The 61,530-nt window shown below is 33.2% G+C and overlaps 3 protein-coding genes and 4 pseudogenes across 3 annotated transcripts in view; all 7 read left to right on the forward strand.

Annotated features, from left to right (window-relative positions):
• LOC146993036 (uncharacterized) overlaps positions 1-6,191 on the forward strand; it is a 133,241-nt gene extending 127,050 nt beyond the window's left edge. Inside the window, exon 19 of the mRNA XM_085807664.1 lies at positions 6,039-6,191. Coding sequence (XP_085663790.1) covers positions 6,039-6,191 — 153 coding nt within the window. The remainder of the gene's footprint in view (positions 1-6,038) is intronic.
• Positions 6,192-8,189: 1,998 nt separating this feature from the next.
• On the forward strand, positions 8,190-35,891 carry LOC146993043 (uncharacterized). The gene is made up of 6 exons (XM_085807665.1): positions 8,190-8,369; positions 19,981-20,148; positions 27,554-27,607; positions 28,785-28,889; positions 29,789-29,842; positions 35,785-35,891. Exons 1-6 carry the CDS (start codon positions 8,190-8,192, stop codon positions 35,872-35,874), a joined length of 651 nt encoding a protein of 216 aa, XP_085663791.1. The 3' UTR covers positions 35,875-35,891.
• A 2,682-nt stretch (positions 35,892-38,573) lies between these two features.
• On the forward strand, positions 38,574-42,571 carry LOC146993044 (ATP-dependent RNA helicase DDX19A-like). Its single transcript, XM_085807009.1, has 2 exons — positions 38,574-38,822; positions 41,336-42,571. The coding sequence occupies exons 1-2, from the start codon at positions 38,648-38,650 to the stop codon at positions 42,331-42,333; spliced, it is 1,173 nt and encodes a 390-aa protein (XP_085663135.1). The 5' UTR covers positions 38,574-38,647; the 3' UTR covers positions 42,334-42,571.
• A 3,332-nt stretch (positions 42,572-45,903) lies between these two features.
• On the forward strand, positions 45,904-47,133 carry LOC146993045 (ATP-dependent RNA helicase DDX19A pseudogene; annotated as a pseudogene).
• Positions 47,134-49,958: 2,825 nt separating this feature from the next.
• LOC146993046 (ATP-dependent RNA helicase DDX19A pseudogene) lies at positions 49,959-51,666 on the forward strand (annotated as a pseudogene).
• A 3,022-nt stretch (positions 51,667-54,688) lies between these two features.
• Positions 54,689-56,230, forward strand: LOC146993047 (DEAD-box helicase Dbp80 pseudogene; annotated as a pseudogene).
• A 3,093-nt stretch (positions 56,231-59,323) lies between these two features.
• LOC146993048 (ATP-dependent RNA helicase DDX19A pseudogene) lies at positions 59,324-60,598 on the forward strand (annotated as a pseudogene).
• Positions 60,599-61,530: the final 932 nt, after the last annotated feature.

Below are 61,530 nucleotides of genomic sequence, written 5' to 3' on the forward strand. Positions count from 1 at the left end.
ATTAAGTTTCTTAAGTGGAAAACTAAACAAAATTATCAAAGTATACCAAGAATAATTAAGAATAAATGTCCTCTGGAATTTATTGAATAATTAAGTGAATTTGCTACACAATACAAGTAATACCATAATTAATTTACCTCTTAGCACAGCCAACGTACATTATGCGGATAGATTGGAATTTTCTTGAAACACACCTGGAAAACCTGGAAAAGTCAGGGAATTTCATTCTCCTGTTTGAGTGGCAACCCTGAGTAGTGGTCGTCCACGAGGAACCACACCCGCAGATGACCAGTATATTGCCTTACAGGCCAGAAGAAACAGGCGGCAGACAGCGGGAGAAATCGCTAGACACACGACACAGACGACTAGATGACCGATATCGTGTTTTATTTTGGCCAGAAGACTGCACGGTGGTGATCTGTTTGCACGACGCCCTGTACGGTGTGTACCTCTAACACCTGCCCATCGGAGAAAGCGTTCTCTGTGGTGCCGGGAACACCGGAAATGAGAGACAATGAATGGGAAAGAGTACTCTTTACAGATGAGAGCAGATTCAGTCTGAGTAGCGATTCTTATCGCATACTCATCTGGAGAGAGCGGGGAAGCCGCAATCATTCCTCGAACATCATTGAAAGGGACAGGTATGAAGGTGGCGGTGTTCTCGTTTGGGGAGGCATCATTGCTTGGTAGTCATACAGACCTTCACATCTTTGACGCAGGTTCAGTCAACGGGACCCGTTATTGTAACGAGATTCTTCTTCCATACGTGCATCTTTTTAGAGGTGCTATGGGTCCGCAGTTCCTTTTCATGGACGACAATGCACCATGTCATCGCACAGTAGCTGCCGAACAGCTCTTAGAGAGTGAGGATATTGAACATATGTATTGGCCAGCACGATCTCCGGATCTCAATCCCATCGAGCATGTTTGGGATTTTCTAGGCAGATGCTTGGCAGCTCATAACTTACCACCAGTAACGATTCCGGAGCTTCGATTGGCGCTGCAAGACGAATGGGCAGCAATGCCTCAACAACTCATTGACACCCTCATTCTCGGTATGGGCAGACGCTGTGAAACCTGCCTAGCAGTCAGGGGAGATCATATCCCGTATTGAAGACCGGATTTTTCTTGGTGGACACCCATCACAGTGTTTCAGCCTTCAGTCGCATTGCGCTCTGTGCTACTTTTTGAATAAAGCTTCTTTTTATCCCTCTGATTTCTCTTTTTGTAAGTGTTGCTTACATTACTCGTGTCCTTATGTATTGGGGATCTTACGGTATTAAATGTGTTGATTTGGAAAGCTTTTGTACAAAGTTATATTGAAAAAACTGTCTCGTCCTTAATTTTTGCACACCAGTGTATACAATTTATTGAATCTGAAAAATAAGCAAAGAATAATGCTATAAAGCACAGTTTACAAAACAGTTTTTAGCAAAAGCAAAATAGCTACGTAATTAATTAAAAATGTCTTTAAATTTTTTCATGGTAAGAATTTTCCCCATTTCTCAGAATGATCAGAATTCTTAGAAAATGCATCAATTTTCTTTATAAAATTAATTTCACACATTTTTCCTCTGATTTTTTTTGTAAAACATTTCAGCCTTTTTGCTGTTACAGAATTGGTAGGGGTAATATTTCTTTAGGATTTTAGACATTGAATCTTGGAAAGTTTAGAAAGATTTTAAGACAAATTTATAGACCCACGATTCTAAAGGATTCTAGAAAAATGTGATAAAATGAAAAATATCTCCATGGTAGTAACATACAGTTTCTTACATTTTGGAGAACATCTGGAAGAACAATGAAAACATAATAGTTGAATGTTTTACTGCTGATTCTAGAATCGCTGTCTTAACATTTTTATCTTCCCTTTATTTTCTCTACTTTTCACTAGATACAAGTACGGAAAATATCAAAAGTACTTCTAATTTTATCATATGGACAGGCATTATAGAAAGGAATTTTTCTATTAATAAAGAATTTGAAAACTGACAATTCAAAAGATTCATCTAATATGTCTTAATGCATCATACACAGAGCTGGCGCTAGGCATTTTGCCACCTGACGCAGTCTCTGTGGATCCTAAATTATGCTGCTTGGTGCCTTTCTAAAGTCTGCTTCCAAAGCCTGCTCTAAATTTTAAAAGTTTTGCCATTTCTAGATTTTGTTGCTCAGTGTCTCCTTAAATTCTAAGAATTATGCCACACCAGCTCTGTGACCAGACTTTACCATGTGTATTTCATATTTCTTCTGAATGTTTGTATTACTAAAGAAATAAAATTAGCAGTCTTTTAGAATAACAGAAATCTTTAATTAAATCCCAAAAGTTTAAAGTGAAAAGGAAATGTGTTGAAAAAAGAAACGAAATATGTAAAGAGAAGGAAAATTATTCTTTAAAGATATGTACAGTTATTATTATGTAAATTACCCAGTTATTTACAGTTTCAGCCTTTACTATAATTTCCCTTTCTATTTCCTCACTTAAACAGTTTTGGAGTGTAAGATGAGTGTGTTTCTGATCTCTACTTGCTTCCTGCATTAGTTCTGTCAGTTCTGATAATTTGTAATTATTAGTCTTTCCATTACTGCTGTGGACATCTGAGTTTATTATGACAATAGAGTTACTGAACCAGATTAAATTGAAATTAAATTGTACAGTCTTTGACCCCTTAGTCCATATTTTTAGTTTGAATTTGACTCTTCTTGTTTAATTATATCACCACAAACTGTAATTGATTTTGTTAGCATAAGAACAGACCTATATGTTCCAAGTTCTTTTTGAATCAGAAGCTTATTTAAACCTTTATTTAAATTTATTATCTGATTTATAGTTACTTTCAGACATAGTGATAATTTGTTTCACGTCTGTCGGGGAGGGGGGGGGGGTCAGACTATTTCACTTTTACCAGATCAAATAAACCCTCATAGGTAAGTACATTGTGGAGAGGTTGGCAGTTAGGAGATAAAACACACAGAAACTAATGAGAACATTGGTTTGCATATTGAGACAAATTTCTAATTGTCAGAAGACATGCTTAAGGACACGGAAGTCAATATAAATTAGCCAGAATGTCTAGGCAGGCCTTCAAATTAAAAAGATGCATAATTATTTTGTTGAATTTTATGTTTTGTAGCTTTTAATGTGTAATTATCCTAATATTGTTTAAAAATCAATGTCATAAATTGCATGTATTTTAAACTATGAAATTTTTGAGATTGTGATATTAATAGGGTTTTTTAACAAATATTATTAAAAAATAAATCTAATTTAATAGTGGCCATGTAAATCCATAATGACTAATTTAATTATAACTAAATGCATTCTCTTAAAAATTATCTCTCTATATTAAAGCAAGTTATTGCCTTTCGTTAACACGCTGAGCCTGGCATCGGTCCCTGAAAACCGGCAGTGGAATTTTCGTTTGGCTGGCGTCTTTTCGCGGGACCGACAGTATTAAAGTTAAAAAATAAGTATAGTCTCAATGAAATGTGATCAAATGTAGTTTTAATGAAATTTATTGAAACATTCTAAACAAAAATACGGCTCAGTTTTATACATATTACAATATGAAACATTTATTTTGGTAACATTTTTGGCTATCTTGCATCCAAATAGTTTTGAATTGTCATCATAACATTTCGAACAATACTTTCGGACTTTATGTGCATCTCCTTCCTTTTTGTATAATTTATTAATAATTTAAGTCAGCAATATTGCACCGCTTGATCGCAATATTGCTGCCGGCTCAACAGAAAGGACAGCAAATTCGGCGTCAGGCTCATCATGTTAAACCTTTACCGTAGTCACATGATATAAAAATCACTAAGATATAAAAATTCTCGTGAAAGTTATTCTTTGCATCCAATGAGACTAAATTCAAAAGAACTTATCACTGCTAATGCTTTAGTGGCTTAATAGAACCTTAAAGTATATTAACTGAGTTACAACCCCTGGAGCTCTACACGAAGCTACGACACTAACAGCATCAGACAGAGGTCAGCTAACTTTCAAAACTTGTAACTGTGCCTACATCAGGCATTTCAGGTTTGTTCTAATCAGGAGATCTCTCTCTAGACAAAGCAGCAGCGGTAATAACATTCAGTCTTTTGTTACGAATCATGCTGATTATGATTTTAATGCTCATTTTAACCTATGCTACTTGACATAAAATCTACTTACTGAACCTCTAGACTGAGCAAATATGTGACAAAATGAGACATTAAAAAAGAAAAAGGATAATTGTTAGTAAAAGGTAACTAAAATGTCTTTTATTTCCTTTCAAATATGTCCAGTTATTATGAGTGTAAAATATTTAATGCTACTTTTTAAGTTTTATAAAATTAATTTTATTTTCAAACATATTAATAAATATGTTAATTAAGTTATGTTTAATAATAATGCATCCTACTCAGGTTCAAGCATAGAGATAATATTTTTAATTGAATTTATCCAGTTCCCATTTGCTCTTAGGTCCTTAATTTTTTTTCATTAATGGTCTATAAAAGTCCTTAAAAGTACTTAGTTTCCTTGTGCAGAAATGTGTACGAACCCTGGACACAGCCTTCAAGTTATCAGGCTATCACGGTGGAGACAGCTTCCTGCAAAGCAGCCGACTCTGCTTTTCGGAGTACAGCTCCCGACTCTGCTTGGTCGTTCTCGGAACTCCACGCACTCTCGAGACTCTCCACGCTACAACTCGCGATGCACTCGACGACACACGAGCACAGCCTGAATCTTCGGTTCAGTCTTTCCCGGAGCTCAACACGCTCTCTCGACGATGAACTAACCGCGATACACTAACAGGCTCCTTCAGTGAACTCGACCCACTCGGCACTCGCTGCCCGGCTGTCAACTCGATCGACTCCGCAGGGATTGACTCGCTAGACGAGGCACACACACTCTCGATGTAGCACACTTTCAGACTGCAGACCAGCATGGTTTATATAGCTTTCAGCTTGTGTTCGGGAACATTCTGGACTAAACCAGTAAGAATTCATTCCAGAAGTTTCTCCAACTGTCTATGGTATATTGCAAATTTTGTTGCCAAATGTCGCCAAAAGGCTGATTTATCGCCAAATGTGGCAACCCTGCCTTCCATTGCCATTTTATGGTAACCTTAAAACTGCTTTGCGGGGAAGCTATCTTACTGGACCTTTACATTTCGTAACAATATAAAAGAAATTAAGCAAATAAAACAAAAAGAGTTTTTCACATTCAATTCTCATTCAATTAATTCAGTTCTCACTTCCTGACAAGGCAAGAATATATAACAACTAAAAATATCTATATTAAAAATTACGAAATAAATCTGTAACACGTATTTCCTCGAATAAATTCCAGAATGGATTAAACATGATTTAATTCGCAATAAGAAAAGGTATTATCTTTGTTGTTTTAAAGCTTAGTTTCTGTAGATTGGCAACAAATCCGCTATTTTGCCAAGTTTGAAGTGTAAACAAATTGTCTGCAATCACAAAATTCATTAGGCTTAGGTGCACTTAAGCAACTTTTAAATTGTTGATAACTCCACAAATATTGCATGCAGATGTACTAAAAGGCAGAAAATCTTATCCAAAAGATAAGAATAACATAATTCAATCCTTTTTAAAGTAAAAAATGCACAACTTAACAAACGTATAGGAGTAAAGAAACTGAGATCACTGAGCCGGTGAACGGAGTGGATATATACATCTCTTTATATGCGTTATACACATTTGGTGCGGTTAATCGCAACTAAAATAAGAGGTGCACATCTGCATGTTGTAGCAGTCCTATATAAAAAATTTCAATATTCTGAAGCTACTTCTTTTTGAGTTATGTGAGATACGTACGTACAGATGCCATGAAAAATTCTCTTTAGAATTAATTTAAAAAATCAGTTTTTATAATTTTTGGTGTGGAAAAGAGTCTTTTATTCTTTCCTTACATAGAGTTATTTCAAGATGTTTTATACCTGATTGTAAATATGAGAAATATTTCGTATATGTGCACTAACTATTGTAATAGTTGTTTCTAATTATATTTGTTACTTTTATAGGCACCAGGACACAAGACGAGGAGGATTTCATCCTCCACAACCTCCTCGTCTGCCTCGCCACCTTGCCCAAGACAGGTAAGTTTTATGCTTCTTCATACACATTTTTTTGGAACAGAACTAGACATAAATAATGATTCTAATCCGGTAGTATGATAGTTCATTTCACATATTTTATACTTTTTGTGATTTAGAGATGTTTTTCATTTTTTTGGGGGGGGTGGAACTCAATTTTGGAAAATGACAATGTAGACGTACGTTTTGATGATCTGAAGGAGTTGCCATTTTGACATCAAAATTTTGTTATGTATTTCTTCCTTGCCATGAAGTGAGAACTGAATGAATGAGAAATATATCCCAAATTCCAGGAAATAAGTATAAATTGAAATGCAGCAAAAATTATTTATTATTTAAATACGCCATAGAAGAAAGTCATTTTATTCACATCAGATTTTTTTAAAATAAAGAATGCATAATTTAAATAAATAAGAAATCCAGAGAATTGTATAAAATGTTACATTTTAAAATTTAGAATCTTTCACATTTATGACAAATCATGAATATTTGGGTCATTTAAAATACTTTTTTATGTAGAAGAATGTATATCTGTAACATAAGTAAACAGACAAACAGTTATGCAAGTAAAAGCCAGGAAAGGAACTTTGCTAGATTTGATGCCATTTGCACATATGTGTCTTCGATTTTGACTGAATTTTTGCAACAAAGTCTTGGATTGTATGCAGGTTGTCTTATATTTTGAAATGTGTGCTACTCTGTTAAATGGTTGCTGCTGTTCAAGTATTGTTTTCTTGTTCAAGTATTGTTTCTTTCTCATTTCAGTGTTGCAATAGCAATTATATTTTCTCATTTATTTTCATTTAGTAAATGTTTCCTATATATATATATATATATATATATATATATATATATATATATATATATTTACTAAAGAGATATTGATTAGTTATCTCCTAAGATTAATTTTATATATATCATATAATCTATATTTCCTACAGTATTTCATAATTTCATTTCTTGTAGTATTGGCATGGAATTGTATTTTTGAAATGTGTCTGTAATGAAAGTTTTCTGTCAAAATACGTTCTTAAGTTCGAGTCCAAAAACATATCAACTTCAGTTTGGATTTCCTGTGTGGAATGAAAGATAGATGTAGCTGCAGTTATAAAACATCTGATGTGTATACCACATGACTTCCTTGCCGGGAATATTAAATTATACACATTTTTTCTAGCATTTCATTTAAACTTACTGGATTGAATTAAATCTAGTTCGTGCACAGCGCATAAACCACAATAGAATAAATGCACTCTTTAAAATTCACTATATTTGTTTACGTAACAACACTCTAATGCTAGGTTCACTTAACAGAGTTACATTTCGTCCATATACTATGTACATTCTATATATATATATATATATATGTATACTATGTCCATATACGTTCATCCATTACTCTGAATGCATATAAATTTATATCATTTGAAGAATTATCTAATCATTGCCACATGTTCTATTCAAATACTGTAATAAATCTAAAACCATGTATAAAAACAATTAAGCAAACAAAACGAAAAAGAAACAGTTTTTCACGGATGATTCAGTTTTTCTCATTGGATTAATTCAGTTCTCACTTCCGGACAAGACAAAGGTACATAAAATCTCAAAATATCTATATAGTCGTTCGGGGACATCTCGACACTTTTAAGGAAGTCCCTTAGTAGAGTGGTCTGCACCCTTGTGTCGCATATGGAAACCACTGTATTGGAATAGCCTAAGAATGTAGTGTGTCATTGTGAATCGAATGTGTTGTAAAGTCAGAGATTGATCAAGAAAATAAATATTAATAATCTGTCAGGTAAGTTCTTCATAATTTGCAATGCATAAAGTATAAGATTGGCTTTAATAATGATGATAAATGTGTACAATGGTTTCAATTTTTGGTGATTTCCAAATGACTGGTTAGTGAGATCAGGCATTCAGGAGCATGGATGTCTAAGCAAAAAGTTTTCATAGCCTGTCAGAGGGGGTTGCTGTCATCTCTCATAGAAATGTGTAACTCGTGAAGATTTTGACAGTTGATCACGGGAAGATCTCGACAGTCGAGTCGGGCAATTTTGTCAATGGCTTTCGGAAATGTGGAATATACCCATGCAATCCCGATATTTTGGAACTACAGCTACTACAAATGGCACCATTCCAGTTATGGTAGAGGAAGAAGACGATAACCTCCAGAGGTCATCACCACCATCTGCTGCATCAGCTTCTACATCATTTTCGGAATTATCCCCTGTACCAGTAGTACAGAACCACTCTGTACAGAATAGGAGAAAAAACAAGAATCAGCCCTTATAACATCCGCAGAATACAGGAGTCAACTGCGCAGTAAAACACCAACACAGGGACCTAGACGTCAGGGAGGAAGTCAACCCAGTACCTCGACGGATCTCGAAAACAGTGAAAATTACTGTGGCTATTGCAGTGGGAACTATTTTGATGATACTGCCAGACAGAAGTGGGTGCAATGTGTTAGAGAGTGTAGTATGTGTCTCCATGAGGCATGTATACTAAATGGGAATCAATTCCAGTTTAGATGCAACAAATGTACATAGTTAAAAGAATGGATATATACTGTTGCATTGTTAATATGTGTTAGTTTCTTTTCCATAGTGCATTGTCCTTATTTCTTAAAAAAAAAAGCCTATGTTCCACATTGTACCTGCCGCCCCGAAGATACCTGTCGAGATCTCCCGTTAAGAGATCTAGTTAAGAGAGAAGTAGACATCTGGCTTTTATTGATTTTCATTGCATTTATATGACCTAAGTTGTTTTTCAGGTAAGCCAAATTTTCATAATGTGTTACTTATACAGGAATAATTATTTTCTGTAAAAATAAATGATAAAATCCTCAAATGTCGACCAGTTATTCATAATTTTCCCTTAAGGTGTTGATATGTCTCTGAACGACGTTATTAAAAATTTCGAAGTAAATCTGAAAGAAAATAAAAGAAATTAAGCAAACAAAAAAGAAAAGAAAGTTTTTCACAGACGATTAAGTATTCAGACGTTCAAGAATGAATGATGTTTAACTATAAAGCTAGTCGTACTTTTAAAATTGCATCCGATCATCCATTACGCCATAATGTTCAGACAATTCAGTGTTTCTCATTCAATTAATTCAGTTCTCACTTCGCAAGAAGGCAAAAATACGTAAAAACTCAAAATATCTATATTAAAAATTACGAAGTAAATCTTAAATACTTATTTCCTTGAAAAAATTCCAGAAAGGATTAAGCAAGATTTAATTCGCAATAATAAATGAAGGCGTTATCTTTGTTGTTGTGAAGCTAAGTTTTTCTAGATTGGCAACAAATCCACTATCCTGCTGTTTCAAATGTAAACAAGCAATGGCTGCCATTAAAAAAATATTAGGATTAGCGGCACTTAAACAACTTTAAAATTGTTGATGATTCTAAAAATATTGCATACAGATTTACTAAAGGCATAAAAACCATAACTGTAAGATAAGAACAACATAACTCAATCAATTTTAAAGCAAAAAGTGTACAATTTACAAACATATAAGAGCAAAGAAACTGAGATCACTGAGCCGGGTAACATAGTGGATATATATATAAATATATTTATATAAGTTTGGCGCGTGCGATTGCAACCAAAATACAAGGTGCACATCTACGTGTTATAGTAGTCCTATATACAAAATTTCAACGTTCTGAGTCTACTCGATTTTGAGTTATGCTGTACAGAAGCCCCGGTATAAGCAAAACTCTTTTTAGGATTGCTTTCGGTAAGCAAACATAAATACATATACAGGTTTTTCGTAAAAGTGCAGTGGTGTAAACTATTACAAAGCAAAGAATATATGTGTTAGAAATCTCATGAAATATAATAAAATGCTTTCAAATTCACTGAAGTTTTTATTTAAATGTAAAAAAAAAATATTTAAATATATATGTTTATTTAAATGTAAATATATATGTATATGCAGCACTCTAATTCTGATTTTAATCCTTTTCAGACTCTTGAAAAGATTACAGCTCTCTGTAAAGAGGCGGAGGGCATGCTCCAATGTGCAGCCTCGCTAGGTAATTAATAGTATTTTTTTTTTGGCATATGTAGTAATTTAATGTTTTATATATATTTAGTTTGATTTTCTTCTTTTTTATCACATTTTTTTATTACAATCAAGGTGCATTATTTTCTGTTTGGCTTTTGTTAATCTTGTAATGATTATAAATGTTTGAATATAATGATGTCTGAAATGCACTGAACCATCTGTTAATGAATTTATACAATTTTTGATTATTTCCCTCTTCTGAGGATGTATTTGTCCTAGAGACAAGCAAGTTATTGCCTAATATATGAAATAAGAACCGAGTGCCAAGAAAAGTTAAGCAAACTTTTTTTTTTAAAAAAGCTTTCTATGAACAAAAGGCATGTCTGGTGTTCCTGTTTTAAAATTCTGTGGCTTCTTGGCAATCAGCAGAAATTTTATCTTTTGATTTAAGTTCGTGTAATACTGGAGACTAGCAATGTGAAATAAATTAGGCTAGCAAAATAAATTCATAGTTCTTTGTGGTGCACTACACTTTAAAGTCGGTATTTCAACAAGAAAAGTTGTATTCAGTCTATCTACGCCTAAAGGAGTATACAGATAAAATTTTGTAAAAATTGTACTTACCATTTCAATTCTGTGGGTGTTCCATGAGGTGGAATTGCAGTGAAGCACGGAAATTAGTAGAAGCTTATGTATAGTAATAAAAAAAAAAACACTGTATTATAGCTGTATACATGGTTTTCTTGATATGCACAACTTTCTTGAATATATATGGATAAACGAGATAAATATATGTATATACACAGGTCCTATATTAAAAAATATTTACACATTTTTCGATTTCGTAGCTTCGTGAAATTTTCAAAGCATGTCGCATCTTTTTGATAGAAGTACAAACCAACTTTGCAGGTTTTGAACAATAAACTTGTTTTGTGTGGCTTCTGTTCCGTGCAACAATATGTTTAGAATTCCAAGTAAAAAGAAAGAGAAAAAGAAATTCTTTCCTCTTCGGAAAGAGTTTTAATGCCATTTATGGAAAATTAATAATAAAAAAAAATTAACTGCAATTAATATTAACAATAAAAAAATAAGCTAAAAATTATACATGCACAAAAAATATCTACACAATTATTATAATAAACGGGAATGAGACTTAAAAGCGATAGCAAAATAATTCGCGCAGCTTCCCTAAGTAAAGATGACTCAAGCTACTGATAAAATTCCCACCTGAAAACTACTCACAAAAATTTCAAGATGTCCATATTAGGGCTTACATAGCACAAACCACACCTCACCCCTCAAAACTGCGTCATTCTGTAAAACAATGTAAATAGTAAACATATACAACAGATGTTTTCTCCTAAGACAGATGTTCTGATACGTAATAGCATGAGATCGCCAAAGGCGCAGTGTTCCCGCTAATGGAACACCCCACTTTATTTCATGATTCTGCACATGCTTTTTGTATGAAAAATGTAAAAAAATATATAACAAGTGATATAGAGTACAGCCATCAAAATTATACAGAGTTTGTTTTCAAACAAATTTTGTTGCGTCACCAAAAAATATAGAAAATAAGTGGATTTTAATAACACATCATAAATGAAAATTCTGGGTCTTTCCGTGATATGCTGCCATCTACTATTTAAAAAGAGAAGTTTGAAGTATATTATAAAGGCATTTTTATCCATTTACGGTTGAATTTAACGGTTTCAGAATGGATTTAATTTGGGGGTTCCATGTAGTGGAACACTGAGCAACAAAGGGTTAACAGGAATAGCATCAGTAACCGTTTGAATGCAAGAAAGAGCATCGGCTGGTCAATTTTCTACACCGTTCACGTGTTGAATATCAGTATCGATGACACATCGGCAAACTTGATTATAAAATATATTGTTCATTCTGAAAAAACACTAAACTTTTCTGAATTCTTTCCATTTTATACGCAATAAGTTGCCCCCCCCCCATGATTATTTTCAACCAAAAAACATTACCCATATGAGAAGATACGATGCAGTCCATCAAAGTAAAGATAATGTCATCAGCTGTGATAAATCGAGAGATGAAATTTATGGTGACTCGCTAATGACTGAAAAAGAATTTCTGGATTTATTGGCAGATTCTGAATTGAATCAGTATTTGAAGGATTTGAATGAAATTCCTTAAAAACTTTGTACATATTTTAAGATTTTATGGATTGGATTGAATTATTATGGCAAATCACACGAGGGCTATCTGCCTAAAGGGAGGAATGCCTTCGTGGAAGACTTTCTAAGGGAAACTGGCTCGTATACTTGTTACACATGGGGAAAACCATGAAATCGACAATGCAGCCAGCACGTTCTGAAGCAAATGCGCATTTAGGAAGGTTGCTAGTCAAATTAGGCTTTTTTAATCTCTTGTAAAACTCTTTATGAATGACATATTCATTGAGAGATGAGGAAGCAGTCAAAATATCCTATACATATATATAGAAAATAGTAACTGAAATCTGACAAAATTTGCATAGTTTGCGCAGCATTACCTAAAGCAAATGCCATGGAGTTAACAGGAATAACTATTGCCAGTTTGGGTATGGCGTCTTTATTCATTGGCATCTGGTCATACACTTGAGGCATAAAGCCAGAAAATTTTCTTTATTGTTTAATTTTGACGTAAAATCATATTGATGCCTCATTGGATAGTTGTCTGGAATAGTGACAGAATTTAATTTAATGGTAGTTGTTGCAAGGTCACCAAAGACCCATCCGATTTGTTTTACCATATGCTGAGAGCTACTCCAGCAGCTTTTAGAAGGACTAAAATGCCTTTTTGTACTAAAGTGAAATCTGGTTTTGGAGCAGCGACTTTATGAGGCACTAAGGCATCTAAACTTAGCAGCTACTGGAGAAACTTAAGTTTTGATTATGTCTGTATTTCATGGGTATCCATATCCAAAACCTGTTTTAAAACATCTTCAAAGAAAGAATCCTATTTTTTAAGTAAGTATATAAATACATGTAAATTTTATAAAACTGTAATTTTGGTTGCAATATCTGGAGATATCTCACCATCTGATGCAGCATTAGCTGTCAGTTGTTTTTGAGATTTAAAATTAACAGCTTCATTAATTCATTTTCTTCAAATTAATCATTTCTAGATTATTATTAAACACCAATTTGTAAAGAATAAGCAGATTTTTTTTGGGGGGGGAGCAGTTAAAATCCTGCAGCTTCTTTACCTTCCAAATCTTCTATTTTCTACTCCATTTAGCATTTATGTTTTGAGAATGCCCAGAAAATCATTTATGTCTTGCTGACTATGAGTTATGAAAGTTATGGCTTCTATGTATGATCTCCACTGCAGTTTTGCCTACCTGTCATTTTACACGGGAAATTCAAAATATCCAGACCGATCACATCCATGCTTTCCTTTATACGTTATTCTCTGGAGATCAACTACGTAGCAAGATCACTGTCCCCTCTTTTAGGTTTGGTTTTTCAAGCAGGCCTTTGAAGTATATAATTATGAAATAGAATATTGTATCTGCCCTCCTTCATCCTCTGGCATGAGCATTTAATAAAGATTTGAGAGGCTATTGGGTGTTTCAAGTTTTGTGCTTGAAATTTGCATACAGTTATGCTTTCGAAATTAGGTACTGCTTCACAAGAGGGCTTGATATTCCATCAAATGCTTCTGCTCTGTGTTGCATAGAGCATATTGCATATAGTGTGTCAAAAAGAGGGATCCATCCTCCTATTAATAAAGATGTTCTATGTCAGAGTTGTTCTTCCCAGACATTCTTATCTTGTGATTTTATACTCCATAAGCTGCAATAAAAAAAGTAAAATTTTTAACAGATAGTGGTGGATACAGCATATTTATAACATTCACAAGAATAGACAGTATTTATTTAAGCACAGACAGCAAAACTTACAGCAAAAATCTATTTTTTTGAGACTAAGATTTGAGAAGCTTCAAACAGATTTTGGGAATTCCGGAAGGCCTGAGTATCGGAGCGAGAAATTTCTGGTATGGTGTGGTTCCGAGGAACAGCCGAGCAGTATTTTCCTGGATTGATTAAGGAGCCTCTGGGAAGTACATAACATAGATTGGGAACCACTGCTTTAGAGATTAGAATTTGCTATCAAAATTGTGTTTCTATTTCTGAGAATTTTACATAATGTAAGGTATATACTTCTGACATAGCTATTCGCCCGCCCACGACGCGTGCGAATAGCCAATAGCCGACCGAGTTTTTATCACGTGTCATAATCAGAAAACCTTCTTGCTTACCTGTTTCAATGTGGCATCAGAGATGAGTTTTTGCTTAGAAATATCATAACTGTATACAGCAATAAAATAAACAGCTTTGTTCACGCCATACTGTATATTTATAAATCAATGATCCGACCAGTATATCCATATGCTTCACCTATTTATAACACCGTAAGTAATAGGAACCTAAATAAATTACAGTTTCTACGAAATCAAACTTTCTGCCTTACAAAATTCTCCTTATTTATTATAAATATTGGCTATATCATGTGTAATAAGAAGCTCTATAAGTATCCCAGTATTAAATACACCAAAAACTAACTTCAGCAATATAACAACTTCTAAAATAAAGCAGTTGACTGTGAAAGACTATTCAATAAAATACAATTACGAAATTTTGGAGGAAAGTTACAATTGTGTCATACAGTAACCATATATTGAAGTTTAATTAAATTACCTTTGCATTGACTTCTACTTGTTACATTATTTTTCACAAACACTGCTATCACAGATAAGCTGAGTGGTCAGCGCACTGCTTTGCAAATGGAAAGGTGGCAAGTTCGAACCTCACCATGAATCATTATATTCTTATTTTACCTATTATTATTGTTTTCATTTCTTACTTTATTCGTTACTAGCAGCTTTGCTGGTGGCCTTCGTCTGGCGTTTAAATGTACCGGAAAATTGGCTGCAGGGAACACCAAACGTTAAATTAAAAAACTGCATAGAATTTTACTCTGTAGAAAAACTTCATAAAAAAAGTTATTACGTATAACAAAATTACAATGAAATAAGCAATATCCCTTAATACAAATATTAATTATCCTAATAAATAAATTAACCAACTTCCCTTTGCAAAATCTTAAGAACTTAAATGGTATAAAGGAGGTTAAGAACTTTGTTTCCTAAAAATACCACTCAAAACTTTTCAATATCTTAAAAACAGTGAAATGAGCAATAAATAACATAAAAGAATACAAAAACAAAAAATTCTGAAAAGCAAAGTATAATTAATGATATTTTACCTTATATTTTCAAGAGAAAAAAAATGGTGCTACTTTGGTAGATGGTTGCATCGATTTTTGGAGATTTACATTGTTGGCGCGGTTTTTACAGTCATCAGCCATCTTGAAAAATGCTGTTTTTACGTATTTTTTGCATAAAGTATTAGAAACTTTAAAAAGTAAATATTGTTAAAAATAGTGGATTAATTTTTTGTTGAAAACGTTGTTTTTTAAGATGGCTGACAAATGTAAATAAATACATTTACTAAGAGTATAAAATGCTAAAGTAAGGTTAAATTATTACTTTCATATAATAGAATAAAATCACTGCTATAAAAACATTGCGCCAGCATTTAATTGGATTAAAATATTACTTAAATTGAATATCAAATTAAAAACATCATACCAACGTTTAAAAGAATTAAAATATTACTTAAATACTTTAAAATAGGTTTTATAGGATTTAATTATTTAACATTAAAACATATGTGGCAATAAATATCTCAGGAATTTTTGAAAACGTATTACTTTTTTTAATAAAAGTTGAAGTATACAATTATAAAGTAAAAGAAAATGATGTATTTACATTTTTTTAAAGTATTTTACCTGTCGTACATTGATAAGTACCACACACATCTCTTGCACTTCATTGAAGAAGCAATTAGCGAGGTTTTCTCCAAAAATTTAAAATAAATTTCCTCTGAGGCTATTAATAATTTATAAATAAATCTTTGATTAGGAAAGCCAGGTTGGCCAAAATTAGGTCTCAAATGGCAATTTTTTTATTCCAATACCAATAATTCTTGGTAATTACCAATAAGAACATTCATCTTCGAAACGGACATATCCATTCCATTTGAAACCTGAGGAATTTGAAGAGATGAATAATAAAATTTTAAAATGGCGCGGTAATGCACAAATATTCAGTAACTAATCAGGGAGCTGATTACATCACGCATAGAATTTAAATAATCATTCATAATAAAATCATTTTTAAAACAAATGCAAAATTAAATTTTTTTTTTTGCGGTTTTTCCTCTGCTTAATAATTGCACTTCGTAGTAAAGTTTCAGCTATAAAAGCGAAGATACAGCTGTGTTGATGCTTATATTACAGCATCACGTGATTTTTGTGCAAAGTAATTCTGTTGGTTAAACACACTCTTCGCAAGCGTACTGGTTTGGATGCTTTTACGCTGGTAACGTAAAAGCGCGTTCGTCAGCTACGTTTCGAGCGTACTCGTGTGGACGGGCCTTAACTTGTGTTTCCATGTCTCAAAAGTGCGACTTGACATGTATTAGATTTATACATAGCATTCTTCTAGCATACATATTTCCAGCACGCAACCTTTTAAAGTTCGAGTTTTGATTAAAAAAAAAAAGAAAAAATGTAGGCAGTCTAACTAGGCCTAGAGAGTACAGAAGTAAAAATTTTGTGAAGATAGCACTTATCATTTAATTCTGTGGGTGTGCTTAAAGTGGGTGCACTGATTGAATAGAGTTTCAAAAAGAATTCTGAAACGAGCTTTGCTGTCAATGAACTGACCGATGAGATGCGGAGAGCAATCAGTTGTCCTAGGTTATCTGTGAGCCCGGTCTGGGCACACCTAGGGTTCGCCGTTTGGTTTTAGGCAAGATTTCAAGGTAAAAATTTAAAATTAGTATAGAATAAGGAGATTAGTATTTAGCTAAAAAAATAACATAGAAATTTCTTTTCAAACAAACCTTTTATACCCTAAAAAAGTCTGGAAGATTTCTTTGAAAAATAAGGGTCTTAAAAAACTAAACATGGCTAAAATATATGGACTGGTTTGTGTTGAGCTGCCATCTACTGTAAATAAAGAAGGTTCAGTGTAACCTATAAACCCTTTTTAACTCAATTTTTGTGTGCGTACAGAAGGAAACTTTTAGGTGTGTCCAGACCGGACACACTGTGCCGCAAAGCTTAAAAGACATTAAATAATGAACAATATGCACGAATCTTTGCCTGTTTCTCGGTAACCTAGAGTCATCCAATTTTGAATATGGTAGTCCTTCGCCCGAAAATGGGCACCAGGCACACGAACATTTGCATTTTCCGTTACTTAAATATGCATTTTCTAAACATGCAGAAAATCTTTCAGTGATGTGCACGTTAGTATGCCTCATGCATTCAAAACTGCTATTCATTCAGTAGCATAGTGAAGCTTTGTTTTTTCATTTAACATTGGTATCCCAAATATGAAAAAGTAAAGCCATGAAAACTTAATAATAAATACCATAAATTCAAACATTACTATTTATAATAGGTTTTGGATGTAACACGTGAACACGATAACTGATTTTTGAATGGTACTAAGGAAGCAGCGCTGTCAGTTGCGAATACTATTAAGAAAGTTGTAAAACTTCATTTTGGGATTAATGTTGTAAAAATAATTTGTGCTCTTTAAATTTTTGGTTCATTTGAAGCAGAAAACTTGCTTTCAGTTAAAACTTTGGTGTAACTGTTGAAATAAATGTTTGAAAATATATTTTAATATTCTTACAAAATGTCCAGCTGCAGTAAAATAGTGCAAGGTGGATTTAGGGTTGCTAGAAAATGGCAAGGGAAAGCAGGTTGCCTTGGTGCAAAATCTCTTAGGCGAAAAAGTTGGCAATATGCCGTGGACTGACAGAGAACATTCTAGAACAAATTCTTACCGATTTGGCACGAATGTTCTCGAAAGGAACCTAAAAGCTATATAACCCTGCCGGTATGCGAAGTAGTAGTGTCTGATAGTCTATCGAGTTGATCTATTCTAACGTCGAGGTGTCTAGTCTGAGCATCGCGAGTTGATGCATCGAGTGCATCACGATTCGTAGCTCGGAGAGTCTCGATAGTACTCTCCGAGAACAAACCGAGTCGGGAGCCATTCTCTGTTGCTTCACCGTGAGGCTTTCTTTACCATTATAGCTTTATAGCCTGAAGCCTGTGTTGCTGATTGTTTTAGCGTTATTTGTCGTAGTATTTCGATGACTGTAAACATGTTTTTGGAGCTGTCCTGAGTAATATTGTCTCATAAATTGTGTTTCTATTCTTTATCAAGTGTTGTTATCCAAAATCTAAATCCACGAACTCGTAAGTACCCAACAATATTTTGATGACAATATTGGAAGAAATCAAAAGGTCGACAGATTTCGTTGCCATATAGTCAACTATTAATTAGATGCATTTTAAGAAATAAGGACTAAATGCTGATTTTCTCCTTTATATTATGCTTTTCATATTGTTTTTTTATAAATATTCTAAAAATGCAGTAACAACAGATATTATTAAAGGGAAGGTCTCTCAATACCATTTCTGTTTGAAATGGAAATGAATGGAATTAGAAGAAAAATGTGTGTCAAAGTAAGAGTGAACTGATGATACAAAGAAAGTATTGATAATTTAAAATAAATTTCCCTTTTGATTTGTTTACAATTTTGGTTTTTATTTATTTATTTACTTTTTAAATGAAGTGTTTTTCCCCCAAATCCATTTCATTGTTAGATTCTATGTTAATGTTAATTTTTTGTTGAATATGCATTTTTGTTTTATCATGCACTGTGTACATACAGTTCAATGAATTTTTTTTTTTCTTTTTTTTAAAGTGAAGGAAAGTCTGCCAGGACTTGAAGAGGTAAGAACAATTTTCCCTCCCTTAACATTTCTCTAAAGCATGTCTTTAAAAAAATTCATTAATTTTGATGTATTTTTATTTTAAACATTCAAAATATATTTTTATTGTTACAGCAGTATTTTTAGCAGTGGAAAACATAGTATTTTTCTTGAGTTTTGTGTTTAGGAAATTCCTAGCAGATTTATTATTCTTTTTAGTATGGAGATTTAAAACTCGGAAAAGTTTCAATTTTTATTAAACAGGAATATTATCAATGGTTATTGAACATCATAATACTATCTAAGCAGTTTCTCTTTTCAAATTTTAAAGAAAATTTACCTTATACACTTATGTATTGCCTGCACCCAAACTTTTCAGATAAAATTTATGTTAAAAAAGTGACCCACACAATGTCTGCACCCCCAAAAATTAAAGAATTTCTTACTTTAAAATATTTTTTAACATTCCCTTTTTCCCTTCAATCAATATCATTAGTCCATAAACATCTTTAGAGAAAGAATATGCATTTGTTTTGTCTTTGGTTGATGCCAGGATGGAAAGAGAGACTTTCGTGGCTTTCTGGTATCCTATAAATCTGTGTAAGAAAGCCTAAGATTTTCCTATAAATCTTTGTAAGAAAGTCAGTTCAAAGATTTTAAAATATCTTACTCTGTTGTAAAGCTGTGAGCAGCTTGGAAAATGATTTACTTTATTCTGTATCCTAACGGAGTTTAAACCCCATCTGAGACTTTAAGTAATGACCGACATAATGCGTCATTTGTGCAACTGCCTTTCTCATCCAGCTATAACATCTAAAGAGTAGAAAGATTAAACACGAAAGACATGAAAGATATTTGTCTTGATTATTTACTGTTACTAAGATCTTTGTAAGATCTTTTTTGATATAATATCTTAGCGGCACATTATTGCTGCACTATTGAAAGTTTCTAAGTATGTTTGTTGCTTTTACAGTGGGCGGCATCTCCTCCACCTGCACAATCTACTCCTGCTTGTCCACCACCTCCACCTGCACCATCTTCTCCTTCTTGTCCACCACCTCCACCTGCACCATCTACTCCTTGTCCACCACCTGCACCATCTACTCCTTGTCCACCACCTCCACCACCCTGCCCACCTAAGGTAAGTTTTATGCATCTTCATATATATTACAAGGAGTATGATTAAGTATCTGTCAATTAAGCTTTTGAATGTTTTTAATTCATAATTTAACTAAAGTTCTTGAGATTTGATTATCAGTAGAGATTTTTTATCAGTAGTCAGCTTAGTGTAGGAGCTTTTAGAAGACGTCTGTGCTTAGTTTTAATTTCCCATCTGAAGTGAAGTTTCGTTTATTGGGAGTATTGTTTTGTTAGGTTAATGTTTAAATAACATTAAGTATAGTAACTTTTTTTAATATTTCAAGTAACTTGGTTACTAGAATTTTCATTAGACTTAGTTTTAGAGCTTTTATTAGACATCAGTTTTTTGTCTTAATTTTCCAGTTGAAGTCTTGAGTAAGAGCATTGTTTTGTTGTGTACATGTTTAAATAATGTAATTATAAATAATTTGTAATCATTTGCTTGCAATTTCTATTTGTAATAATTAAAAATCGAGAAATCTAATGTTTCTTCATGTGTCCTATACTTACCAAAGATAAATTAGTTTTGAAATTTCAATTGTCTGTGTAAGCCAAAAATTTTTGATGGATTGTTTGTTATGATGGTGCTTGTATTCTGTACTCAAATTCAATATGATTTGCATATAATTTGAGCACAAAAGGTATATTTGAGATTAAACATTTGAAAAACAGGGTTCGTACGGTTCTTTAAAGTCCTTAATTTTTTCAAAAATGATTTTTGGTCCTTAAAAGTCTTTAATTTTGGCCAAAATGAATAAACGGTCCTTAATTTTGCTCATTTGACATTTCTTATCATTTCTAATGATTGCCATTCTATGTGTGAATTGCGATTTCTCGTGAATATGGAATTAAAATTGCACGGCTCTTAACCAATCTGTTGACGGATTTGGGTTGCAAACGATTAAAAAAAAAAAAAACCCAATTAGCTACCCGAACGAAAGTATCGGTGTCTGATTGGCTATTCACCCAATCTTTCGAAACAGGTGTTATCCATAAATTTAGGCAGATTGTAACGAAAGTGTGAAGCCGGAAGTTCTTTATGAGGCGAAAGTGATGATGAAGGTGCTCGAGAAAGAAAAAAAAGGGTGGGGGGATTCTGAAAATATTTGTCAAAATTAGAGCAATCCCAACCTGGAAGGCCACAACCCTTCCGACGCCAATAGGAACGAGATGCCTGGAAAGTGCATTTTCAATAAACTGTGGCTTCATCAAGCTGACTACAAAGACTGGATATTGATGGATGACAATCCTTATAAAGCTAAATGTGGTCTTTGTCTGAAACAAATTGAAATTTCTATAATGGGAGAGTCAGCGCTGAAAATTCACATGAAAATTAAGTTTCGTTTTATCATTTCAATTTGTTTTACACGGTTTTGCGTAGCTTAATTTCTGTGTTTGTTTCAATTAAGCCCTAAATTAATTTTTTATCACCTTCCGCGGAGTTTATTCTCTTTTGCACATACTATATATATGGGATATCGGGATTATGAGTTTATTTCTGAAGAGGGTCTGTTATCGATTTTGCGGGAAATCTGTTGGCTCCATTTCGATTTTAGGTCGCCAAGGGCAAATTCGGTAACACTAGCCGAGAAAAAGTGAAGTTCGGAAATACGTTTTGAAGCTTCAATAGACAATTAAGTATTTGTTTTAATCCTATGCTGTTGATAGTAATGCATTATTTTTGCTAATGGCGATACAATTATTAGTTGAAAACAACTAACTAATTAAAAAATTTTTAATATTTTTAAAGCTGAAAACAACTAATTGAAACTAAGTTTCATGAATTAAGTAGATGCAAAATTAACTCTCATGAATTACTAAAAATATTGGGTAGAGGTTTAACTGAAAATATACATTCTGTATTATATATATATATATATTTATACAGTACAAAGTCCGAGGTCGGGACTTCGGCTATCCCAGATTTGAGATTTTTCTGGATATTAGATCATTTTAAATCTACTAAGATGGCACGTAGAAATTATAAAATTGAAAATATGAAATCCTGATTTATGAAATAATGAAGCATTTATGATTTAAAGGGTATCAAAATTTACAAAAGAAAAGAGCTTAATATTTATATGTTTACTTTATTAAACATTTCTTTCAATGTGAGTTGTTTGATTTGTTTTCTCTGCTGATACTGTACTAGTATCACTAGTTCTCTGCTGATACTGTACTACTCTCTGCTGATACTAGACTAATACTATAGACATATTTCTTCTTGAGTCATTAAGTCCATTGTTCAAGTCCTGTAATTGCTGTGTCGAGAATTCTGAATAACTTGTCAATCAAAATTTTTTCTCGTTCAGTAACCTCTCTGTTACTTTCTTCACTATCGGTAGCTGTATTTTCTGGATTTAGAACCATACTACAGATTTCGCCCTCCGTTAATTGATTGATGATTGGGGCATTATCATCGCAATGAAAAACTTCTGTTTAACTTCCCTAAATTCTGCCGCCTGGTGCGAATGCGAGCTCTGGCGCAGGTTCTGGCTTTATGTGAATTACAAATCAGTTAAAATCATAAAAACAACCTTGTATTTTGCGGAAGTATATAGATACAAGTTGTTACTAAATACAAGGTTCTTTTTACGATTTTGATTGTCACATTAGCATGTTTCTCTTCTAGTCTAATAAATCAGTTATTCTTAATTCAAATAGCACTAAATATAATCATTTGTCCTATTAGTATCATTAACAAAATCTATTTTTAGCATAACAAAAGAAATTTCTGTTAAATCTCCCCTTGTCAACATTTTAGCGCATTAAACTTAAATCTGTAATCGGATAATACTCTGTTATTTGGCGTCGCTGCATGATTCATCACTCAAGCTGTCATCCGTTGATAAACATGCGGTGATGAAAGCAAAATACAATAAATAATGATTCGCGATTTCGGCATCAAGGATATAAAATATTAGTTGGTGTAAATATAACAAATGTTTCGGTTTGGGATTATGCCAAGCAGATACGCAGCTATGGAGTCATGTTACTAATCACACAAATTTATGCTAAAATAATTATTTCTTCAATAATGAGATATTTTATTTAGCGCCAAACTGAGATTAAGAATCGGGATTTCCGACATGTTTTTTTATGATGAGGAAAAAAATCTAATGTGTATGCGTCAAGCATACCCCTTCCCTCCAAAAAGCCCTAAAAAATTGGTTGGTGGTGGCTTTGAGGTCCGGATTTTAGATCGTTCCGGATATTGGATGTCCGGATCTCGGAATTTGTACTGTATATATATACTGTACTATATACTATATATATGTATATAGTTAAAAATGTATATTTTCAGTATGCATTTCTTATTATATATATAGATGTCTTATTATATATATATATATATATACATTTTACGATACTTAATTTTACTAATGCCTTGCATATAATGCCCCTTTTAGCTGCAAAACATCTTTCCCTTCTCAACTGCAGTTTGTTCTAACACTATCATGAATTTTGTCAAGTTAGAAGAAGCGTCTACTTCAGGAAAAGATGTAACTGCTAATTCAACATCAATAAGTGTAAAAAATAATAAAATCAATTCTTTTCTTTTCAAATCTGAAGTTACAGATGCAGAAATATTGTGGTCTTTTAAGTGCATCAAAAGCCACTATTCTTTTAAATCGTGCGATGATATTGGGCCGTTATTCACTAAAATGTTCCCGGATAGTTCCATTGCAAAATAGTTTTCATGTGGTAAAAAGAAATGTACTTATATCTGTTATTTTGGTCTTGGCCCTTATTTTAAAACTTTGTTACTAAAGCATTGTAAAAATGCTGAGTTTTTTACATTACTATTTGATGAGACTCTTAATCTGACAAATCAAAAGAAGCAACTAGATATTTATGTGAGGTACTGGCATCAAGAAAATAAGGTCAGAACTCAGTACCTTACTTCTGCATTTGTAGGGCATGCAACAAGTGAAATTATTTTATCCAAATTTTATGAATGTGTTGAAAAACTAGACTTGTCAAAACTTTTACAAATATCGATGGATGGTCCTGCAGTAAACTGGAAATTTTATGGTTTATTGCAACAGGACTTGACAAAGGAATATAACATTCAATGCTTGACATTAGGGACAAGTGTTTTACACATTCTTAACAATGCTTTCAAGCATGGGATGTCATCCACTGGCTGGGACATTCCATCATTCTTATCCTCCTTATATTGGATTTTTAAAGATTTTCCTGCAAGACGTGAAGATTTTTTAAGTATATCTGGCTTAAAAAAGCTACCTGTGAAGTTCTGCTTTTACCGATGGTTGCAAGATGTTCCAGCAGTTGAAAGAGCCATTGAAATATGGGATGACTTGCTACTGTACATTAAAGAAGTTGAAATGAAGTTTAAAAAAAATTTCATCGAAATCCTTCTCAAATATTTTGGAGGCAACTAAAGATGAAACATTTCTTATAAAATGAAATTTTTTCCTCTCTCTGTCGAAAATATTATTGCCTTTCTTTGAATATTATCAAAGTGATAAACCACTTATTCCCTTTTTTGCTGAAGATATCTTAAAACTTGTAAATGATTGCCTTCAGCACTTTAAAATTTTGAAACTAGAATATTCAAAAATGCCGCAAGAAGGACATTTCACAAGCTGAAAGTTTTGCATTGAAACAAGAAGGTCAACAATGTGTCTTAACAATAGTACAACACTTAATGTCTAAATGTCCAATAAATTATTCTCTTAATCGAAATGCATCTTGTATAGACCCGCGATTGATGGTTATAAAAGTCCAGAAAAAGCCCAGAAGAAAATGAAAATAGTTCTACCGGTATTAATGCAAAATAAACTTTTTTTACAAGATGATTGGGATGAAATTCTGCTGCAGTTTAAAGAGTTTCTAGACAAATTCCTATTCTTTTTTTTTTTTTTTTTTTTTTTTGTTTGCTGATAGGTCCTTAATTTTTTATTTGATGGTCCTTAAAAGTCCTTAATTTTCATGTAAGGAAATGTGTACGAACCCTGGAAAAATATCTTCATTTTTTTTTAAACTCTAAACTACATACAAGTCATATTTCTTATTACGAGTGTCTGATTCAGAATCTGTTAAGAATTCTGCAAAGAAGGATTAAAAATTTTTTTTTCTTTCATATTAACATTATACTGCAAATCCTCAGCTAGTTGGGAAAACCAGCAAACTTATTTAAATCCATTGAAGGCACTAGGGCTGGAAGAGTAGCAGGGGCCGAGTCCCCTTGGCAGTATAGAAAGGGTTCGTAGCGGTCCTTACAAGTGCTTATAAGTCCTTATATTTGAAAATAAAATATAAAGGCCCTTATAGGTGCTTACATTTTCTGCAAAGCCCTTATTTTTTGTTTTTAGTGCTTATTTTTTGCTTTTAGTGCTTTTTTTTAATCCCCCCTTTTTTTTAATGAACGTGCATTTTTCCTCGTACTAAAGCAGAAACTAAATAAACAACTTTTCTTCCTTATATGCAACGTCAGATGGTGAATCATACTCCCGGAAATTGCTTCCCCCCTTTCTCTGCATTAACGTAACCTATATTACGCACGAGATTACAGACAGGTGCACGTCGTTCTATTGGTCAAAGAATTGTAAAAACGGTAGAAAATTCGGTACATTCGGTATTCTTTTCCTCCCATCAAATACTACACACGTTTGAATTTTTGTCAAGATTTTAATAATTTGCATTCTCGTTCCGCGTGGTCAGTTTATTATGATCGTTATGCTTATATTATGAGTATATGCATGAATATTTATAATAATATAGTTGCAGTAACTGGTGAAGTATAGATAAACTTCCAAAAAATGGGTGTGTTTTTACACATATTAGCTTTCTAAGGAATAATATTCGGAATGGCTTAAATAAAAGGAAAGTAATCAAATAATCAAAAGAATTTCCCCCCCCCCCACATCATACAGTACGGAGGTTGGGAGGTTCTTCCCTTTCTCCCCAAAATCTCTAATATTGAAGCAGCGGAATTTTTTTTTTTTTTGTCACTGTCCAATCTGGATTGAATAGGACTAAAAGTTTTTGCGGTCTACCCAACCTAAGCGAAGATTGATTCTATTCCGGAAATTTAACGCAGTCTGTTGAAAATTAGAATCGGAAACACCCCAGATTAGTAAGTCTCTTTCTTTTCTTTTATTTTGTTCTTTATTCTCCGAATACCGGCAGCTGTTGATTCCGATTGCGTAATATCACATGTGGAAGATTACGCCACACGTATTGCGCAATAACGTTTGCGGTATTTTGCAGAGATAATTAATTTTGATGTTCAGTCTGAGATTTGTTTATGAACACTTAAAAGAGTTTTTACTGTGCTTTCTAAGCAGAATATTTCTCAGTTCAGTTGGTCTATTTTTATATGATGCACATATTCAAATGTCAAAATCATTTATTTAGCCGAGGAATCTAAAGAACTGCTACAATCCCCCCCTCCTCTTTTTCCAGTTACGCTCGACACGGAATATTCGGCAATTTCCGAGTATGCTGGTTAGTTAAGCTTTTACTGTTAAAGAATGAGTGCATGAAGCAATTTCCTGTCTCCTGATTTCAGAAAGGTACCTCTTTTTTACTTAAATTACTTTACTTGGAATATATGTTAAGGGCAAACTGTTATGCAATGAAAATTTAGAAAATGTTCAAAATTTTGATTTAAGTTAAATTATTTAAATATTAATATGAGTGGAAAAATAAATTGTATTTATTATTAGGTGCCAAACGAATAAGTTAATATGGCTTATTATTATTTATTTTCTATATTTTGAACTGAAATTTCATCATTAAATGTGGTAATATAGTTTAGTTCTGCATAGTTTTTTTTCTCTCATTGTAAACTAATTCTGTAAATTGAACTGTCATTTAAAATTTAAAAAAAAGTTAATTGTTTTCCATGGTTGAGGTAATGCTCATTTTCTTAATAAATATTGCATTGCTCATATTTTAAATTACAAGTCTAATTTTTCTTTTAAGGTTATGCAGTTGTGTATAATGTAATTAGTCAAGTGCTTATTTTTTCCTTAAAATGTGCTTGAAAAGTGCTTATAGGTGCTTATTTTTTTAACTAAAATGCGGCTATGAACCCTGATAATGTAATTAGACAAGTGCTTATTTTTTCCTTAAAATGTGCTTGAAAAGTGCTTATAGGTGCTTATTTTTTTAACTAAAATGTGGCTATGAACCCTGATAGATGTCATTAATGTTAAGAATATGATTATGGTTAGTTTATTTTCCTATGAAATATATATAGTTACTGAAAGTTGGGAAAATTTAGGAAGCAGCATTTCGTTCATTTCGTTCTCTGATATGTGGTACTTCCATACTTCCTTACTTTGTTAATGATATGGGAAATGTTTAAAATGTTATATTTTGAAATTTATGATCTTTCAGATTTATAAATGGCTAATTAAAAATTTTTGTTCCAGCACCGGCCAATTACACGGTCCATAACAAAAGGTCGGGCAGGCACGTCATTTCTGGTAAGACAAATGAAATTTATGTTTTTTCATATTTTTCAATTTTTAATGAAGGAATTTTGGGTTTTTACATATTTTTCTCTTGCCACAAAGTGAGAACTGAATTAAATGAATGAAAAATATATCTCAAATTTGAGGAATTAAGTATAAATTCAAATGCATTAAAAATGTGTATAAATGTTCCATACAAGAAAGTCATATTGTGTTCACATCAAGATTTTTTTTTAATAAGGAATGCATAATTTTCCTAAACACAAATATACGATAGCCAAAGAAATGTATAAAATGTTATATTTTGAAATTTATAATCTTTTGGATTTAAAAATGGCAAAACATGAATACTTGCGTCATTTAAAACACTTTTTTAAGTGGAAGACAGACAAACAATCGTGCAAATAAAGGCCAGAAAAAGGAACTTGGCTGGATTTTCAATATAACTAGACTTTTGATGCAATTTGCACATGAGTGTCTTCAATTTTAACTGAATTTTTGAAACAAAGTCTTGAATTGTATGCAGGTCGGCTTATATTTGGAAATGTCTGGTACTCTCTTAAATGATTTCTGCTGTTCCTTTAAGTATTGTTTTCTTGCTTTTATTTCAGTGTTGCAATAGCAATTATATTTTCTCATTTATTTTTATCTAGTAAATGTTTCAAATATCATATAATCTGTGTTTTGTACAGTATTTCATAATTTCATTTCTTGTAGTGTTGTCATGGAATTGTATTGTTGAAATGTGCCTGATCTTAAAAATTTCCGTCAAAAAAAAGCTCTTAATAACATTAAAAGAACATAAAAGCAGTGTCTTTAGTGCAGTAATCCACCTAAATCCATGATTTTATGCCAATATTTTGGTAGTTTTTCAAAACTTTTGGCCCAGAAACTTGGTGGCTGTGAGTCTAAAAACATATCAACTTCATTTTGGACTACCTGTGTGGAATGGAAAGCAGCACCAGCAAGATGTAGCTGCAGTTGTAAAAAGTCTGGGAAAGCTCAAAAATTCACATCCAGCAAAACAACTGCTTGATAATTTATATTAGCTTTTATCTGATTTCAGTATCTCATAAAAGCTCTCATATGTATTGTATTGAAAGTTGAATATGTATAGTTATTGTATGAAATTGTATCTGTCATATGTTATAGTATTGAAAGTTTGTAAGTATGTTTGTGTCTTTTACAGGGGGCGGCATCTCCTCCACCTCCACCACCCCCACCATCTGCTCCTAGGCCGTCACCTCCACGATCTGCTCCTAGTCCACCACCTCCATCTCCTCCACCACCTAAGGTAAGTTTTATGCATCTTCATATATATTATAAGGAGTATGATTAAGTATCTGTCAATTAAGATTTTGAATGTTTTTAATTCATAATTTAACTAAAGTTCTTGAGATTTGATATCAGTAGAGATTTTTTATCAGTAGTCAGCTTAGTGTAGTAGCTTTTAGAAGACGTCTGTGCTTAGTTTTAATTTCCCATCTGAAGTCAAGTCTCATTTATTGGGAGTATTGTTTTGTTAGGTTAATGTTTAAATAACATAAAGTATAGTAACTTTTTTTTATAGTTATTGCAAGGAATCATTCGTTTTATAGAGATAATGAGTCATTCGTGGAAATGTACAGCTGTAATATCTAAAGATTAGAAAGATTAAACACGAAAGACACGAATGATATTTTTCTTGATTATTTACTGCTTATAGAAAGATCTGTAGGTCTTTTGTTGTAATATCATAGTGAAACATTATTGCTACACTGATCTCATGGATATTTATCTGGTACCTCTTTAACACAATATATTTCAATTTTAAGCATTTTTGAAATCCAGATGTGTTTCCTATTTGAATGCTTCATGCTTAATTTGAGTGGTTTAGTAATATAGAATGAGTATCAAAAACAGTATCAAAGTAATGTCCCATCCATCAGACTCCAGTTTTCATTCCCCTTTCAAAATCCGACATACGCAGTTCAAGAAAAATGCACACAGATTTGTTTGAAAAAGCTTAGAAATTTACATCGAACAACTCGTAGTTTTTTATAATTTATATTAATTCTACTTGATGTCCGTACCTCCTAAAAACTGGCATACAGTTATCTCAAGATTTTTCATACCTGATTTTGAATGTAAGAAATATTTGTAATATGTGCACTAACTATTAAAAGCTCCTAAATACATTTGTTTCTCTTACAGGAGATGATGACTTCCAGGCGGCGGCGGCGGCTCCCAACTCGGGTCAAACCGCCCGTAAGTTTTATTGATTTAACATAGTTATTTAGTTTCAGTGGTTTTAGTAGACATCAGTACTTAGCTGTAATTTTCTAAAAGTTAGTTAAGTCTCATTTGTTTGGAGTGTGGAGATATTGATTTTTGTTACTCGCCAAGATTTTTGTTACTCGCAAACTGCATGCCCAAATTTCTAGCTGTAACTGTAGCGGATATTTTCAAGATGCGTAAAAACACTTAACGCTCTGTCGCTGCCATGCTTGGTCCGATTTATTCTCCGACTCAAATATCTTCAGTGTTGATTTAACGAGTAGTTATGAAGAGTAATTGTTGTGATTAAAGGTTTATTATTTAAAATCGATCATCTGTATGTGTTTATTCAGTGGTTCTCAACCTTTTCACCAACGTGTACCATCCAAACAAAAACTGAAAAACTTATGTACCACCACTACATTTTACAATGATTATTTTTCAGTTTCTCAATAGAGATATTAAGAAATATATTTTGTCATTTTCACAACCTATTGGCTGTATGTATTTAATATGCACACATAAAAATGTTAGATTAAAAATTGGTTACGATTTTAATTATCAAAATGTCCTCTAAATAGCTTTAACTTTACAATTTAGTCAGAAATTTGGCTGTGCTTAAGATATTTGAATCTCTTTATGTTTGGTCTTATTTCACTTAGTTTTTAACCATAAATTAGGATCCACTTTTGATTTTATTGTGTTACTATTTTCAAATCTAACATGGAAGAAAATCCTTGTTCACACAAATCGGTTGTGAAAATAGGGCAATAAATTTAATATCTTTATTTGAAAATGCATTCTTCTTCTTTTTTTTTTTTTTTTTTTTTTTGGGTTTAGCCAGAAGTTAACAAATGTGCTATTTTTTAAATCTTCAGTTAGAGTTTGACCACAGAAAATTTCTCTCAATTGTTCTTTTTCCAAACGAGGTAAAATTTCAGGTAGATTTGAGCAAAATTTCCTTTTTCGTACTCCTTGGGTAAATACATGTTGAGATTATTTATTAATGAAAAACAATGAATTTTATTGTTGTACGTTAATTTTTTTTATTTCAAATTATTTTAAAATTATTTTTCTAAAAGGTGGTAAAATGTTGAAAATATTATTACATAATTCTTTAATTATTAGCTCGAGTTTTTTAACAGAACATTTATTGGTAAATAAATTAACACATTATCCTTGCAATCCTAAATTTTATTCATTTAATTTTCCCAAAATATCAGCTAAATATGCTAAACATGCCAACCAGAATTCACTAAATAAATATTTTTATAATTCTAATTTTTAATCATACAGGAAAATTTTAATTTCTGATCAAAGTTTAAACAGAAGATTTAAAACTTTGCTTCTGGATAACCACCTTACTTCAGAGTATAGCAAAAGCGTTTCATGTTCGTTGCCCATCTCTTGGCATAAAATCATAAATATTCTCCAATTTAAATTTTATTCTTCAATTCTTCATTTTTAATAAAATTAATAGTTTTCACAGCTTGATTCAAAACAGTTTCCAGGTTTTCGGGGATTGTTTTAGCTACCAAAGCTTCACAATGAATGAAGCAGTGAGTAAATTTATTTCAGGTGCGATATTTTTTATTTGAGAAATAACACCCGAATGTTTCCTGTTAAAGCCTGAGCTCCATCACTGCATACAGCAATGCACATATTCCAAGAAATATCATTATCAGACATAAAGTTGTCAGTTACAGTACAAAGTCTTTAATCCGGACTTGGCGGTTCCAGATGGGATTTTTCTGGATAATAAATTATCAATTTAAATCTGGTAAGATGGCATGCAGATATTATACAATTAAAAATATGAAATCATAATTTATGAAATAAAGAACAATTATGATCTAAAGGGTATCAAAACTTACAAAAAAAGCTTAATATATATTTCTTTACTTTATTAAAAATTTCTTTTAACGCACGCATGCATAGAGTGTTTGTAGATTTGAGGTCCGAATTATAGATCATTCCGGATTATAGACGTCCGGATGAAAGACTTTGTACTGTACTTTGAAAATATCATTTACAGTTGCTCTGTAATGAAGACATTCTTAAAATAAATACTGTTCGGGAATTCACTTATCTTCTTCAAAACGTATTTGAACTAATAATTGAACAGAGTACGTTATATCAGTACTTTCATCCAACTGTAATGCGAAATACTTGCTGTGTTTTATTTTTTGAACAAGTGTCTCTGTTATGAATTTACTGGATCATTTGATAACGTAATATTATTAAGTTCATTAGTTTCTTTTTCGTTTAATAATTTTAAAACCATATCTTTAGCTGCTGGTAATGTAAGGTTTTCTCCAATAATGTGAACCTGCCCCCATTCTTAACAATTCTAAGTTCCAAAGGTTTTTTACTTGAAATAATGAAAACTTTCATTACTTGTTTACTATTTTTGAACTACGAAAATTCGAAAATTTCCTCTTAAAATATTCTTTAGATTTATCCTTTAAATTAGCATGCTTAGGCTCAACTTTCATGACAGTTCACTGCATAATTTCATAACAGTTCACTGCAAACAAAAGATCAAGGCTGAGATTCCATTTTCATCTCCATTCCAAGGAAACCGAAATGATAGCTTTCATTACATTTTCCATAAACAATTTGTCATTTCTATTTGATATTCTTAGTGCTAGTAGATTGTCCTGGCTCCATTGCACGCGAATCCACACTTTTCACTTACTCAATCCTAGCCATATACACTGGTGTGCAAAAATTAAGGGCAATTAATTTTTTCAATATAACTTTGTACAAAAGCTTTCGAAATCAACACATTTAATACCGTAAGATCCCCAATACGTAAGGACATGAGTAATGTAAGCAACACTTACTAAAAGAGAAATCAGAGGGATGAAAAGAAGCTTTATTGAAAAAGTAGCATGGAGCGCAATGCGGCTGAAGGCCGAAACATCCCTGTGATGGGTGTCCAGCAAGAAACATCCGGTCTTTAATAGGGGATATGATCTCCCCTGACTGCTAGGCAGGTTTCACAGCATCTGCCCATGCTGAGAATGAGGGTGTCAATGAGTTGTTGAGGCATTGCTGCCCATTCATTTGCAGCGCCAATCGAAGCTCCGGAATCGTTACTGGTGGTAAGGTACGAGCTGCCAAGTGTCTGCCTAGAAAATCCCATACATGCTCGATGGGATTGAGATCCGGAGATCATGCCAGCCAATCCATACGTTCAATATCCTCAATCTCTAAGAGCTGTTCGGCAGCTACTGTGCGATGACATGGTGCATTGTCGTCCATGAAAAGGAACTGCGGACCCATAGCGCTTCTAAAAAGACGCACATATGGAAGAAGAATCTCGTTACAATAACGGGTCCCGTTAACTGAACCTGCGTTGAAGATGTGAAGGTCTGTACGACTACCAAGCATGATGTCTCTCCAAACGAGAACTCCGCCACCTCCATACCTGTCCCTTTCAATGATGTTCGAGGGATGATTGCGGCTTCCCCCGCTCTCTCCAGATGAGTATGCGATAAGAATCGCTACTCAGACTGAATCTGCTCTCATCTGTAAAGAGTACTTGTCCCCATTCATTGTCTCTTCAATTCCGGTGTTCCCGGCACCACAGAGAACGCCTTCTCCGATGGGCAGGCATTAGAGGTACACACTGTACAGGGCGTCGTGCAAACATACCACCACCGTGCAGTCTTCTGGCCACGGTAAAACGCGATATTGGTCGTCCAGTCGCCTGAGTCGTGTGTCTAGCGATTTCTCGCACTGTCTGCCGCCTGTTTCTTCTGGCCTGTAAGGCAATATACCGGTCATCTGCGGGTGTGGTTCCTTGTGGACGACCACTACTAAAGCCCCGGATAGCTGTTCCTGTAGTTTGAAATTGTCTCCAAAGTCGTGAAACGATGCTGTTAGCAATTCCGATCTCTGCAGCCACACTTGTCACACTGCGGCCTTCCTCCAACTTCCTAATGATTCGACCTTGGGTAAAAGCATCCAGATGTCGTCTAACAGATTGATTATTCGCCATTTCTCGCTGAGGCAGCAACTCGGTGTGATTTTAACTGCTATATGGCGTGCAATCTCTTTGCCAGAAATACTGATCTTACAACAACAACATGCTTTATACTACTCAGACACTCCCACATTACGTCTACCTGCATATCACGTTACTTAATCTCCTGATTGGTTTTTCTGTCCGCTCTGCCTCTTCGTTCAGCTGATATGTTAGTTTTTCGACTTCGTCCTTAATTTTTGCACACCAGTCTATTGTTTCTTACTGATTCTGATTCTGTTCTGTACGCAAATTCAATATGATTTGCACGTTTCGAATCAACCATTTGAGAAATATTTTTATTTAATTCTAAACTACGTATAAGTCATATTTCTTTTTATTAGTGTCTGATTCAAAATATTTTAGGAATTCCCCAAAGAATGATTTTTTAAAATTCTATTCATATTAACGTTATACTGCAAATCATCAGCTAGATGGAAAAACCAGCAAGAGTGCTTATTTAAATCAATTGAAGGTGGTAGGGCTGGAAGAGTGGCAGGGGCTGAGTCCCCTTGGTAGTAGTGATGTCATTAATGTTAAGAATACGATTATTGTTAGTTTATTTTCCTATGAAATATTTATGGTTACTGAAAGTTAGGAAAATTTTCGAAGCACCATTTGATTCAGTGGGTATCAGTGGTCAGTCTCATATGTGGCACTTTGTTAATAATGATATGGGCTGCTTTGGACTTTTTGTACTTAAATTTTGCAAGGAAGAAAATGTAAATGAATGTAATGCAAAGAAATGAATGAAATGTTAGATTTTGTAATTTATAATCTCTTAAATTTAAAAATACCAAAATAAAAGTATTTGGGTCAATTAAAACATTTTTGTAACTGGAAGTATGTATATCTGTGATAAACAGACAAACAGTTGTGCAGGTAAAGGCCGGGGAAGGAATTTTGCTGGATTTGTGTTATAAAAAAGGCTGACAGAACATATCAAAAACGCTGAGATACATGACCATTATCTACGGAATCACATCCAAAAGGAACACCTCCATCTGATGGGCGAAGTGGTTCTCGAGAAAATAATTGCAGATGCTCAGACTGGCAAATATTGGTCCATCATGCTAGATTGGACTCCTGATGCAAGTCTTCAGGAGCAAATGTCTATGATAATACAAATTGTCAATGTTTATGTGACAACGGTTGAGATTTGTGAGCATTTTGTTGTCGTAGCACAGGTTTGAGTTTGACAGAAGAATGCTTAAAAAAGCTTGATAAATGATATTTTCAAATACAAAAGTGCAGAAGGCAAGGATATGATAATGGATCCAGTATGTAGGGACGGAACAGTGGTGTACAAAACGCATACTCGAGCTAAATCCAAAAGCATTTTACGTTCCATGTGGTTATAACAGCTTAGTACACAGCGATATGGCAAATTGTTTGACTGCGGCTATCGACCAGGGATTTTTCATCAGATTTACTTGGTGTTTGCTGGGATATGCTCAAGTGATATGTGAAATTGTTTACAGTGGAGCCAATCTCAGAAACACATTGTAAATGTCGAATAGATTCCGTTAAAGCTGTGAGGTTTCATCTAGGATCAGTTTATGGTGCATTGATTGAGGTCTCCGAGAGTGCAAATGATAGAAAGGCAAGAACGGAGGTTGCCGGTTTGGCAAATCAAATTAAACGCTACCCTTTCCATGCCATCGAAACGATTGGCACTTTGAATTACTAGAGAGATGTCCTGCATTCAAAAAACTTTCTCCAGTCTTATTTTTTGTATATTGCCAAATTTTTGTGGCATTAAATCAATTCATACGTTGTTATTTATGCTTGTATCTGTGTTTCTAGTGTGCTAGTGTTAAATTTTTTAATGTTCCTGAATGCAACTTTTTTCTTGAACTCCATGTTAAAAGATTTTATTTCTAATTTAAACATTTTATTACAGCGCCGGCCGTGGACTAGGGTGATGACTAATTACCAGCCGGTGACTAGGTCACAGGCTAAAGAGAAGGGGTGCCCAAGGCCTTATTTTTAAGACCTCTCTCTCTGAGGTAAGCTTCATTTAATTTATGCATTTTATTTTACGCAATTTTTTCATTATTGCTAACCTGTTGTAATATATAGTGAATAATTAGGTACATTTGTGACTATTTATTTCTATTTGTATATTATGTTGTGAAGCTAAAAAAATTAGAAAGAATGCAAACAAGTAAAACTAATAATGAAGGATGTCACTCACTTCTGACCTTCATTTAAGTTTTGATATGGTAATCTATATGCAGGCCCGGATCGAATAGGGTGCGGGGCCCGATTAATTTTTTTTTTTTTTTTTGCGGAGACCTCTCTCTAAAATTAAATACTTAAATAAAATTCAAATTCAGTATATATATATATATGAATATATCAAATGTCATGAATCATCAGAGATGTAAACTTCTACATAAATTAAAAAATAAAAATGTTCAAAATACAAAAACAATTATTGAATATAAATTTACATCACCGGATATGAACGCATGAATTTACATATTTCTAAGTTTTTGTTCTGTAAATTCTAAAATAGTTTAAAAATCTAATTACCTTGCATCTTCACTTTTAATCGACATAATTGCTAAACTATTTAATTTATCCTGATTCATTGTCGCTCTCAGATAGTTTTTTTGTTCTGAAAAATGATCCCTCTCCAGAAGCTCGGAGAGCAATAAACAAGATTAGAAATGCCAGTGGTCTATCATTATCTGATAAAACTTTGAACATTTTAAACGGATTTTCAAAAAATTCTGAAGGAAAAATAGATTTCAAAGCTTCCAGTTCTTCAACTAACATTTTCCCATCTATATCAGCTTCTTTCACTTTTGGTACATCATTTTCTGTTAACTTGGAATCTGTTAGAGAAATTTTTAATTCAGCTGCATGTTTTTGAAGTACTTCTTTTTCCATATTTTGAAGTTTTCACAAAAACTCAAAAGATTCATTATGATTTTTTAATTGTTCAAAACGATCTTTTAGTGATTCTGTTATAACTAAATCTCTTATTTTTTTAGTAATAATCTCAGGCCAAGACGCAGGATCATCAGTTATATTCTGTGATTCCATTTTCATTCCAATATTTGCTTCTTCTTGTTCCGGCTCCATTATGGGCAATTATGTTTCTTCTTCATTCTTCAATTGTTCTTAATCTTCTTCATCTTTATCATGAAATTCTTCATTTTTGTCATTTTCCTCTTCATTTTTATCAGTACTTTCTTCTTCAACTTTGTCATTAGTTTCTCCTTCTCCTTTGTCATCATTATCTATTAAAAAAAATTTGTTTAATGCTCCTCTGAGTTTTTCACTTTCCGTTTTCCTTTTTGCACTTAATTTCCTTTTTAGACTATCAGTTTTAAATTTTCTTCCTACATCTCTTTCTCGTTTCAGTGGATTCGACATCTAATGATAAAATGATAGATTAGGTATCCATTTTTTATCAAATACTATACTTAAATTTTTAATTAAAAAAAGACTTGTTTTGTCAATAAAATTATGTAATACAATTAGTACTTACCTTATTCAACAATTAGTAATTGTAGTCAGAAAATACGACTCTAATAATTATAACGATTAGAAGAATAGCGAACTACAAATGCAAGAAACAATTGACGTTTGATACTATACCAATGGCTGGTATGTTTGTGCAAATAATTGCTTGTGCATATATATGTGCATAGTAGTTAACGTACGTAAAGTAGTTCGCGTACGTAGTGCAAAATCTCTCTAATATAGGACTATCTCGATTAAATTCAATACATTTGACATGAACTTTTACGGGTATGAGTTTTCTATATTATAAAGCATATATTATATAATAATAAACACATTAATAAATCTCATCCAGCAATGCGAACTTAAAATAAATATATTTTTAATTATTTGAATAATTCATAATTTAGCCATTATTGTCAAAAGCAATTTGCTTTAAATTTCAAAATTTTTTTTGTTTATTTTGATGGTAACCCCCTTTCAAATGCTGGGCCCAATCGCCTTTCATCTGGCCCTGTCTATATGGAGCTGCCATAAGGCAATAAGAGCTATTTTTCTAATAGTTCAATTTTAAATCTTCTTGAGCTTAGTTAGAGGGGGACTATAATAAAAGCAGTGCATCTAAGTCATCATAAAGATTTTTAATGGGGATTCAAGTTAGGTGAATTGGATGGCTACTTCCTGTGAGCAGTGTTTTGATGTTTGAGGTACTTATTCAGAAATTTTAGTTTATGCGGACATTCATAATTATCCATAAGAATAAATATTGGACAACCTGCTATAACTTGCAGTGAGATAGCTCAATTGATGAGCCTGATCATCAACACCTTCTATTCCAAAAAAGAAATCTTTCTTCGAGAAATGATTTCAAACTCATCGGATATAAGTAATTCTGATGGATATTTGACATGTTGTAACATGTTAAGATTGCAAACTAAATGAGGTTGTATACGAAGTGAAGAAGTAGCATTATGGCCGTGGGACCATAATTTGATTTCGTTGCAAAAATGTGTATTAGTCATAGATTATTTCAGTTTTACCGAGGGCCTCAATAATTTCATTAGCATGACTGCAGCTACAGTAATACAGTATGTCTTAACTAGCAAGTTTATGGTTTAAAATTAGTTCATTGGAAGATATGAATAAATATAATGTGATTAAAAATTAGCATCTTAATTAAAGATATAAATTTTTTCTTTAGGCATTTGACAAAATTGGGGGTATGTACGACGAAAGCAGATCTGGTAAACAACTTGGGGACAATTGCAAAGTCTAGTGCCAAAGCATTTATGGAAGCAGTGCAGGCTGGTGCTGATATCTCTATGATTGGACAGTTTGGTGTAGGTTTCTGCTCAGCTTATTTAGTTGCAGACAATATAACTGTAACAACAAAACGTAACGATGATGAGCAGTATACTTGGGAATCATCAGACGGTGGATCTTTCATGATTCAACCTGATCATGGTAAGTTATTTAGTGGCATATGGCAATATTAATTTTACTATATTAAGAATAGCTGAGATTTCTTTGGTAGTAAGTTAATAGAATATTAATGTTCAGGTCAATATACAATTTAAGGATATCATTGTAGTTGTAAAAATTGATGACTTTAGATGAGTGTGATGAATCCATGGCCAAGAAGCTATTAGATACATAAATCTAGGATTTCTGTTACTCAGCACATCTGACTGATTACTACAGATTGCTACAATAGTGATAATGAGTGCAAACTGTCACATTAGAGATGATCAGTTCAGTTACATTAAAAATTTTATAACTGCCCCTTTGGCCATAATATATAGTTATTGTGAATTAAAATTTCTTGATGCATTTCATATGTTAACTGGAAATGAAGAAATATATTCACTGACTGACCTTATGACTGTAAGTGGCACTAGAAGAGGGGCAGCTAATTGGCTGGAGAGAAGGAGGCAGAGCAAACAAAAGTGCTCGATGTGTGCCTAGCAGATCAAATGCGAATGGCGGAGTTTTTAATTAGTAGGGAGAAAATCATTTTAACAGCACACATGCTTTGAGTATTATATTTCTCATTTCTAAACCTTTGTAAAGAAAAGAAAAATTTGCTGGGGGTTTCGATATCTATATTTTGGACTGCGTACAGTAATTATGACTTTTTATGTTTAGAAGAGTCACCAGTATAGGTCACTGGTCATTAAATTAATTCAGTCTTACCAGTGACCCTACCAAAGCTAAATTCTGGAACAACTGTTTTACAGAATCTGGAAGATGTATTCATTTATGACATGGTCATTAGGGATTTATTGTGCCTGCTGCTCTCTCAAGGTCACCATTTGGATCTCTCATGAAATCCAAGCGAGCAATTAACTATCCAGATTTTTTTTTTTTTTAAACCACCTATGAACATGAAGCACAATGCTAACTTCACCTAGAAAAGTGCTTTACAAATGGTAGTTTGAATAGTAGGTTTCTATCTGCAGTTTTTTATGATGATGGGAGAGAAGTTCAACTGTATGTTTTATGTTTGTTAACCTCATGGAAGGAAGAAAGAAAAGATCACTAGGCCTTATTGGGAAAATTGAAGTGAAGATTACTTGAAAAGTTGCATTTAGTGAAATATTGAGAAATTGCATTGTGTGCTCTGATAGTGATTTAACATTTAATTTTACCTTCTTCATGCTATATACATCTCTATGGCAAATAATCTTTGTCAATTATTATAATAATAATAATCTTTGTCATCTTTAGAATTTAAAAAAAATTGTTGGTGAAATAACTAATTTGTTCCTCTAATTTTTAATTAAGGACTGGTTCATACTCCTGCTGTTGACATAAAGATGGGATAATGGTTAGAGATGGTGATTGCTGCCCCAGAGAGCCCAGGTTCAATTCTCAGAGAAGGCATGTGTGTTTGTAAGTGTTTTGTTGGCAAGGGGGCACTCAAAATATGCAGCTAGGTGACACCTTTTTGAGAGTTTAATGGTAGGAGAAGAGGGTTTAGCAACCTTCGGAATTTCATCAGCAGTTAGGCTTTGTGATATCTAATATGCCTACTTGAATATTTGCCTTGTTTTAACCTGTCGACCTCTGAGTCCAGTTACTGTAATGATTAGTGATATATATTGATGGGTCTGGCTTTAAGTCCTGGAGAAAGCATGGATGTATGTAAGAATATAGTGTCTGCAGTGAGGGACACTGAAAATATACAGCAAACCTGAAGTCCTTTCAAGAGATTGGTGATAGAGGGAGAAGGGTGAAAGTCTCTTGTACCACCACACCTCTCAAAATTGAGACAGAAAGCCAGGTTGGGGATATACTTGCGAGAATGTACAGGTTCCAGTAATCATATAGTATGTAATCTACTGCTTTTAGTTAGTTATTTATTTCTTAGACTAAAACACTCTTTTTAAATTTGAGCATGTAATAAAATAAAGGTGATAAGACAGCAAATTTTAGGATCACCCTCTAAAAATAAATAGCTAAGTAAATATGTAGATCTCATATTACATGATTACCCAGGTGCTGGCCTTTCCTCAACCTGGCTCTGTTGACACAAACATATTCATGATGTAAAAACTTCACAAAATATGAATATTTATTCTGTCCTGTTTACAAACCAAAGTCTAGATGGTAACTAAACAAGATGGTTCCAAATTGAAATAGATACTATTTCTCCACTGGGAACCATTTTCTACATTTAGTTAGTAGGTAACTTGTATATTCATGAGTTTTTGGACATGGAATTGAATACCATTTAATAAAAGGCATAATAATCATTTTTTTTTTTTTTTTTTTTTTTTTTGTGCAGCAATAGAGTTATCACTTTAAAGTAATGTGACATAAGTAAAATAACTGCTTTTTATGATCTTCATACATTTTAATTATTTGGGACACATGCATTATATTTGTTATGATTTCAGTGTTTCTAAGTATGTCTTTGTCTTTGCATATGTTAGAATTTACAGAAATCTATATTTTGACATTTACATTTTCGATAGGCTTTATCATGGCAGATGTTGATGATTGGAGTCTTTCTGCTGATATACAAGAGAAAGGAATTTCGAAATTAATTGACAATTTAAATTTGGACGATCCTATTCCACCACCTGTGCCACCTCCAATACCTCCTCCAAAGATTCCTGATGAAGCATCAAAAGACTATGATGAAAAAGATGATGAACCTGAATTAAATCCTGCTGAGATATCTGTGATGAAAAAACTTGTAAGATCTCATTTAATTGAAGTTTCTCATGATATAGATATCCAGAGAAATCCTAATTCACCTCTCTATTCTGTGAAATATTTTGAAGAATTGAATCTGCGACCTGAACTTCTTAAAGGTGTGTGTGGTATGGGATTTAATTCACCCTCAAAAATACAAGAGACTGCTCTTCCTACTCTTATTGCAGATCCTCCACAAAATATGATTGCTCAGTCTCAGAGTGGTACGCTTAAAACTGCTGCTTTTCTTTTGGCAAGTTTGAGCAGAGTGGACACAAATTTGAAATATCCTCACGTGCTTATTTTGTCCCCAACATATGAGTTAGCCATGCAGACAGGAAAAGTGACAAAACAAATGGCAAAATTTTGTCCTAACATTGAATTTTGTTTTGCTGTTAGAGGTGAGGTTTTGCAAAGAGGAGAAAAAATTACTGCTCATTTTATGATTGGAACTCCTGGTAAAGTTTATGATTGGGCAATGTGCTATAAGTTTTTTGATCTTAGGAAAATAAAAGTATTTGTTTTAGATGAAGCAGATGTTATGATCTCGACTCAAGGATATCAAGACCAGTCTATTCGCATTCATAAGCAGCTACTGAAAGACTGTCAGATGCTGCTGTTCTCAGCTACTTGTTCTGAAGAAGTCATGGAATTTGCAGAACTGATTTTTTCTGATCCTATTATAATTAAACTGAAAAGGGAAGAAGACAGTTTGGATAATATAGATCAGTATTACATAGTATGCAGAGATAAAGAAATTTCAAGCTTTGTGTAACATATATATGGTACTGTGTCAATAGGACAGGCTATTATATTTTGCCATACCAGGAAGATTGCATCTTGGTTAGTTGAATAGCCATTCTCAATAGATTTAGAGAAGGAAAAGAAAAAGTAAGTAACAATTCTTGGTAAGATGCTCTATAATTATAAAAGTAAAATTTATTTATGAAAGCAGTTTTTGCTTTTCAAAGAATAAAAATATTAATTTACCTTTAATCAAACATGGTATTAATATTCACATCATTCAAATGAGTAATTTTCTAAATTTTTGAAATTTCTGAATTTAAAGAAAAAGAGAAATGAATTATTGATATATATGTTGTTTAATTATTCTGTGTATGGTTAGTCATTTCTTGGATTTTTGTCATTATATTTCCCAATAAAAATATTTGCAAGTTATTGCGATAGAAATTTTTTAAAGTTAATTTTAATCACAAAATATAAATGGACAAAAATATATGATAACTTGATTCAATATTGTAATTTATGTAGTTAAGACCACCCAGTAATGTCCAAAGTAAATGCCTCTGGCAGCATGAATGGCAGATGCTGTGGAAGTGACTCAGATATTGAATGTTTGATAAAGTGTCTGGAGTGATGTATTCTCCAGATATCTTTGCCAGTGTGAAAATTGCTCACATTTTGTGCAACATGACATTTGGCAGTTTTTTAGAGAATCCGGTTATTGAACTTGTAGTAATCTCAAACGTTTTCACACTTAGTGTGAGGACTTACCTGGAAGTAGTGTTCTTGCAGTGAGACTATTTGAAAGCAATTCTGATGGTATGACATGCTGTATTCAAGGCCAGAGCCAATGCAGCTATACCAGTAGCATTTTAGGAGACATGGGATGGCAAAAATCATATCTTCGATTGTGGCTGTGTTATCTTATGGAAAGATTACATATATTAGTTGTCAGCTTGCATGAATGTACTTGATTGTCAAGGATGGACACCAAATTAGTTGAAAGTGCCATTTAGAGCTACTGTTAACGAAGAACACAGAAAATATATAAATCAAATATATTCAAAACAGTTTGTTCAGTTGCGGGCTGCCTCTACCCGAGGCTGGGTGCATTATGAATAAGGACAAAAAATTCTTAATAAGCCATTCTTTATTTTCATCACAACATTCTCACTCTTCCGAGATCAGCTTTCATTCTGTCTACAAGCAAAACATTAGAAAAGCTCAGCACGCAGGCTGACGTCACAAACAGCAGCGCCTCGCGCCAGTTATTGCTTCAGTTCATTTCACAACATACTCCCTCCCCCTTTGAGACTCAGGTTGAGTCTCAAGCTCATAACAAACATTATTTAAAAGATCAAGTTTTTTTTTGGAGCTTTCACAAGTCATCCAGAGGAGGAATATTGTTGCATCACCATTTTATCAGGTGCAGTTCCTCTTTTTAACATACATCCAGCACTAGAATTAGATTTCTCTGCACCCAGTTTCTTATCAGGAATCATGCTTCTATCATTGGCCTGGGTCTCCAGAGGAAAGATGCAATGTATTGGTCGTACAACTGTTCCATGCCGGGTCTTAAGTTTAACCGTACAAATCTTTCCATCACATCCAGGGATCAATTATGTAATTCGGGCTAAGGACCAAAATAAACGTTTTCTGTTATCATCCTCCATCAGTACTTTTTCTCCTACTACAGGTTCCCGAGTTCATTTTTCATTATGTTTTGAACCAGTTGACTAAAGTATTCTTTTCTAAATCGTTGTCTCAGATCATTTAACAATTTAATTCTATACTTTAATCTCTTATTAAGACTCGACGAATTAAATTCATCAAGATCTTCAACATTGGAATTTCTGTTCTCGATAAGAAACATGGCCGGTTTCAGAGGGACTAATTCCTGCAGACCACACCTCTCAAAATTAGGACAGAAAGCCAGGTTGGAAGTATACTTGCGAGAATGTACAGGTTCCGGTAATCATTTACAGTCAAAAGTCATTAATCCGGACTCGTCGGGACTTCGCCGATTCCGGATTATCGATTTTTCCGGATTATAGATCATCAGTTTAAATCTCTTAAGATGGCATGCAGAAATTCTAAAATTAAAAATATGAAACTATAATTTATGAAATAAAGAACAATTATTATCTAAAGGGTATCAAAATTTGCAAAAAGAAAAAGCTTAATATTTATTTGTTTACTTTATTAAATATTTCTTTCAATGTAAGTTGTTTAAGTTTTGCTTCGTTTCATGTGATAATACTTTCTCTTTAATTCTATTAAACAGACATAATTTCTTGTTCAGTTACAAAGTTCCGCTGTTCAAGTCCTATAATTGCTGTGTCTAGAACACCGAGTAATTTGTCAATCGAAATTTTTTCGTTTTCAATAACCTCTGTCACTTTCTTCAAGGAATTATAAGCCAAATAAAATAAAAACATCTGCGCTGAAGATAAGGATAGTGCTGACAGATCAACTTCCAATTCATTACCCGCCCCCGCCCCGGCGATCCCCCCCGCCAAGCAACGTGAAATTGATAAATAGATTTCGGATTTCAAAACATACTTTCGCTTTAGATCCTTTACGTATTAACAAATATATATCGGAAATTCTATTTGATATAATTGAAAGTTTAAGCTTACTTTTATAAAATTGCTCTTACAGTCTGCGAAAAATAATAAGCCGGATCCAATTTGAAAATTAAGGAACAACGCAAACATCAACATTAACTGAAATAGATAATTAGATAATTTTAGCTTATACGTCTATTATACACAAAACGCGCACGCGAAAACGTATTCTGCACTTGCGCACACTCATATGCGCAGTCGTAAAAGGTCTTACGCGCACGCGTAAACGCCTATGCGCATGTGTCAACGCGGCGCATGCGCAGAAAGTTTTTAGTTTTGAGGTCCGGATTATAGATCATTCCGAATTATGGGTGTCCGAATTAACGACTTTTGACTGTAGTATGTGATCTACTGCTTTTAGTTAGTTATTTATTTCTTAGACTAAAACACTCTTTTTAAATTTGAGCATGCAATAAAATAAAGGTGAGAAGACAGCAAATTTTAGGATCACCCTCTAAAAATAAATAGCTAAGTGATTAGATCACGTTACATGATTACCCAGGTGCTGGCCTTTCTTCAAACTGGCTCTGTTGATACAAACATATTCATGATGTAAAAACTTCACAAAATATGATTATTTAGTCTGTCTTGTTTAAAAACCAAAGTCAACTAAACAAGATGGTTCCAAATTGAAATAGATACTATTTCTCCACTGGGAACCATTTTCTACATTTAGTTAGTAGGTAACTTGTATATTCATGAGTTTTTCGACATAGAATTGAATACCATTTAATAAAAAGGCATAATAATCTTTTTTTTTTTTTTTTTTTTGGTGCAGCAATAGAGTTATCACTTTAAAGTAATGTGACATAAGTAAAATAACTGCTTTTTATGATCTTCATACATTTTAATTATTTGGGACACATGCATTATATTTGTTATGATTTCAGTGTTTCTAAGTATGTCTTTGTCTTTGCATATGTTAGAATTTACAGAAATCTATATTTTGACATTTACATTTTCGATAGGCTTTATCATGGCAGATGTTGATGATTGGAGTCTTTCTGCTGATATACAAGAGAAAGGAATTTCGAAATTAATTGACAATTTAAATTTGGACGATCCTATTCCACCACCTGTGCCACCTCCAATACCTCCTCCAAAGATTCCTGATGAAGCATCAAAAGACTATGATGAAAAAGATGATGAACCTGAATTAAATCCTGCTGAGATATCTGTGATGAAAAAACTTGTAAGATCTCATTTAATTGAAGTTTCTCATGATATAGATATCCAGAGAAATCCTAATTCACCTCTCTATTCTGTGAAATATTTTGAAGAATTGAATCTGCGACCTGAACTTCTTAAAGGTGTGTGTGGTATGGGATTTAATTCACCCTCAAAAATACAAGAGACTGCTCTTCCTACTCTTATTGCAGATCCTCCACAAAATATGATTGCTCAGTCTCAGAGTGGTACGCTTAAAACTGCTGCTTTTCTTTTGGCAAGTTTGAGCAGAGTGGACACAAATTTGAAATATCCTCACGTGCTTATTTTGTCCCCAACATATGAGTTAGCCATGCAGACAGGAAAAGTGACAAAACAAATGGCAAAATTTTGTCCTAACATTGAATTTTGTTTTGCTGTTAGAGGTGAGGTTTTGCAAAGAGGAGAAAAAATTACTGCTCATTTTATGATTGGAACTCCTGGTAAAGTTTATGATTGGGCAATGTGCTATAAGTTTTTTGATCTTAGGAAAATAAAAGTATTTGTTTTAGATGAAGCAGATGTTACGATCTCGACTCAAGGATATCAAGACCAGTCTATTCGCATTCATAAGCAGCTACTGAAAGACTGTCAGATGCTGCTGTTCTCAGCTACTTGTTCTGAAGAAGTCATGGAATTTGCAGAACTGATTTTTTCTGATCCTATTATAATTAAACTGAAAAGGGAAGAAGACAGTTTGGATAATATAGATCAGTATTACATAGTATGCAGAGATAAAGAAATTTCAAGCTTTGTGTAACATATATATGGTACTGTGTCAATAGGACAGGCTATTATATTTTGCCATACCAGGAAGATTGCATCTTGGTTAGTTGAATAGCCATTCTCAATAGATTTAGAGAAGGAAAAGAAAAAGTAAGTAACAATTCTTGGTAAGATGCTCTATAATTATAAAAGTAAAATTTATTTATGAAAGCAGTTTTTGCTTTTCAAAGAATAAAAATATTAATTTACCTTTAATCAAACATGGTATTAATATTCACATCATTCAAATGAGTAATTTTCTAAATTTTTGAAATTTCTGAATTTAAAGAAAAAGAGAAATGAATTATTGATATATATGTTGTTTAATTATTCTGTGTATGGTTAGTCATTTCTTGGATTTTTGTCATTATATTTCCCAATAAAAATATTTGCAAGTTATTGCGATAGAAATTTTTTAAAGTTAATTTTAATCACAAAATATAAATGGACAAAAATATATGATAACTTGATTCAATATTGTAATTTATGTAGTTAAGACCACCCAGTAATGTCCAAAGTAAATGCCTCTGGCAGCATGAATGGCAGATGCTGTGGAAGTGACTCAGATATTGAATGTTTGATAAAGTGTCTGGAGTGATGTATTCTCCAGATATCTTTGCCAGTGTGAAAATTGCTCACATTTTGTGCAACATGACATTTGGCAGTTTTTTAGAGAATCCGGTTATTGAACTTGTAGTAATCTCAAACGTTTTCACACTTAGTGTGAGGACTTACCTGGAAGTAGTGTTCTTGCAGTGAGACTATTTGAAAGCAATTCTGATGGTATGACATGCTGTATTCAAGGCCAGAGCCAATGCAGCTATACCAGTAGCATTTTAGGAGACATGGGATGGCAAAAATCATATCTTCGATTGTGGCTGTGTTATCTTATGGAAAGATTACATATATTAGTTGTCAGCTTGCATGAATGTACTTGATTGTCAAGGATGGACACCAAATTAGTTGAAAGTGCCATTTAGAGCTACTGTTAACGAAGAACACAGAAAATATATAAATCAAATATATTCAAAACAGTTTGTTCAGTTGCGGGCTGCCTCTACCCGAGGCTGGGTGCATTATGAATAAGGACAAAAAATTCTTAATAAGCCATTCTTTATTTTCATCACAACATTCTCACTCTTCCGAGATCAGCTTTCATTCTGTCTACAAGCAAAACATTAGAAAAGCTCAGCACGCAGGCTGACGTCACAAACAGCAGCGCCTCGCGCCAGTTATTGCTTCAGTTCATTTCACAACATACTCCCTCCCCCTTTGAGACTCAGGTTGAGTCTCAAGCTCATAACAAACATTATTTAAAAGATCAAGTTTTTTTTTTGGAGCTTTCACAAGTCATCCAGAGGAGGAATATTGTTGCATCACCATTTTATCAGGTGCAGTTCCTCTTTTTAACATACATCCAGCATCAGAATTAGATTTCTCTGCACCCAGTTTCTTATCAGGAATCATGCTTCTATCATTGGCCTGGGTCTCCAGAGGAAAGATGCAATGTATTGGTCGTACATCTGTTCCATGCCGGGTCTTAAGTTTAACCGTACAAATCTTTCCATCACATCCAGGGATCAATTATGTAATTCGGGCTAAGGACCAAAATAAACATTTTCTGTTATCATCCTCCATCAGTACTTTTTCTCCTACTACAGGTTCCCGAGTTCATTTTTCATTATGTTTTGAACCAGTTGACTAAAGTATTCTTTTCTAAATCGTTGTCTCAGATCATTTAACAATTTAGTTCTATACTTTAATCTCTTATTAAGACTCGATGAATTTAATTCATCAAGATCTTCAACATCGGAATTTCTGTTCTCGATAAGAAACATGGCCGGTTTCAGAGGGACTAATTCCTGCAGACCACACCTCTCAAAATTGGGACAGAAAGCCAGGTTGGAAGTATACTTGCGAGAATGTACAGGTTCCGGTAATCATATACAGTCAAAAGTCGTTAATCCGGACTCGTCGGGACTTCGGCGATTCCGGATTATCGATTTTTCCGGATTATAGATCATCAGTTTAAATCTCGTAAGATGGCATGCAGAAATTCTAAAATTAAAAATATGAAACCGTAATTTATGAAATAAAGAACAATTATGATCTAAAGGGTATCAAAATTTGCAAAAAGAAAAAGCTTAATATTTATTTGTTTACTTTATTAAACATTTCTTTCAATGTTGTAAGTTATAAGTTTTGCTTCGTTTCATGTGATAATACTTTCTCTTTAATTCTATTAAACAGACATAATTTCTTGTTCAGTTACAAAGTTCCTCTGTTCAAGTCCTATAATTGCTCTGCCACTTTCTTCAAGGAATTATAAGCCAAATAAAATAAAAACATCTGCGCTGAAGATAAGGATAGTGCTGACAGATGAACTTCCAATTCATTACCCGCCCCCGCCCCGGCGATCCCCCCCCGCCAAGCAACGTGAAATTGATAAATAGATTTCGTATTTCAAAACATGCTTTCGCTTTAGATCCTTTACGTATTAACAAATATATATCGGAAATTCTATTTGATATAATTGAAAGTTTAAGCTTACTTTTATAAAATTGCTCTTACAGTCTGCGAAAAATAATAAGCCGGATCCAATTTGAAAATTAAGGAACAACGCAAACATCAACATTAACTGAAATAGATAATTAGATAATTTTAGCTTATACGTCTATTATACACAAAACGCACACGCGAAAACGTATTCTGCACTTGCGCACACTCATATGCGCAGTCGTAAAAGGTCTTACGCGCACGCGTAAACGCCTATGCGCATGTGTCAACACGGCGCATGCGCAGAAAGTTTTTAGTTTTGAGGTCCGGATTATAGATCATTCCGAATTTATGGGTGTCCGAATTAACGACTTTTGACTGTAGTATGTGATCTACTGCTTTTAGTTAGTTATTTATTTCTTAGACTAAAACACTCTTTTTAAATTTGAGCATGCAATAAAATAAAGGTGAGAAGACAGCAAATTTTAGGATCACCCTCTAAAAATAAATAGCTAAGTGATTAGATCACATGTTACATGATTACCCAGGTGCTGGCCTTTCTTCAACCTGGCTCTGTTGATACAAACATATTCATGATGTAAAAATTTCACAAAATATGATTATTTAGTCTGTCTTGTTTAAAAACCAAAGTCAACTAAACAAGATGGTTCCAAATTGAAATAGATACTATTTCTCCACTGGGAACCATTTTCTACATTTAGTTAGTAGGTAACTTGTATATTCATGAGTTTTTCGACATAGAATTGAATACCATTTAATAAAAAGGCATAATAATCTTTTTTTTTTTTTTTTTTTTTTTTTTTTTTTTTTTTTTTTTTTTGTGCAGCAATAGAGTTATCACTTTAAAGTAATGTGACATAAGTAAAATAACTGCTTTTTATGATCTTCATACATTTTAATTATTTGGGACACATGCATTATATTTGTTATGATTTCAGTGTTTCTAAGTATGTCTTTATCTTTGCATATGTTAGAATTTACAGAAATCTATATTTTGACATTTACATTTTCGATAGGCTTTATCATGGCAGATGTTGATGATTGGAGTCTTTCTGCTGATATACAAGAGAAAGGAATTTCGAAATTAATTGACAATTTAAATTTGGACGATCCTATTCCACCACCTGTGCCACCTCCAATACCTCCTCCAAAGATTCCTGATGAAGCATCAAAAGACTATGATGAAAAAGATGATGAACCTGAATTAAATCCTGCTGAGATATCTGTGATGAAAAAACTTGTAAGATCTCATTTAATTGAAGTTTCTCATGATATAGATATCCAGAGAAATCCTAATTCACCTCTCTATTCTGTGAAATATTTTGAAGAATTGAATCTGCGACCTGAACTTCTTAAAGGTGTGTGTGGTATGGGATTTAATTCACCCTCAAAAATACAAGAGACTGCTCTTCCTACTCTTATTGCAGATCCTCCACAAAATATGATTGCTCAGTCTCAGAGTGGTACGCTTAAAACTGCTGCTTTTCTTTTGGCAAGTTTGAGCAGAGTGGACACAAATTTGAAATATCCTCACGTGCTTATTTTGTCCCCAACATATGAGTTAGCCATGCAGACAGGAAAAGTGACAAAACAAATGGCAAAATTTTGTCCTAACATTGAATTTTGTTTTGCTGTTAGAGGTGAGGTTTTGCAAAGAGGAGAAAAAATTACTGCTCATTTTATGATTGGAACTCCTGGTAAAGTTTATGATTGGGCAATGTGCTATAAGTTTTTTGATCTTAGGAAAATAAAAGTATTTGTTTTAGATGAAGCAGATGTTATGATCTCGACTCAAGGATATCAAGACCAGTCTATTCGCATTCATAAGCAGCTACTGAAAGACTGTCAGATGCTGCTGTTCTCAGCTACTTGTTCTGAAGAAGTCATGGAATTTGCAGAACTGATTTTTTCTGATCCTATTATAATTAAACTGAAAAGGGAAGAAGACAGTTTGGATAATATAGATCAGTATTACATAGTATGCAGAGATAAAGAAATTTCAAGCTTCGTGTAACATATATATGGTACTGTGTCAATAGGACAGGCTATTATATTTTGCCATACCAGGAAGATTGCATCTTGGTTAGTTGAATAGCCATTCTCAATAGATTTAGAGAAGGAAAAGAAAAAGTAAGTAACAATTCTTGGTAAGATGCTCTATAATTATAAAAGTAAAATTTATTTATGAAAGCAGTTTTTGCTTTTCAAAGAATAAAAATATTAATTTACCTTTAATCAAACATGGTATTAATATTCACATCATTCAAATGAGTAATTTTCTAAATTTTTGAAATTTCTGAATTTAAAGAAAAAGAGAAATGAATTATTGATATATATGTTGTTTAATTATTCTGTGTATGGTTAGTCATTTCTTGGATTTTTGTCATTATATTTCCCAATAAAAATATTTGCAAGTTATTGCGATAGAAATTTTTTAAAGTTAATTTTAATCACAAAATATAAATGGACAAAAATATATGATAACTTGATTCAATATTGTAATTTATGTAGTTAAGACCACCCAGTAATGTCCAAAGTAAATGCCTCTGGCAGCATGAATGGCAGATGCTGTGGAAGTGACTCAGATATTGAATGTTTGATAAAGTGTCTGGAGTGATGTATTCTCCAGATATCTTTGCCAGTGTGAAAATTGCTCACATTTTGTGCAACATGACATTTGGCAGTTTTTTAGAGAATCCGGTTATTGAACTTGTAGTAATCTCAAACGTTTTCACACTTAGTGTGAGGACTTACCTGGAAGTAGTGTTCTTGCAGTGAGACTATTTGAAAGCAATTCTGATGGTATGACATGCTGTATTCAAGGCCAGAGCCAATGCAGCTATACCAGTAGCATTTTAGGAGACATGGGATGGCAAAAATCATATCTTCGATTGTGGCTGTGTTATCTTATGGAAAGATTACATATATTAATTGTCAACTTGCATGAATGTACTTGATTGTCAAGGATGGACACCAAATTAGTTGAAAGTGCCATTTAGAGCTACTGTTAACGAAGAACACAGAAAATATATAAATCAAATATATTAAAAACAGTTTGTTCAGTTGCGGGCTGCCTCTATCCGAGGCTGGGTGCATTATGAATAAAGACAAAAAATTCTTAATAAGCCATTCTTTATTTTCACCACAACATTTTCACTCTTCCGAGATCAGCTTTCGTTCTGTCTACAAGCAAAACATTCGAAAAACTCAGCACGCAGGCTGACGTCACAAACAGCAGCGCCTCGCGCCAGTTATTGCTTCAGTTCATTTCACAACATACTCCCTCCCCCTTTGAGACTCAGGTTGAGTCTCAAGCTCATAACAAACATTATTTAAAAGATCAAGTTTTTTTTTTGGAGCTTTCACAAGTCATCCAGAGGAGGAATATTGTTGCATCACCATTTTATCAGGTGCAGTTCCTCTTTTTAACATACATCCAGCACTAGAATTAGATTTCTCTGCACCCAGTTTCTTATCAGGAATCATGCTTCTATCATTGGCCTGGGTCTCCAGAGGAAAGATGCAATGTATTGGTCGTACAACTGTTCCATGCCGGGTCTTAAGTTTAACCGTACAAATCTTTCCATCACATCCAGGGATCAATTATGTAATTCGGGCTAAGGACCAAAATAAACATTTTCTGTTATCATCCTCCATCAGTACTTTTTCTCCTACTACAGGTTCCCGAGTTCATTTTTCATTATGTTTTGAACCAGTTGACTAAAGTATTCTTTTCTAAATCGTTGTCTCAGATCATTTAACAATTTAGTTCTATACTTTAATCTCTTATTAAGACTCGACGAATTTAATTCATCAAGATCTTCAACATCGGAATTTCTGTTCTCGATAAGAAACATGGCCGGTTTCAGAGGGACTAATTCCTGCAGACCACACCTCTCAAAATTGGGACAGAAAGCCAGGTTGGAAGTATACTTGCGAGAATGTACAGGTTCCGGTAATCATATACAGTCAAAAGTCGTTAATCCGGACTCGTCGGGACTTCGGCGATTCCGGATTATCGATTTTTCCGGATTATAGATCATCAGTTTAAATCTCGTAAGATGGCATGCAGAAATTCTAAAATTAAAAATATGAAACCGTAATTTATGAAATAAAGAACAATTATGATCTAAAGGGTATCAAAATTTGCAAAAAGAAAAAGCTTAATATTTATTTGTTTACTTTATTAAACATTTCTTTCAATGTAAGTTGTTTAAGTTTTGCTTCGTTTCATGTGATAATACTTTCTCTTTAATTCTATTAAACAGACATAATTTCTTGTTCAGTTACAAAGTTCCGCTGTTCAAGTCCTATAATTGCTGTGTCTAGAACACCGACTAATTTGTCAATCGAAATTTTTTCGTTTTCAATAACCTCTGTCACTTTCTTCAAGGAATTATAAGCCAAATAAAATAAAAACATCTGCGCTGAAGATAAGGATAGTGCTGACAGATCAACTTCCAATTCATTACCCGCCCCGGCGATCCCCCCGCCAAGCAACGTGAAATTGATAAATAGATTTCGGATTTCAAAACATACTTTCGCTTTAGATCCTTTACGTATTAACAAATATATATCGGAAATTCTATTTGATATAATTGAAAGTTTAAGCTTACTTTTATAAAATTGCTCTTACAGTCTGCGAAAAATAATAAGCCGGATCCAATTTGAAAATTAAGGAACAACGCAAACATCAACATTAACTGAAATAGATAATTAGATAATTTTAGCTTATACGTCTATTATACACAAAACGCGCACGCGAAAACGTATTCTGCACTTGCGCACACTCATATGCGCAGTCGTAAAAGGTCTTACGCGCACGCGTAAACGCCTATGCGCATGTGTCAACGCGGCGCATGCGCAGAAAGTTTTTAGTTTTGAGGTCCGGATTATAGATCATTCCGAATTATGGGTGTCCGAATTAACGACTTTTGACTGTAGTATGTGATCTACTGCTTTTAGTTAGTTATTTATTTCTTAGACTAAAACACTCCTTTTAAATTTGAGCATGCAATAAAATAAAGGTGAGAAGACAGCAAATTTTAGGATCACCCTCTAAAAATAAATAGCTAAGTGATTAGATCACATGTTACATGATTACCCAGGTGCTGGCCTTTCTTCAACCTGGCTCTGTTGATACAAACATATTCATGATGTAAAAACTTCACAAAATGTGATTATTTAGTCTGTCTTGTTTAAAAACCAAAGTCAACTAAACAAGATGGTTCCAAATTGAAATAGATACTATTTCTCCACTGGGAACCATTTTCTACATTTAGTTAGTAGGTAACTTGTATATTCATGAGTTTTTGGACATGGAATTGAATACCATTTAATAAAAGGCATAATAATCATTTTTTTTTTTTTTTTTTTTTTTTGTGCAGCAATAGAGTTATCACTTTAAAGTAATGTGACATAAGTAAAATAACTGCTTTTTATGATCTTCATACATTTTAATTATTTGGGACACATGCATTATATTTGTTATGATTTCAGTGTTTCTAAGTATGTCTTTATCTTTGCATATGTTAGAATTTACAGAAATCTATATTTTGACATTTACATTTTCGATAGGCTTTATCATGGCAGATGTTGATGATTGGAGTCTTTCTGCTGATATACAAGAGAAAGGAATTTCGAAATTAATTGACAATTTAAATTTGGACGATCCTATTCCACCACCTGTGCCACCTCCAATACCTCCTCCAAAGATTCCTGATGAAGCATCAAAAGACTATGATGAAAAAGATGATGAACCTGAATTAAATCCTGCTGAGATATCTGTGATGAAAAAACTTGTAAGATCTCATTTAATTGAAGTTTCTCATGATATAGATATCCAGAGAAATCCTAATTCACCTCTCTATTCTGTGAAATATTTTGAAGAATTGAATCTGCGACCTGAACTTCTTAAAGGTGTGTGTGGTATGGGATTTAATTCACCCTCAAAAATACAAGAGACTGCTCTTCCTACTCTTATTGCAGATCCTCCACAAAATATGATTGCTCAGTCTCAGAGTGGTATGCTTAAAACTGCTGCTTTTCTTTTGGCAAGTTTGAGCAGAGTGGACACAAATTTGAAATATCCTCACGTGCGTATTTTGTCCCCAACATATGAGTTAGCCATACAGACAGGAAAAGTGACAAAACAAATGGCAAAATTTTGTCCTAACATTGAATTTTATTTTGCTGTTAGAGGTGAGGTTTTGCAAAGAGGAGAAAAAATTACTGCTCATTTTATGATTGGAACTCCTGGTAAAGTTTATGATTGGGCAATGTGCTATAAGTTTTTTGATCTTAGGAAAATAAAAGTATTTGTTTTAGATGAAGCAGATGTTATGATCTCGACTCAAGGATATCAAGACCAGTCTATTCGCATTCATAAGCAGCTACTGAAAGACTGTCAGATGCTGCTGTTCTCAGCTACTTGTTCTGAAGAAGTCATGGAATTTGCAGAACTGATTTTTTCTGATCCTATTATAATTAAACTGAAAAGGGAAGAAGACAGTTTGGATAATATAGATCAGTATTACATAGTATGCAGAGATAAAGAAATTTCAAGCTTTGTGTAACATATATATGGTACTGTGTCAATAGGACAGGCTATTATATTTTGCCATACCAGGAAGATTGCATCTTGGTTAGTTGAATAGCCATTCTCAATAGATTTAGAGAAGGAAAAGAAAAAGTAAGTAACAATTCTTGGTAAGATGCTCTATAATTATAAAAGTAAAATTTATTTATGAAAGCAGTTTTTGCTTTTCAAAGAATAAAAATATTAATTTACCTTTAATCAAACATGGTATTAATATTCACATCATTCAAATGAGTAATTTTCTAAATTTTTGAAATTTCTGAATTTAAAGAAAAAGAGAAATGAATTATTGATATATATGTTGTTTAATTATTCTGTGTATGGTTAGTCATTTCTTGGATTTTTGTCATTATATTTCCCAATAAAAATATTTGCAAGTTATTGCGATAGAAATTTTTTAAAGTTAATTTTAATCACAAAATATAAATGGACAAAAATATATGATAACTTGATTCAATATTGTAATTTATGTAGTTAAGACCACCCAGTAATGTCCAAAGTAAATGCCTCTGGCAGCATGAATGGCAGATGCTGTGGAAGTGACTCAGATATTGAATGTTTGATAAAGTGTCTGGAGTGATGTATTCTCCAGATATCTTTGCCAGTGTGAAAATTGCTCACATTTTGTGCAACATGACATTTGGCAGTTTTTTAGAGAATCCGGTTATTGAACTTGTAGTAATCTCAAACGTTTTCACACTTAGTGTGAGGACTTACCTGGAAGTAGTGTTCTTGCAGTGAGACTATTTGAAAGCAATTCTGATGGTATGACATGCTGTATTCAAGGCCAGAGCCAATGCAGCTATACCAGTAGCATTTTAGGAGACATAGGATGGCAAAAATCATATCTTCGATTGTGGCTGTGTTATCTTATGGAAAGATTACATATATTAATTGTCAACTTGCATGAATGTACTTGATTGTCAAGGATGGACACCAAATTAGTTGAAAGTGCCATTTAGAGCTACTGTTAACGAAGAACACAGAAAATATATAAATCAAATATATTAAAAACAGTTTGTTCAGTTGCGGGCTGCCTCTATCCGAGGCTGGGTGCATTATGAATAAAGACAAAAAATTCTTAATAAGCCATTCTTTATTTTCACCACAACATTTTCACTCTTCCGAGATCAGCTTTCGTTCTGTCTACAAGCAAAACATTCGAAAAACTCAGCACGCAGGTTGACGTCACAAACAGCAGCGCCTCGCGCCAGTTATTGCTTCAGTTCATTTCACAACATACTCCCTCCCCCTTTGAGACTCAGGTTGAGTCTCAAGCTCATAACAAACATTATTTAAAAGATCAAGTTTTTTTTGGAGCTTTCACAAGTCATCCAGAGGAGGAATATTGTTGCATCACCATTTTATCAGGTGCAGTTCCTCTTTTTAACATACATCCAGCACTAGAATTAGATTTCTCTGCACCCAGTTTCTTATCAGGAATCATGCTTCTATCATTGGCCTGGGTCTCCAGAGGAAAGATGCAATGTATTGGTCGTACAACTGTTCCATGCCGGGTCTTAAGTTTAACCGTACAAATCTTTCCATCACATCCAGGGATCAATTATGTAATTCGGGCTAAGGACCAAAATAAACATTTTCTGTTATCATCCTCCATCAGTACTTTTTCTCCTACTACAGGTTCCCGAGTTCATTTTTCATTATGTTTTGAACCAGTTGACTAAAGTATTCTTTTCTAAATCGTTGTCTCAGATCATTTAACAATTTAGTTCTATACTTTAATCTCTTATTAAGACTCGACAAATTTAATTCATCAAGATCTTCAACATCGGAATTTCTGTTCTCGATAAGAAACATGGCCGGTTTCAGAGGGACTAATTCCTGCAGACCACACCTCTCAAAATTGGGACAGAAAGCCAGGTTGGAAGTATACTTGCGAGAATGTACAGGTTCCGGTAATCATATACAGTCAAAAGTCGTTAATCCGGACTCGTCGGGACTTCGGCGATTCCGGATTATCGATTTTCCGGATTATAGATCATCAGTTTAAATCTCGTAAGATGGCATGCAGAAATTCTAAAATTAAAAATATGAAACCATAATTTATGAAATAAAGAACAATTATGATCTAAAGGGTATCAAAATTTGCAAAAAGAAAAAGCTTAATATTTATTTGTTTACTTTATTAAACATTTCTTTCAATGTAAGTTATAAGTTTTGCTTCGTTTCATGTGATAATACTTTCTCTTTAATTCTATTAAACAGACATAATTTCTTGTTCAGTTACAAAGTTCCGCTGTTCAAGTCCTATAATTGCTGTGTCTAGAACACCAAGTAATTTGTCAATCAACATCTGCGCTGAAGATAAGGATAGTGCTGACAGATCAACTTCCAATTCATTACCCCCCCCTGCCCCGGCGATCCCCCCCGCCAAGCAACGTGAAATTGATAAATAGATTTCGGATTTCAAAACATACTTTCGCTTTAGATCCTTTACGTATTAACAAATATATATCGGAAATTCTATTTGATATAATTGAAAGTTTAAACTTACTTTTATAAAATTGCTCTTACAGTCTGCGAAAAATAATAAGCCAGATCCAATTTGAAAATTAAGGAACAACGCAAACATCAACATTAACTGAAATAGATAATTAGATAATTTTAGCTTATACGTCTATTATACACAAAACGCGCACGCGAAAACGTATTCTGCACTTGCACACACTCATATGCACAGTCGTAAAAGGTCTTACGCGCACGCGTAAACGCCTATGCGCATGTGTCAATGCGGCGCATGCGCAGAAAGTTTTTAGTTTTGAGGTTTGGATTATAGATCATTCCGAATTATGGGTGTCCGAATTAACGACTTTTGACTGTAGTATGTGATCTACTGCTTTTAGTTAGTTATTTATTTCTTAGACTAAAACACTCTTTTTAAATTTGAGCATGCAATAAAATAAAGGTGAGAAGACAGCAAATTTTAGGATCACCCTCTAAAAATAAATAGCTAAGTGATTAGATCACATGTTACATGATTACCCAGGTGCTGGCCTTTCTTCAACCTGGCTCTGTTAATACAAACATATTCATGATGTAAAAACTTCACAAAATATGATTATTTAGTCTGTCTTGTTTAAAAACCAAAGTCAACTAAACAAGATGGTTCCAAATTGAAATAGATACTATTTCTCCACTGGGAACCATTTTCTACATTTAGTTAGTAGGTAACTTGTATATTCATGAGTTTTTGGACATAGAATTGAATACCATTTAATAAAAGGCATAATAATCAGTTTTTTTTTTTTTTTTTTTTTTTTGTGCTGCAATAGAGTTATCACTTTAAAGTAATGTGACATAAGTAAAATAACTGCTTTTTATGATCTTCATACATTTTAATTATTTGGGACACATGCATTATATTTGTTATGATTTCAGTGTTTCTAAGTATGTCTTTATCTTTGCATATGTTAGAATTTACAGAAATCTATATTTTGACATTTACATTTTCGATAGGCTTTATCATGGCAGATGTTGATGATTGGAGTCTTTCTGCTGATATACAAGAGAAAGGAATTTCGAAATTAATTGACAATTTAAATTTGGACGATCCTATTCCACCACCTGTGCCACCTCCAATACCTCCTCCAAAGATTCCTGATGAAGCATCAAAAGACTATGATGAAAAAGATGATGAACCTGAATTAAATCCTGCTGAGACTGTGATGAAAAAACTTGTAAGATCTCATTTAATTGAAGTTTCTCATGATATAGATATCCAGAGAAATCCTAATTCACCTCTCTATTCTGTGAAATATTTTGAAGAATTGAATCTGCGACCTGAACTTCTTAAAGGTGTGTGTGGTATGGGATTTAATTCACCCTCAAAAATACAAGAGACTGCTCTTCCTACTCTTATTGCAGATCCTCCACAAAATATGATTGCTCAGTCTCAGAGTGGTACGCTTAAAATTGCTGCTTTTCTTTTGGCAAGTTTGAGCAGAGTGGACACAAATTTGAAATATCCTCACGTGCTTATTTTGTCCCCAACATATGAGTTAGCCATGCAGACAGGAAAAGTGACAAAACAAATGGCAAAATTTTGTCCTAACATTGAATTTTGTTTTGCTGTTAGAGGTGAGGTTTTGCAAAGAGGAGAAAACATTACTGCTCATTTTATGATTGGAACTCCTGGTAAAGTTTATGATTGGGCAATGTGCTATAAGTTTTTTGATCTCAGTAAAATAAAAGTATTTGTTTTAGATGAAGCAGATGTTATGATCTCGACTCAAGGATATCAAGACCAGTCTATTCGCATTCATAAGCAGCTACTGAAAGACTGTCAGATGCTGCTGTTCTCAGCTACTTGTTCTGAAGAAGTCATGGAATTTGCAGAACTGATTTTTTCTGATCCTATTATAATTAAACTGAAAAGGGAAGAAGACAGTTTGGATAATATAGATCAGTATTACATAGTATGCAGAGATAAAGAAATTTCAAGCTTCGTGTAACATATATATGGTACTGTGTCAATAGGACAGGCTATTATATTTTGCCATACCAGGAAGACTGCATCTTGGTTAGTTGAATAGCCATTCTCAATAGATTTAGAGAAGGAAAAGAAAAAGTAAGTAACAATTCTTGGTAAGATGCTCTATAATTATAAAAGTAAAATTTATTTATGAAAGCAGTTTTTGCTTTTCAAAGAATAAAAATATTAATTTACCTTTAATCAAACATGGTATTAATATTCACATCATTCAAATGAGTAATTTTCTAAATTTTTGAAATTTCTGAATTTAAAGAAAAAGAGAAATGAATTATTGATATATATGTTGTTTAATTATTCTGTGTATGGTTAGTCATTTCTTGGATTTTTGTCATTATATTTCCCAATAAAAATATTTGCAAGTTATTGCGATAGAAATTTTTTAAAGTTAATTTTAATCACAAAATATAAATGGACAAAAATATATGATAACTTGATTCAATATTGTAATTTATGTAGTTAAGACCACCCAGTAATGTCCAAAGTAAATGCCTCTGGCTGCATGAATGGCAGATGCTGTGGAAGTGACTCAGATATTGAATGTTTGATAAAGTGTCTGGAGTGATGTATTCTCCAGATATCTTTGCCAGTGTGAAAATTGCTCACATTTTGTGCAACATGACATTTGGCAGTTTTTTAGAGAATCCGGTTATTGAACTTGTAGTAATCTCAAACGTTTTCACACTTAGTGTGAGGACTTACCTGGAAGTAGTGTTCTTGCAGTGAGACTATTTGAAAGCAATTCTGATGGTATGACATGCTGTATTCAAGGCCAGAGCCAATGCAGCTGTACCAGTAGCATTTTAGGAGACATGGGATGGCAAAAATCATATCTTCGATTGTGGCTGTGTTATCTTATGGAAAGATTACATATATTAATTGTCAACTTGCATGAATGTACTTGATTGTCAAGGATGGACACCAAATTAGTTGAAAGTGCCATTTAGAGCTACTGTTAACGAAGAACACAGGAAATATATAAATCAAATATATTAAAAACAGTTT

The sequence above is a fragment of the Stegodyphus dumicola genome, chromosome X1 (assembly GCF_044657685.1).
Source record: "Stegodyphus dumicola isolate Sdum_Otavi_A_Nest chromosome X1, ASM4465768v1".
In the NCBI taxonomy this organism is placed as follows: Eukaryota; Metazoa; Arthropoda; class Arachnida; order Araneae; family Eresidae; genus Stegodyphus; species Stegodyphus dumicola.

Bases quoted from the DNA above. Each gene is read 5' to 3' on its own strand.
- LOC146993043 (XM_085807665.1), top strand. From the start codon at position 8,190: ATGTGGAATATACCCATGCAATCCCGATATTTTGGAACTACAGCTACT. The intron at 20,149-27,553 runs GTAAGTTTTATG...TTTTTGTTCCAG, and splicing joins CACCACCCTGCCCACCTAAG to CACCGGCCAATTACACGGTC. The intron at 28,890-29,788 runs GTAAGTTTTATG...TTTCTCTTACAG, and splicing joins CATCTCCTCCACCACCTAAG to GAGATGATGACTTCCAGGCG.
- LOC146993044 (XM_085807009.1), top strand. From the start codon at position 38,648: ATGGAAGCAGTGCAGGCTGGTGCTGATATCTCTATGATTGGACAGTTT. The intron at 38,823-41,335 runs GTAAGTTATTTA...CATTTTCGATAG, and splicing joins CATGATTCAACCTGATCATG to GCTTTATCATGGCAGATGTT.